Here is a 57,892-nt window from a genome sequence, read left to right on the forward strand (position 1 = left end):
GAAATCGGAGCTCGTCGCTGAATTACGCTGAATCCCCCCCCCCCCCCCCCCAGACAGAAGATGCTTGGGTTTGCCCACGGCGATCAGATGACCTGGTTTGATGCACGAGAGGTCAGTTGCACCGGTATTCTCTTACGCTGATATGCTGCATTTTTTACGGCAGCCTCCCGATACTGTTCTCGGCCTGGCCCAGCGAGGCTCTGCCGCACGCCCAGCAAGGCTCTGCCGCACGCCCAGCGAGTATTGAGGCGCGATTTCACATCTCGTCCAAATACGTCTTACTGACAATAACGTGTTTATTCCGGGGCTCGGCGTTGGTGACAAATGGCGATGGGATCACTTCCCTACGCTGAACAGATCAGAACTACGGCTGCTTCGAGCGCGACACAGCCGACATAGCGCCGAATATCAAAACATCAGAGTAAGTTAGCTGTCCGCGCGAAGTGAAGATAATGGATTAAATGCAACCCAACTCAGCTGAAGCCAACTGAGCCAAACGTTGCGCGTGACGTCGCAAGTTTCAAAATTAAGATACAAAAATCAAAGTCCAACGTGAAATCCATCCATTGAACAAAGCGCATTTATAACGGAGTCTATACGGACCGTCACCGCCCGCCGCGGCCACGCAATAAAGAAAATCAATCGCTTAGAGCCTCCTCAGTCAGCCTTGTATTCGAAACAGCCAGATAATCCCTATCAGATGTTACTACTTCAACTGCTGCCTTTACACTACAGACACAACAATACTCTGGTCTACAAAACTGATGCAAATGCAAGCATACAACACATGCAGGGAATCATGGCCAAAATGGCACAGGCACGCCTTTGTTGCCTACGGAATCCCTCCACACACCTACAGACACAGGTATCGCCACAGCCCATTCGCACGCGGAATGTCCAATCTCGAATCACACCACCAAGCGGAGCTCGCAGAGCTGGCTTCAATCTCCGCGAGCCGAGGCCTTCCCATCCCCTCCGCCGCCACAGTGACGCCGCCAGTCCCGCGGCTCCTACTCCAGTTCGGCTCTGATGGGCATGGTGGGCAGGCGGTGCAGAGTGACGGGCGTGCCGTCGCCGGCCGGGCCATGCTCGCCAGCCAGAGCGCGGTCGCGGTCGTACTGCTCCAGGTTGTCGCGTACCGTCACCAAGTAGTTGTACATGGCCTCGCTGTGGGCCTGCGGGCACAGAGGCGTCGGTCAGCGGCGCCAGTGTCCGTACGCCAACGGCCGGCCAACCTCACCTCGAAACCTCTGCAGCGGTGAATGAATACCGGTCAAGTGACGTAGTTAACCGTCAGCCGAGCACGTGCCACCCCGCAGCAGCACAGCCACCGACTGGAATCATGCAGCGCACGGTCTCTCCAATCCGCCGTCCCCTGTTCGCCCAGCGGCCGTTGCAGCGCTGCCGCAAGAGCCGCTGGCTGGGCGCCGCCGGGCCCGGCGACGCCGCCGCCCAGGCCGCCCGGCCGCGCTCACCTCGACCATCCAGCGGCCGCGCTGGCCGCCGGGCCCCGGCGACGGCTCGCGGCGCCTCTTCACCGGCACCTTGAACTGCTGGCCGCGGCGCTTCTCATCGGCGCGCCAGTCGCGATGCGGGCACCGGCACACCTTGACCTCTATGGCCTGGCGGCCCAGCGCGACGCCCGAGCTGCGAGGACAGCGGCATGGTGAGCGCCGGCACGCAATAAGACGGCCACGCGCGGGCGGTGGGCCAGCGCTTCAAGCCGAGCACGCTCAGGTACCAGTCGCCACTAACACAAAAAAGCGGGATAGGATGACTTTCAGGCGCGTCAGAAACGCGTGGCCGACAACGGGCGCAGTGAAGTGGGGCTGCGCTACCGCCACCATAGAAAGGACCACAGTGGATCGCCTAAACCATACGGACATCCATCTCTACAGAAGATAAGACTGCAACACGAGGACAACCACTCCGCCGCCCAGGAAACACTGCAAACATCACGAACCTTTTTGCCATCATCCTCCAGGTTCGACGCGAAACTTTATTGCATTATGCCATCAATTCTGCTCCCTTCCTACCTCGCAACATGGCCGCACAGAGCACATGAGCGCATAACTCCTAGAGTGCTTTGCTGAAGGTTGACTCACGAATCCAGGGCTGGGATGCACAACAAAACCAGAGACAGACAAGGCCGGCCCCGTGTTCCCTGCGGGCACGGGGCCGGCCATGTCGCCCATCCCTGTCCCACTCACTTGAGCTCCTCCAGCGTAAATACGACCATCAGTCTGCGGCGGTTGATCCCGCCGACGCATGTATTCATACAAGTGAACTTGAAGAGCACCTGGTAGTCAGCGGTGCCCGGCGCCGGGCGCTCGAGCGGCACAGTCACGCTGCGTCGCTCCTGGTTCTCCTCGTAGCTGGCAATCATACCGGGGACCGGATCAATGACCCAGCCTGGGACGCTGACCGCTGGCGCACTCTCACCCCGGCCACTGGTCAGCGCGCCGAACGCGTGGCGTCGGGCCGCCTACTGCGCGCTGACGCGCTGGCGACGTGACGCGGTGCGGTTGGCCGTTGGAAGTCAGTCACCGGCCACCACGATTCAAAACGATGCGATGCAGGTTGTCAACCGAGCACTGTGCCGCGTCACTTTGACAGAACGAGGCATGTGGCTTGCAACTGGCCCGCGCTATATGCAGGTCGCATAGCCGGCAAACCAACTCCCAAAAGAACCAGACAATGACACGAAGAGTCACACCGTAATACTAAACTACGCACCATGGCACAGCTCCAGGGCATCTAACACCGGTGGAAAGGACATCCAGTCAGGCCGGCAACTGACCATAATGGTGGGTGGCCATTGGCACCACACAGCTAGAAGGCTAACCCCTGGTGAGCGCTCTGCAGTGTCACCCACCTGGCTTGCGGGTGCTCGGACCAAAGCACGTGCAGCAGATTCTCCTCGCCGGCGTTGAAGGCGTGCTCTGTGTCACGGTGGATGGCGCACCGACGCACCGGCGTCTGCGCGTGGTGCGGCTCTCTGTAGACGGGCGTGGCGCGGATGACCAGCACGCGCGGATCGGCGCCGGCCGCCGTCCGGAACGCCACCGGCACGGCCACCATCACGTCCGTGTACAGCTTGGCCGCGGCTTCGCTGTACACGTACGGCAGCTGGCGCCCGGCGGCCGCCGACGGCGGCGTCTTCACCGCCACGCCGAAGTTGTACATGCCGGGCCAACTCTCTAGCGCGGGCACGGCGCCGGGGGCAGCGCGAGCCGGCGGCTGCTCCGTCGGGGCCGCAGTCGGCGCGAGCTCGGCGGCTTCGCAGGCGTCCGGAGCTGCCGGCGGCGGCGACTGCCGCGGCGCCCGTCAGTTCCACAGCAGTCACGCACGTCCGCCCATACCAACATTTGGCATGCTGGTGTGACTTGGATCAGATGCACAGTAAGGGTAACAAACTCTCATGAGAAAACTGGACATACAGCAGGCACCAAACTTCAATTAACATGGATGTGGAGTGTGAGAAGACCTTGCACTACGAGACAATCCCTTTAAACCCAGGTGTCAATTCAAACGATAAGGGGCATGTGAAATGCTTGCTTAATCTCCGATATGTTTTACCCTGCCCCCCCCCCCCCCCCCAACAAAAAACTATTGATCACCTGAATTACCAACCACTAGCTCATTTGGAATAAATAAGCTTTGATGAAGTAGAGCACCTTACAAATTATGCTTAATTTCAATTCATATGTATCTGAAGAATTGTATTGTCACCCTTTGTACACCTTTCCATTTTCAGCCAGTTCCTATGTGTTGAAATTTATCTGCAACTTGTTGGGTCCAACATGATATATAACGGAGGAGGCGGTTGCACACAGCTCTTTTAGTGTCACTTTGGTGACAGTGTACTGTGGCACTGCTGGAATGTGCCCATTCCTGTACATTAAGATGGAGGTCGAACTAGTATTAGCATATTGTGACAACTACAGATGAGCTGACAAAACAAACATGAAGAATTGGAAAATAATAAGCAAATTGCTCCATTCTACATGCCATACACATGCCAGTCCAATTATGTCTTACTTTAAAAGAAAAATGGCTGGCATAAGTATCATCTCACCTGATGATCTGTTTCAGGCAGCAGGTACTCTTCCATAGGATTCACCAGTGAAATGGCAAAATCTTCCAAGTCCTTGGAGTCATTTGGGTTCAGCATGGGAAGTGCAGTTCTTAGTGCTTCATGAAAATCATGGTCTTCAAGCTTAGGCAATAGCAAGAGGTCTGGGTCTGTCTCACTTGATGACATGGTGGCTGGAAAAACAGATGGAGTCATTTTAACATTTCTGCTCCCAGTGAGATATGTCCTATGCAGAGCAAACATTCCTGGGATGAAGGTAGGGACGGCCGGTTGAGGTCACGGGTTAAATCTGACCCGAGCGAGTGCTGGGTGTTGTTGCGCATTTAGTATCCGAATCGTAATTCGAATACAAGCCATTTCGGCATTCCGGCGACGGGTGTTCCGGACCCGTTTGTGCAAGTTCTCGTGATGACCAGCGGGGTGACGGCGACAATAAGTCTTCAAGCGACTACTGCTGCGACGCTAGCTGCCGCCGCTCACCAGCCGGCAGCCGCAGCACCGACATTCGATGCTCGCCTCATCTCCGAGTACGACGGGACCGGTGATGTCGTGAGCGGGATGATGCGTGCAGAGATGCTGTGCCAGCTGAAGAGGGTGGCCGTCGAGTCGGTCATACCTCTGCGCCTCGCCCGCGGCGCGTTCCACGTCTGGTCGCAGTTGCCGGTGACCGACCGCTGCTCCCTGGAGGCTGTGCGGGGCGCACTATACTCCGCGTTTGCCCTCGATCAGTACGCCGCCTACGAGATGTTCGCCACTCGACGACTGATGCCGGGTGAGGCGGCTGGCGTGTTTCTGGCCGACCTCCGGCGGCTGGCGGACCTGTTCGGTGCACTACCGGAGCGCGCGCTGGCCTGCGCGTTCGTCGCGGGGCTGCCGGACGCCGTCCGCCAGATCGTCCGCGCCGGCTCCAAGGCTGAAGGATTGGACCTGACCACCGTCCTGGCTCGTGCTCGTGCCGTTCTCAGTGATGAACGGGTCTCCGCGGCGGCGGTGCCGCGACGGGCCGCGGCGCCGTCCCCCCGGCCAGCGCCGTGTGTCGTCGCACAGTCAACCACCACGCGCCCCGCGTCACCCGTGCTGCTGGGCTTGCGGAGAGCCCGGTCACGTCGCGGCGAGGTGCCAGCAGTGACCAGGGAAACGGAGCCGGAGGGGACGGGTCAGCACCGCCGTCCTCTCCTGCGCGGCACTGAGCGGTGCGCTGCCCGCCATGCGGCTGAGGGTGGATGGCCGGGAGTGCAGTGCCTTGATTGACACCGGCAGCACAGAAAACATCATCTATGCTCCCTTCTGCGCGCGGTGGAGGCCGCGGCGGGTATGAGTGACTACCATCAGTGGAGGTGAGCTGCGGTGCTGCGGGGTCTGCGGTGTGGTTGTGGAGGTACCGACGGACCGTCGCGCCTCGCTCGAGACGGTGGTGGTGGGGAAGCGGCCGCTGGGGGTGGACATGGCCCTCGGGGTGGCAGGCGTCTCGGCGCTGGGGTGTGTGGCCGTACTGTCCCCGTCTGAGGTTCGTTCTTGTGGGTCCGCGTGTCGTGTGCCGCCGAGCGTGGACGCCCCGGATTTCAGTGTGTGCTTTGACGCGGCGGAGTAGAAGAGGAACGTTGCTTGGAAATGGTCGGACGACGTGGGACCGGAGTGTCTGACGAACACTGTCGCCCGATATGCTGTGCCGCCAGCCGCTCGTCGTATGACGCCGAGTTGGACGCGTGGGTCGCACAGGGTTGGCTGGTGCCGTATGATGAGGGTCGCCGTGGGACGGCGAGGGGGCTGGTACCGTTGATGGCCGTGCAGATATGCAACAAATCCAAGGTGCGCCTGGTGATGGACTGCCGCGAGCTGAACGGTTTAGTGACGGCCCACACAGCCGACACTGACGTGTGTGCTGATCAGCTCCGAAGATGGCGCCGCCACGGTGCCAACGTGGCGGTTTTGTGACGGCCCACACAGCCGACACTGAGGTGCGTGCTGATCAGCTCCGGAGATGGCGCCGCCACGGTGCTAACGTGGCGGTTTTGTGACGGCCCACACAGCCGACACTGACGTGCGTGCTGATCAGCTCCGGAGATGGCGCCGCCACGGTGCTAACGTGGCGGTGGTAGGTCTCAAGCGTCCGTACCTGCAGGTGCATGTAGAGGAGCGGCTCTGGCCGCTCCAGACTATGATGATTCGGGGCCAGCAGCTTTGTTTGACGCGCTTGGGTTTCGGCCTGCACATCGCCCCTCTGGTGATGAAGGCCAATGTGCGGTCCGTGCTGGGGCAGGACCCGGACGTACAGCGTGCTGTCCTCCCATACGTGGATGGTCTCCTCGTAAATGAAGATGTGCTCGGTGCAGAGCGTGTGGTGGCCCACTTCGCGGAGTTTGGGCTAGACTGTAAGCCTCCGGAGCGAGCGGCCAGCGGGGCGCGGCTGTTGGGCCTGCGCGTCTAGACAGTAGACGGAGGACTGCGATGGGTGCGGGACAACCCGGTGGGCGCGCCGCCGGCTCGCGTGACGCGTCGTGCCGTGTTTGCGCGGTGTGGGCGACTGGTCGCACGTCTGCCCGTGTGCGGATGGCTTTGGCCTGCAGCGGCCTGGCTCAAACGGCGTGTGAACCAACTGACGCGGACGTGGGATGACGTCACCGAGGATGTAGCGCTGCGCGCTCAGATGGACGCCGCAGGACGCTTGAACAGTGACGACCCGACCCGTGGCCCGTGGTGCGTGGAGGGTGAAGACATGGTCATCTGGACGGACGCGAGTTCTCTGGCCACGGGGGTCGTGGTAGAGTCGGCGGACGGTGGCGTCATCGAGGACGCGTGGTGGCTGAGACGGGATGAAGTCATGCACATCAACATGGCCGAGCTGGACGCGGCCATCCGAGGCGTCAACCTGGCCGTCGCCTGGGGAGCACGGACAATCGGCCTCCGCACCGACTCGGCTACCGTTCATCGCTGGCTTGATGACGCCATCAGTGGTCGCGCGCGCCTCCGCACCAAGGCACACGGCGAGCTGCTAATCCGGCGGCGCGTCGAAATCGTCTGTCAGCTGGTCAGTGAGTCGCGGCTGCGGTTGTCGGTGGCGCTCGTGCGATCAGCGGAGAGCTGAGCCCACGCGCTGACGCGCGTGCCCAAGGTGTGGCTCCGTGATGCGAGTGCGGCTCCTGTGGGCGAGCCGTCGCCGCCCGGTGAAAACGCGGCGCATGCCGCCGGTGGCGTGGGGAACGTGTTTCGCGCGTCGGTCCGAGAGTCGCATGAGCGGGCGGATCACCCAGGTCCGTCGAACGCTGTACTTGACGCCGTGACGTGTCGCGTGACATCACGTGAGCCGTAGCACGTGCGGTAGTGGAGAGCTGTGATGCGTGCCGCTCGATCGACCCAGCGCTGGTGCGATGGCGACATGGCTCGCTCGGCATGGCTGCCACGTGGCAGCGCATCGCCATTGGCGTCGTCCCACAACGGACAGAGCTCCTTCACCATCATCGACTGCGGACCATCCCGCTTCTGCGTGTGGCGCCCCCTGCGCCGCGCAGGTGCCGCCTGGGGAACCACGCCCACCCGTGTCTGACGGTGCGCAGCTCAGAGTTGGGGACCGAGTGTGGATGCGTCGCCGAGGCACGCGTTGCACGGAAGTGTCGCGTCGCGAGACAGTGACGGGTGTGGTGTCGCGGCAGGTGGTAGAGCTCAACGGAGTGCCGTGGCACGTGAGAGACGATCGGCCTCGGTGCACAGGGGGCGAAGACGGCGACGGGGACAGTGACAGCGCCGACGATGGGCCGCCGACGTACGTGTCATGTGTGGACTGCCAACCGGATGCAGAGGACGGTGCTGGCGCGGCTGTAGACGCGCCTGAGCCGGCAGACCGTGCGGTTGGGTCGGCCAGGGACGAGCTCGTGCCACTACGCCGGAGTACCCGCCTGCGGAGGGCGCCGCAGCGCTATCGTTGCAATGATCCGTAATGCGCTGTTGTGATCGTGCGGCCGCGTGGGCGCACGGCGCAGCCGGCTATGTTTATGCCTCCGGGCCATTGTCCACGTGACCTGGCCAAGGTCGCGTGTGCAGACCGGAGCGGCTGCAGACTGGAGGTAAGGACGGCCGGTTGAAGTCGAGGGCCAAATCTGCCCTGAGTAAGTGCAGCTTAACTTTTCATTCATGAGAGGGAGCAATTATGGGATGCTGAGCAAACCAGTATATATGGCAATACCCCTTTTAAGCACATAGCCAACACCACATCACCCTGCTGTATCAGACAATGTGAGCTCTATTACTTCTAGTGAGACATGGGCATTGCTTCATATTGTCTTAAACACCCAATTGTGTATTGTTCAAATATTACAAAGCACAGCCAATAATATCAATACATCCCATGAGTCCAACATTATGCCTAGGACATAACACTTGCACACCCATTGTTTGCACAGCTGACATCTTTTAATTTCCATGTTAATCAGTCCATTAATATTTGCAATGAAAAGGTGGTGTAAGCAATAGGGTTAGAAAATGCATTTTAAAACAAAACACATATATTTGATAACCATTAGCTCACTTAGAATGCATCATTTCACAGGACATTATTTCTATATTTTGTTTTGCATAACAATGACTACAAAGCTTCAAACTTTTTAAAAAGCACTGGGCACCAACACAAGCATTTGTGAGTGGTAGTAGCCGCAGGATCCTTCCTAGCACCATCTCAATGGCTTTTAGCAATGCAGTTGTGCCATTTTGGATAGGGCAGGCAGATTAATACTGCAGGCCATGTACCCTCAGAGGCATAAAGTTCCACTCTTACTATACTAGCCAACACCCTTCCATGCCCATCTGTCATATACATCAAGAAATTGACATGGTACTGAGACAACACACCAGTTGCATGTTTGGGTACTCTTGAAGAGTTAAACCTTCTTCTAACAAAGGGTTAAGGACTGACTTCAACTTTTGTACCTATCACTCAACCATATTGCCTGTCTCTGCTAGCAGTGATGGTGGGTTACTGGTAGCATTGTCATACAAGTGTCAGGAATGGGATAGATCTAAGCACTTATAGCTGTTTACTACAACCTGGATATAATACAAAAATAAACAGCCCTCCTTTACTACTTACCCTGAAGGCACCAAAGCTGATGACATGCATAACAAAACAAGGATGGATAGCTATTCAAGATAGCTTGCATCTTCATTACATACATTGACACAACTGACAGTTATGGCCAAACATAAGTAAAGCATCACACATAATCAGTAGATGTCAAAGAGCAAACACCATCAAACTGGCCATGAAATGCTGATTCTTTTGCCCTTGACAGTCATGGTCTGCAGCCAGCAACAGCATCTGTGCAGGTGATGCCAAGGAGATTACTGCCAACTTTTGCCAGAAAATGAGAATTTAATCACCAAATAGTGGGTACCATGCCTCACACAAGTGCTGTCTGCCATGAGCTGATACCAAAAAGATACCCATTCAAAACTGATTGGATAACAACTTTAAAAATTATTGTATTACATGAAAGGCCAGCAATACAAATCTATAAAGCTCTATCTGACATCTCCTTGAAAGTGTCTAAATTTAGGCACACATTAACCACAAAAGGAACTGTGCCGCCCAAAGCAAAGTATGCCGATAATTGTAATCGAGCTTGTTCCATTATATGATTGTTTCAAAATCTTCAAACGTGAAGCATTCTCTTTACCGGCAACCTAGAAGTCAGAACTGCGCTGCCAATATGCTATGAACCAGCAAGATAATAGCAAGTTTTCTCATTCAAAATGAAACCTTCAAATTTCGAAAACTTGCAAGCGCTGCACTTACCCAAATCTCCCTCACATAAGTCGGCGTCCCCGCAGTCTCAGCAAATGTCGTGCACGGGCGTTTCTGGCGCGCGAAATGGCACGCGTTTTAGCGCTTACGTATTTCCATGACGCTAGAGACTTCTCCTGACAAAATATCTCAAGGTAAACCGAGGAGTTCTAGCTGACGGATTCACAACACGTCCGCGAGAATATGTACTAAGCGTCCACAGCCGGAATGTTCAACTGTGCTCAATAACGACCCGAGATGGGCAGTCATATTGGGCTGGTCATGGCTGCCCACTTCGGTCCCATGTGGGCATATCATGGGCAATCAGCTGGGTCCCATGTGGGGCCTAAGTGTGACCCACATGGGGCCCACTTGGGCTACCCAGTTGGGACCCATGTGGGTATTTTCAGCTAGGTCCCACATGGATATGCCCAGCTGGGACCCAGATAACCAGCCCAGATGAGACCCGTATGACTAGCCCAGGTGGGACCTTTTTAAGCACCCCAAATGGGCCCCAATTGGGCTTCACCGATCTGCTCCTTCAAATTCCATCTGATTGACGGACCGCTGTAAGTCCAGGCAGACTGCTTTCATGGGATGCGCATTGAAACGTCCAGAGTTCATAAAGTCCAATGGTCAAAAAGTCCAGAATCGCAGCATCTGGCGTTCATAAGATCCAGAAAAGTCCAAAACCCTTGGACAGAGGATAGTCACGAAGTCCAGTGTTCATAAAGTCCAGTGTTTATTAAGTCCAGCGTGCGTGAGATCCACGGTTTGGGATACCGTCCCACTTCCTCGCAACCCTTCACCTGATCGTTCGGATATTGCCCGATAGAGGGCTACCGGAGCTGATTTCGTCCGCATCAGCTGACGAGTGACGTCATGCGGGACAGTGCTGCCCAGTCAAACCACTGTGCATGGATACGGACAACGTTTTGTTTGAGCGCACAAACTTTGCCGCGTCAACACGCCCCTGGCAGCAGGCGCATTAAATAATTCAAAACTTTGATCTCTGGCTCGTGGTATCGGGAATAGCTGGTTATTCGGCAGTAGCTGCACGGTAATCGTGGAAAGCACTTGTCGGGTCGCGTGATGTTTGATATTGTGGGCTATAGATAAGATTCTCCGAAGTATTTGGTTCCGTTATTTACTGTCTGTGTTGGTGATGTTTCTCATTTTTTAAAAGGAATTGATGGCTGATGTGTAAGGCTGGCTGATTTGATGTCTGCTCCAGGTAGGCGCGCATATAGAGCTCCAGCTCCTGGCACGCTAACCTATACTGTTAATGATTTCATTTGACTGATTCCCCGTGCTCCTCCAATGGCAAATCCTTTCACACGCTCCTGTAAACGGGTTTATTCTTAATTCCACATGCCTTTACTCTCAAACGGAGGGGGTGGGGCTGTCTCATCGGCTGAATTCGGATACTATTCCCTGGTGAGACACGTTTAATGGCCCAGCCTACTCTTTTCTCCGATTACATATGTTTGAAACAGGCGCGGTTTACCAAAATAAGCTGGTTGGCTGAGCGATGAAAATACAACGAAGAGCACCGTGATAAGATGCCGACAAACTGGTTTCTCTCCAACTTTGGCCCACTTTTTCACAAATATGCATGCTGCATCCCGAGTGACGGCGGTGGGTGAAACCCCTGCAACTGAGAAGGGAACCGCACTCCTGTTTGCAAGTAAATAGGAAATAAAAAAGCAAACGTTGACTGCGAATGCATTTAAGTGCCTGCCAAACGTCACTCAAAACACTACGCACGTGTCGCGCTTAAAGGCGCTGTTGATTCATCATCTGAACAGCGGAGCCGAGTGTATGTCATTAAGCTGGTTTGCGACAGATAAGCTGAACGAATTGGGAGAATCGCGAGCTTGTATTCGCCATCCACTTTGTCAGTCTTGACACGCTTCATTCCTTTCACGCTTCAAGACCGCCTAAGTATAGACTTTGGGGTCCAGCGACACCAGTCTGGAGTTTATCGAGACGGGTGCAGTTCGCGTAGCAGAGGGGCAATGATGGCATGGTGTTTAGTGGTTAGAGTGCTCATCCCTGGACTTTTCTATTCTAGGATGGAGTCTTGGCCACACCACTACCGCATCCCACGTACCTAATGCCTGAAAAATGCGTAATAGAGGCATTCCGCATCGAAATAGCCATAGCAGCCGGTGAGACGTAAAGCCCCAATCGGTATTGCAGCCCGTCCCGGCAAACAAACCGCCGCCCGCCAAATTTGCAGACAATGCTTCCGCCCAATCACTGTATATAAGTGGGAATAATCATCTGCAATCGGTTGGACGCGGAGCTCGGACACACAGGCCAGCACAGAGGCTGCCCAGCTCGACGGTCCAGCCGGCAGCCACGCCTGCGGCGGGTCGGCGGACGAGGCAGCCCGGCCGCCAAAAAAAGAATGCACTCACGCGCGCGCTGTCCCCCGCCCAAGAACCGCGCCCCGCCACACGCGCGCGAGGCCTGTCCGTGGGGCAGTCCGTCCGCGGCCGAAACGCTGCCAGTTCAGTCGGGCACACCGCTATCTTCATGTTAGAGCTCGAGGCCCCTGACTCGGTTTCACTTGGTTCGCCGCGGTACACATTCCGGCGGACCGGACATCCGGACGTGTTGGACATCTCGGGATCTCGCTCGTGCTGGACCGCCCCCCCCCCTCCTCGGCAGGCGCCTTAATGGAAGAGCCTCATGTCAGTCAGGAACCAGCACCGGACAGGGTCCCTATGCCCGTTTTCTCTACAGCCCAAATGCGTCGAACTGGGACCCATGTGCTATTTATTAAACCCGCTACTCTTGAGACCTTTTTGAAACCGTAAGCGTTGGTCCAGGGTCAACCATCCCGGTCAGGGGGCCTTCAGGGTCAGAGAGAGGACCAATGCATCATGTGTAGTGATAGTAACCGACTGGAAATCTGAAAGGGGTAGGGAAGGTCCTTCAGCCCCAATGGAGAAATGCATGGGGTCTCAAGTCTTGGCTGAAAACTCTATTGGGATCTGGCTGTTGAATGGGGGTTGGGGGTGGGAGAAGGTCGAGGGGTGCAGGAACCCCGTGGGAGGAGCTCTTTTCGGAACCGTGAAGTCCAAAAAATGGCTATTCTGTATAAAACCAAAAATATTGCCAAATAAAAACTCTGACAGTACCGTAGAAGTGCCTGGCAGTCCAACAAGCCATCTCTGGTAAACTCGTGGACTTCCCCTGGCCGCTCAGTCGGGACATGTGGTTAAGCCATACATCAGATTTCGCGACAGGTAGTGGCCCAAAATCGGCCAAGGCAAAGGGCCATCGTAGGTTAAGTCGATCGAATTTGTTGTCGAAAATTAGCTTCAGTGCGTGTCTCCTTCACTAACGACAGTCTCATGGCGGGGCGAATGCGCCTTCAAAAACACTCATGTCTCAAAAACACTGCCACGCCAAGTGCTCAGGTGCATTATATATGTTTTTGTGATTGACGATGACAAGTTATTTAGATGACTCTTTCGGTTAACATGACAGCATATCGTGCACTTTGCTGTTTCTTGTGAAGATTGTCTAGCCTCCGGAATATCTGGCTGAATTATGACCAGGGTGACATAACGGAAGAGCTTTGGCACCCACAGATCGGAGTGCAAAAGTGTGGATTCATGCAATGTTACGCTCAGGAAATATGTGGCTGATAGTAATATCCCCTTTGCGTGTGTGTTGTACGCATGTTTAAGTACCTATGCTCGCTGTATGTTTTAACCATCGTCCTGATTCGCCATTTTGCTTAACTCAGACTGACAGGGGAAGAGGGAGTTGATGCGACCCTCCCCCGGCGATTCCAAGCTTATGAAGATAGAGTTTGCCGAAAACAGCAGTATATTGTTCTGAACACGATCTCACCACTGATACTAGTTTTTATGTTGTTGACAGGTCAGAAGGCCGAATTTTACAGAAAACCGCACTTTGTAGTCTTATTTTATGTTTACAACAATCCTTGCGGTGACACGAACCTTAAATTGGAGTGTGTCTTGTTTAATTCTGAGTACATTGTGCAGTACAATTCTCTTGCCGCCCACCGCCTGAGCCAGCCATAGATCGCCGTCGAGTGCTCATCACAAGCTGCCTCTGCTCCGAGACCAGAAAATCAAGGAACACGTTTTGTTATCAAAACACGTGCCATGATCACCATCTTGGCGAGGGTAAAATGTCATGTTTTTGCTGTGTTGGGTATCGGCAACGATTTTTCGTGAAACGATATTCCTCATTTTGCTAATAACTGAAGCCATAGCGGGCAAAACAGGAAAAACCAATCCTTGCTTCTTTCCATAATTGCTTGCTCCTAGCTTGACCTCACACTGTCCCCGTCCCAAAAGACCAAGTCTCTCGCAACAAGTTGTGCTCTGTCCATGGGCTGGCGCCGAAAGGTTCCGATGCTCGAGAAACTTTCCCCGTCCGAATAACGAGAACATCTTCATTGACGCGCCAGACTGTTCGCACGCGCTTGGCGACAGGCAGGTTTGCGCGAACGAAAATGGCGCGAACGATAAGATGATCGACCAAGGCAACTGATCGTTGTCATCGCGTAAGACGAACTGCAGTGAACGCATAAGACCGAAGGAAATATGACAAAGATACGAGTACGCAATTTGAATATGATCACAATAGTTTTCAATATGTTCAGCTCTTTCCATCGTTTCGCTAAGTCTTTGATAATGGATGTAGAAGCACACAGTGCACTTGCGGCAAGCCCAGCGTGTGGAGCATGCTGCAAATGCTTTTGAAACGGCAGATGCAAAAGTGTAAGCGTTAGGCGACAAACAGCCGATCGCATATAGGAACAACGAGACAAATGTCAGAACATCATGTTATTGTCGGTATTTAGCGGATGCGTGGCCGGTAGGCCACGTAAGTTCCAGGTTCCAGGTTCCAGGTTCCAGGTAAGTTTCAGGCCAGGTAAGTTCGTGAGCAGCGTAGGCGTAGACAGGGGGGAGGGGAGGGGGAGGGGGAGGTACGCGGGTGCACCATCACTTTCTGAGAATGCTGAACATTCAGCCAATGGCGATGCATGGAAAAACCGTCTCTCATGAAATGTTCCAGGACAGACAAATCACTACGGCACAAAATTACAGACTATCAGCTTTAAACTTGGTCTGAAATTCGTCTGAGTGATGATCCGAGGTACTAAATCAAGTGAGTGATTTTCAACCCGGTCCGGTGTACAGTTTAGAAGTCATATACACAGTAATGTCGGATCGAGTGCGAACAAGGTCCCAAACAGAGCAGTGCATCAGATCGGGCCCAGCAAGAACGTCGTTCCCTTTCAGGGGTCCGATTTACTTTATGTGAGTATTGGTGCACTGGTACACATGGCGCCACCTGTACGCCTGCCCACCGTATTCCACAAGCGAGCTGACTTGCCGGCCCCGTCAGGTGGCGTTAGCGGCGCGCTCGCCGGGTATCAGGCGGAGTCATCTACACTCACGACGTCAGGGTGAGGGATACGGGTAGAACGCAACAAACTTGGAGACGGTTGGCGGACGGACGGTTTGCGGCGGAACATTTTTATCTCAACTCCTATTTCCCCCCATTCCAGGGGCATTCTGCACCAACTTTTTACCGTTACCGTTTTACCGCACTTAAATTGATTCTAGTTCATTTGCTGGCCGCCTCAGAGCGTTTGAGCTCCTGTCATGAAGAGTTAAGTTGGTAAGAAAACTTGATCTGGCCTATGTTGGCCTTGTCCTGGCCAGGTAAGCAGGGACAGGGCTAAATCTACTCCCAAAGCTGGTAAAAAAGGATTTTTCCACAAATTTGTCCCATACATTTGTCAAAATGTTTGGAGGGAGGAGCTGACACCACTTCGACTGAATAGAGAACTGCAACCTTCGGTGATGTATAAAATAGTGCCGTTTTTGGCCTGAAAGATTCTAAATAGATGCCAGGTAGATGTAAGGCCAAACACTCTCGTGCACATGTTGTCTTGTTGAGGAGCCCGAGCATCATACGCTGAAACACAAATAAGCCAGACCTTCTCACGCTATGCATGTTGGCCCGAAAAGCCGTGAGCTGAGGGAATGGTACCAACCGGCTGAGCCCGCCTGGCTCACATGCCTTCAAAGGGATTAACACCGTGGCAAATTAGTTGCTGTAATCTCTAAAATGGAGTTGATGCTAGAGCTCGGACCAGCTGTCGGCAGGGGCTCCTCTCGGACAGATCTGGGGCGCCTTCGACTCCCACCACCGCGCCGCTGTCCAAGAAGCGCCTTCCATTGTCACGGAGCAGCGGCAGCCCGTGATGTCGCGCGGGGGGGGAGGGAGGGGGCACTGCCCGTGCCTGGGCAGCCTGCACGCGGACCCTTCTCTTGGCGGGTTAGATCCTGGGCGTGTGCTGCGGCTCTTGACTGAGAACAAAGCACCACGTCAACTTTCTGCTTACGAGGCAGCCTGTAATCTGTGAAGTGTCATCACAAGTGCACTTTGTCGGGCAAGGGAGTGCGGAGGGACTTACCAATAACATGATACTAGTTTTTTGCCAATCACTGCAGCACGAACAACTATCAATAGAGCTCTTGTTTTGAATGGGTTACAAACTTCATATTGTCAAGTTGTGCCAAGTGGCCGTGCTATGCATTTGATGGTCATTTTAGCAAGAACACAGGAAGAACCATTCATATTCTGCCCGGTTTGCGATCATTAACACTGCACTTAAGCATCGAAAATTAGCATATGGCTGCTTGGCACCGTGGCTTAGCCCTTACTTTCTGGTATAGCGAAGGTCGGATATTTTCAACATCAAAACTCGATGATGCACATGAACGCGAACGAAGCACCCAAGTCAAATCGAGCGAAAACAGGCAACATGAGTTTGGCACCAAACAGTCTCGAAACCGGCACCATTTGACTTTGATGAGGCATGGTGGAGGCTTTAGTTCACATGCAACTTGTTGACACACCAGCTTGTATCTCCAAATAGTTCTGCGGTCAGTTCCATCTCCAGATATTCTGCGGTATCTCCAGATGGTTCTGCGACCAGTGCCAAAGGTCTTGCAGCGTCCACGTCTTTGCGCTGACCTAACAACCCTAAACATCCATGACGTTGCGAAGTATGAACGTAACTTGATCAAAAAGTAAAGTTGCGATTTCACCATCCAGCCCAGATTTGATCTGTTTTTGCATTTTCATACTACATATTTTGGTATAAATGCAACGAGTCAAAAGTGAAGGATACTGAACAAAAAACAGGGCGCATTAATAGACGAGAGCACGTTTTCTGCAGAACTCACCATACCTCCCACTAGATCGTGGCCTGCATGGCCTGGGTTTTAGATTACGTGGCCTTGACAATCGCCAACCACAACTGAACATCTCCACCGGCGATCGGTGCCGGGCACGAAGTCATGACGCACCATCTAGCATCGATGCAGCTGGTGCGCAGATTATCTCGTTTCAAGGAAAGAGCGGAGACCTTGTAACGAATATCACATGACAGGAACAAAACAGAAATGCAAACGAAAGGAAACAGGGATTGATGATAAACGGAATGAAGATGATTGGCACGAATAACTGAGTTGGAAGAGACAGGTGAGCGTGGACAGTTGACTGTGCCTAAAAGAGGCATCATTTTGCAGCTTATTAGTAACGTCTTCCATGATGTTGAGCCAAAAATAATGTTGATGCATGAGTGGGGTGCCCTGCGTGTATAAACTGACCATGAACAAATAAAAACCCCAGGGGCTTATCAGCATAGTGGCCCGGGTGCACGTAAACCATTGACAAATGTGGCACGCATATTAATATCCGCGCGAATTAATGTTGGCATTAAATAAACGGTGAAAAACAGAACCGAGAGCGTCTGCATTTTTTATGCCATGCAGCAAGTTTCGCATACTTATGCCATGCTAAACTGGGTTCGCAGCGAAAAATTTAAGCTGTGATCCCTCCCCACTGCGAAATCATGCATACGCCCCTGAGTTCGCTCCTGATTTCGTGAAAGTATTCCGAGATAACGCATCGTCTCGCCTTTCGCGGCGCCATTTTTCCAAAGCCGATCTCAAATGCAAGACGTTGGGTCTTAAACCGAGATTGATTGGCAATGCAAACCACACAGGCGTTTAACGCTGTTTATTGGCACGAACTCATCACAACACATTCGGGCGTTTTCCAGTGCCTTCGTCAAATTATCAAAGCAACAAAGTAGTGCAAATTCATCGACGTCATCGATTAAGGTTTGCAATTCTGACCAAACGCGTTGCCGGCCATAACTGAGGTGTTGTTATTTGCGGCTTGCGCACGAAATGTCATATCACCGGATCTCTCGAATGCTTCCTAAATTCGCATGGGAGCTAGACTTTCAATCATTAATGAAACCGACAGATGTTGGTTGTCAAGGGTTCTGGCTCCGTTGGGTTATTTTGGCGTCACCTACATAACAGCTCCCAGCTGTGAATTTGGCCTCGCCCCGCTCGTACCACGCCGCACAGGGCGGCTTATGGGTGTTAAATACTCGAACAAAGACTCCTGTTCATAAAACGTCAGTCTGACAGCACATTCAGAATATGTTCAGGCACACCATGCAAAAGTAGAAGAAAGTCGCACCAGAGCATTATGCTAATCATACAAAATAATCACCAGATCAACCTCATCTCGTAGAAGACCCATATCATTCATCATTCCGCGGCAAGGTGATTCAGGGTCAGGGACATTCAGGGTCAGCGTCACATGCCACCTTGAATCACGTTGGCTTACGCTTCAGGACATAATTGCGATGTGCGCCAGCGAGCCTGAAGCGGCTCTGTCCTTTACATGCCCCAAAAAACAGTGCATGTCGGATGTAACTGAACACGGCCGCGTTGGACTTGAATGAGCAGGTTACTTAGGCGATAAGCCTGAAGATGACCCTCTGTGGATGTTGTAGAGTACAGTTTGGATAACTCACAGGACTACGATTTTTCATTTGGCTCATAAAATGTAAAACTTAGAGGTGTGAATCTGTTCATTGTTGAAAGGAAAGATACATAACCACCTGAACTCACAATGCCAGACAAATGGAGCAATTGGCATTCCTAAAATTCACGAAATATAATTACGTTATAACTTTGGCATTGCCTAGAAAATATTTCTTAGAAATAGATACCAATCTTGTTATCGGCTGGAACATCATTTTTGAATATTTCTTGCGCGATGGTACATGATGTGTAGCAACGTAGAAAGGACATCAATCACGCATGTCTTTCAACCAGAAAACTGGCCACTTTTAAATGCTTCCGCATGGGGCACTCGTAATCTGAATGCGGAAATGTCACAGGTTTGACGCTGCATTTACGTCACCTATTTTTTCCTGTCCGACCCCCTCTACTTTCGCCGCACCTCCTCGTTGCGCGACGTGTGTTGGTGCACTTTTTTGCTAAACATGGCTATTGATTCACTTCGCCAGGTGATAAGCTGTAGGCCAACATGGCAGACGCGCATGCAAAAATCATATGCGATCTGTAAAGTCATTCGAGTACTTTCCATCACGAATTCTTGAATAGAATTAAGCAGGTTAAATTAACCGAAATTCACAGTAATCTCAATGCATTATCAGAGTACAGAAGTGTTTTCATATTTGCCGAACTGTTGCCACTGTCTGATAGCCTTCTATTTGCTATCTGAGCGCCACTAAGAACAAAGGCTTTCCGCACAACAGAAGGCGGCAGCGCGACGTCATTGCTCGATAGCATCGGGTTTGGGTGCACCACTGAACATGCGCGTCGGCATGAGACCTTACGTGTTACGGCGCGAGAAATAAGGCCAGTCGTGTTGTGACGTACGCGGAAGGGATCGAAACATTTCAGAAGGAGAAAGTGATGAATGTGGTCGTCCTTCTCCGGCAGCAGGCAACACAGAGGACCAGAAAACGGCGTGCAGGATGTACTGGAAGAACTCGTTAATAAAATGGTCTTTAAGCCAGCGGGAGATATGTGTGAGATATGCAGGCTATGAAACTAGCGACAGTGATAGTGATTCTCCTGCGCCATCAACTGCAAAGCGTGACAGCCGGGATGCGCAAAAATGGCAGAAAAGCGTCTCATTCTACCCAGTATTATCGCTGACAGTAATGTTGCTGCACAACAAAACACGGCTCAAACTATCTTCAAAAATATACTAAAAAAAGAGGACCTGCTGTTCTATCTGTGAGAATAAACGAACCTGTATGCCTCAAGCGACAACAAATGACGTCGAATTCGTCGTGCAGAAGGGGAAAATGGCCGCACTGATTGGCATTGTCGTCTCGTGTATCACTCTCCGCTTTTACGCAACAAATTATAAATGCCGCCGTATTGGCACGAAACTTCGACAAAGCAAGCATGCGCGCCGATAAGCATCAGGATCAGTATCAAGAATGCATCTTACGATGCGTTCATAGGACGCAAAGTTTTAATTACCCATGTCACTTCAAGATGCCATAGATGAATAGCACCTTTCTAAAAAAAGCTGAACCCACCAGCAACTCCCGGAACCGAGCAAACACACTGTGATCGCGCAGGCGTCCGTCCGCTCTACGGAAGTACTGAAAGGTTCAAGGCTCGGAAATATCGCGGCTGCGTGCGCTCCACGACTCGCCGTCTGCGGCGAGCAAACAGCGCTCAGGTGACAACGATGCCATCCAATCAGCGTCGAGTTGAAAGATATCGAGATTGTAGAAGCCATTGATATGGTACCGAGGCCGCTTTCCGGACTCGACCACGCTGTCATAGCAATAGTAGTGGCCTGACATGAGTTCTGTCCAAGGCATAAATGATGGCATGAGGCATGAGACATGAGACATAATGGGATATAAGGCATACCTATCCTTCATACTCACAGGCATAATGCGACCTGTTCGAAATGAATTCATACTTGTTTGACCGCACAGCAGGATATTGATAAATCATAGTCCCATAATGCCAAACTTATCTCCAAATAGCGGAGAAGAGTTATCGACTCTGGGCGTTCCCGAGGTCTGAACTTCGATAAAAGCACTGTCCAACCGTAACATCGTGCGCTAAAAAAAAAAAAAAAACATACACACCCATCGATATGAGTGGTAAGCGGCGAATTTTCATGATATCATTATACTATTGAAAATATGACACTGGCTTCTAGATTCTCGAGCATTATACATGCATCATACTTTTTGCACGCCTACATCTTTCCTAACGCTTTTTCACACTTGCATCTTACATCATACTTTCCCACATCATATAGCGTATTAAGTCCAGGTTCTGGCAATTGGGCTCACCGAAACATGTACATAGGTACATCCACTATAAGTAATGCAGTCGACCAACACAAGGGTGCAGGCAGGAGGGGCACAGAAGGCACGCACCATCCCCCTCGAGCACCGAGGGGTACCTGAGGACGCATCTCACCTATACGACGCGATGCGTTTGAAGATACATCCCGAGAGCAAGAAAAATAATATTGCCCCAGGCAATAAAAGGGTGACTCATGCTCTGCGACGGGGCGCCCGAAGGCTCAAAGTCCACCGCCGACACCCAAAACATGTCCCAGGACCAGGTCTAAGGCCGTTTTAAGAATAAAGTGTCGCCCAAAATATTCACAAGACGTACCTGATGGATGAAATGGGATGCCTGTACGCTGAAAATAGGTCCTGAAGCCCAGAAAAAACGTCTCTAAGAATAAAATGACACCTTAAACCTCTGTTTGAGGGATATTGAATCATGATGTTTGAAAGACACACGAAAACTAAATTCAAAACAGTCAAGTGTCCAGCAACACAAGACGCAAGAAACACGATTTTTAAGACAAGACTTTGAGGCTTCGAAGACTCACATGCAGAATAGGGAAACCTGCAGCGTTTAGTATAGGAGGGAAATCAAGGACATCAGAGTCTGAAAGTCCCGTCTCAGTGCTGCATTTCAGCATCGTCACGAACCACCGTCATACAATAATCTGCTCATGTGTGTTTGTACATCCATTCCTGCATTCCGATGGCTCCATGGAAGAGATTCTTCCCCGTTAGCGTCAACGCATCGCAGGCTCTGCACACTTCAGATGACTTCGTGGGGTGGTAGCTAACACGGTCAGATGTTTGTGCTGAAAGGGACTTAGTTATGTGGTGCGTTGTCTTATTTCTACTACTTCATTTGTAAAATTAGAAATTGGAACGAAGTCAGGATTCTGGTTTCGAAACCAAGCTCCAAGCCAAGATAGTAGGCGTGAAGCCGAAGGTTAAGCCGAAGCTGACAGTACCTAAGTTTGTATCTGTGAAACAGAAGCCTACGCCAGTGGCTCCTTATAATTTATAAAATAAACCCAAGCTTAAAGCAACGGATTTTTAACTTTTACCCACGAAGCCGGAGTCGAAGCCAGGGGCTTTTGAATTTAGGAAACGTGAAGCTAAAGCCGAACCCACAGCCGTAGCCAAATTCAGCGTGCAACGTTATTTTGCGAATACAAATAAACTCGCCGTTTGTAAAAACTGCACGGGATCGCAAAGCATCAATGATTTCATCACGAATCTGCGATGCAATTGAGACGGAGTGTAAACATTGCGGATGGAACCTTCTCAGGTTGTCGTTCTCGTCCTATGTTCTAATATGCAGGTACGTAAAGTTTCGGACAACTAAGTGTCCGGCCCTCGTAAAGCTTTGGTTGGTCCGGAGAATGGGCTGCTGCTTTTTGCTTCAAGACATGTTCTTCTTCTCGATGCATGGGAGCTTCAAGAAGTATGGTATAGTGGAGTAAAAGGATGGGTAATACTTTTTTGTGAAGTAGAACTGTAGCGGCAGAGAAAAAAAATGCCTCGGAAGGCCGTAATTCGGACGTCATATTCAACGCCGAAATCGAAGCCGACGTCAGCTATTAAAAAAAAAGACAAAGCCGGAGCCGAGGTCAACCGTTTCAAATGGCACGAAGCCGAAAGCGATGTTGAACCAGCCGTGAAGATTGACTCACAGCGAAGCCAAACACGAAGCCATTTCAGGAAAACTGGGGCTTCGTGGGGCCGAAACCGAAGCTGACAACGGCCCCGTCCCTTTGCCTTAACCGAGCATCCATTTCTTGAAAGTTACGGTGCGCAGCTGATCGAAAGCAGCAATAAAAACCATACGTTCTTTGTTTTTACTAGTGATCTTCTGTAACAGCTAAATAGCCTAAAAAATGTGGATGACTGTTTCTTACATTGTACCTGTAATTTCAATGTCGACCGTCGGCACCAAAGTAGAACTAATAAGGGTGCTGGGTAATTCGATGTCACGACAGTCTTGCAGGACCGACTGCGGGAGCCCACACTAAACGCTGCACACCTGAAGCAGAGCTGGCATTACGCAATATGGTAATCACTTTGATATAGACTGATAAGTAAAGTGTGTTTATGTTGTGGTGTCCTCACTGATTCGATAAAATGCGGCAACAAGAATATAAGCAAAATCTTAGTTGTCTGTGTAGAGTTGGTGACCCTTTGATTGAAATTCCGAAGAGGATCGCACCGGTCGAAATTACTGGATACGTCCCTGTAGTCATGACAAACAAGCAGTGTTAAAAAAACAGTCTTTGTGTGATGGCCAACGTTTGGGAGGTAGAGAACTCAGCATTGGAGGGGGAGCGGGCAGCACCTTCTCAAAATAATACTAATCGACACCAGTATCACGGTGGCCATCCAATGTCTACTTCAAGGTTAACCTTAATTTGCCAACAGCATACACATACGGAAAATCCTGGTCTCTTTACCGTTACTGCCCTGATTTATAACGGTCGACTTGTTACATGACTGCTATAGCTGCTACTTGCAGCATCGACGACGTCATCTTATGCGCTCCGTACACCGAGAAAGAGCACGTGTACTGGATAGCCCGGCCTTGTCGTTTGACAGGCCTGGTCGGGCCAGTTTTGTTAGAGTAAGACCCGAGGAAGATCCAGGTCCGAGGGATTAGTCTCCGCTATTTCTAGGCAAAGTTTTCCGCCATGAGTCTGTGGCTTATCATTATCCTGTTTTGGTCGTTTAATTATGAGCTTCAAACCAGCACTCAGCCATGCGCATTTGACCATAATGGACACAGTACGTCTACGGCATCATAACTGTGCTAAATTCTGATTGTTTTAGCACCATTTCGCCGTGGTAGGCTGCATATTTTCGAGTATTGCCCAATGTCTCCGGCGATCTGACCGCCGATTATTACTTCATGTAAACGGAGTTACTGCCTCCCAGCCCTGACCCATTGGTCGCCTCTGTTCCGGGCAAAACGGCTTGGGCGTTCCAGGTGTTAATGACGCATTGAGCAGATACGGGCTGCCATCCACCAAACTCTGCATCCGTCTGGGTAGCAAGGCTTGCCAAGATCCGTCCATTCTACGACTGACTTAACAAAACACATGCCAAATTCACATGACCTGGTCAAATTCACTCAGTTGTAGGCCATTACGATAGCAGGATTCTATACTACAGACAACAGGACGCGTAGGATGTTCATGAAATGGACAGCGATGCGTTTTTGTTTCAGGACCTGGGCACTACGCCGTAGCGATGGAAATCCATACCACCTGAAGATCTACACAGAGCGAGATGTTTACAAGCAACGAATACCTCTGGCAAGTCGGGTCGTGCAAGCACATTGTGAAAGTACTGCTGGAACACTCGGAGCGACAACACCATCAGTTCTATTTGAGGCATTTCTTTTTCATACTAGCTCTCTTCGAGAAGGTGGCAGAGAGGAACATCGAGCGGGGAGAACACAGGAGAATATCTGCACGGCGGGGGCGGGAGGGAAGCTGAGGCGCTGTAAGAAAGTGAGGAAAACGGATTGCGGCTCGTACGACTGCCGCTTGATTGGAGCAATGCACGTGTACCGGCGAAATAACAATACCGTTGTCTCTATGGGAAGTACCTGCATGTGACACGAACTGATGCACGAGGTGCGAAGGAAAGTATAAAACGTACCCAAAGAGGTCACAACGCGGCCACATCTTATGCATGTCTACAACCAGGGGATGGACGGCGGGGACCTGGTTGACAGGCTACTGGAGTCATGCCGCCCTATGATCAGGAGTAAAAAGGGCTACCGGCCATTCCTGGTGAACGCCCTGAAGCCACCGGTCGTTGGGCGCTGCGTGATGGCTCAACTGCATGCTTCATGCGACCAAACATGGAGTTTCTGCGAGATGTCTACATCAGGTTGGTTAAAAGTTGATTTTCAGCCCAGCAAAGCAGGTGGGAGGACGCTGAACAAGCCTACGGACATGCGGTAACATGGGGAGGACCATGACGAGGAGATGTACTCACATGGGCGGTGCAGTATGCCGCAAGAAATCCGCCGCGAACGCTTGAAATATGACGCGAAGGAAGTTCACACGTGCTGCCGAGTACCACAGAAACAATGGCAGGCAGGAACAGTGCTAAACCAGCCCTAGCGTTTGTCGCACAAACTGCGGCCGCTTACATGTAGCAGACACTTGGTGTACTGCGTTTACCACGTTGTGCATGTGCATGTGCATGCGTGATTTGAGAGAAATCGATGCCCACGCAGTGAATGGTGGTCAGGCTACCGTGAGACCTTCTGTCGTTCTTTCCGTGGGTGTGTTCGCCAAGCCACGAGTGTCATCCTGTCAATATTGTGCACATTCATCACATACGTCTCCTCGAACATGGCTGCAGCTTTTCAGTTTTGCATTGTCACTGAGGTACCGGAGGCGTTGGAATAACGACAACGGTATGTCCAGGTGCTCGTGCAGTATCACTTAACTTTGTTATATTTAGCACATCAACACTACGCTTTGCAACAACATGCTTTATAGGCCCGGCTGCTCGGCGAAAAAAGAAACAGCAGGTATCATGCACTGATAGTATCAATGCTTGTCTCATATGATAATAGATGTGCATCTCGATAACTACCGCATGTTTTCGAACACATTTGGTGAGCATTGAGTCTGACGATTATTCCAATAATTTGTAAAAACAAGGTTTTCGAAACGTTGCAATCTGGGGTTTACATTTCATGGGATAATGAGTGGGATGTGAATGAAGCTGAACGGGGAGAGAGAGAGAGGGAACTGTCAAAATGCATGCTAAATGTTTGATTTAGTGAAGTCAAGTTTCAGGCCACTGGCAAGCAACACAATCTCTGCTGCATTTAAAAGTGGTGAACTTGGCTGCATGAACTTTATGTTCTATAATGTTAAAATTGCCGCTGGATGGTTGTTCTGAAACAGCTGAACCCGTCGAACAAACGAAAATGTTATGAGCCTGTGTCTCTGATGTCTGCGGTCATCAAGGGGTACACGATGGTAGGCGAGTATCGTGCCTGTGTCTCTGACGTCTGCGGTCATCAAGGGGTACACGTTGGTAGGCGAGTATCGTGCCTGTGTCTCTGATGTCTGCGGTCATCAAGGGGTACACGATGGTAGGCGAGTATCGTGCCTGTGTCTCTGATGTCTGCGGTCATCAAGGGGTACACGATGGCAGGCGAGTATCGTGCCTGTGTCTCTGACGTCTGCGGTCATCAAGGGGTACACGTTGGTAGGTGAGTATCGTGCCTGTGTCTCTGATGTCTGCGGTCATCAAGGGGTACACGTTGGTAGGCGAGTATCGTGCCTGTGTCTCTGATGTCTGCGGTCATCAAGAGGTACACGTTGGTAGGTGAGTATCGTGCCTGTGTCTCTGATGTCTGCGGTCATCAAGGGGTACACGTTGGTAGGTGAGTATCGGTTATTGGTGGTCTACTTGCACCGTATCCATCCAAATCGGAAATGGTGAGGGACATACTCGATAGTTTCAACCACGAGTGCACGTCTGTGAGGGTCCGAGGGTGAAAATGGCCGAACCCTCTGATGCTCAGGTTATCACACAGCCCCCTGAAGTGATGTTCACAACGCGTGTATTTGCCAAGCCATGCATACTGCATCTTCTCATGGTGCCTGTCAGCCCTACGCGGCATCGAACCAGACAGTCGGCGACGCTGGGTACGAGACGTCTATTTGCCATTCGACAGCTCACGAGCGACCAACAACAAACATAGCCGCACGGTGTTCCTTGACAACCCGTTCCGCTCGTGCCAATGCCCACGCGCCTGAGTTCCTGAAACGTCCCGCCCTGGGCCCTGCGGCCGCCGGGTCCCGACCGCCTCGACGGTTCGCAGCCGCTGACGAGCACCGCGCCTAGACGGGCATGCATGTCGGGATTTTGGTCGAAACGCTGACGTACTCTTTCGCGATGATCCGGGGGTTGACCAGGCGGCAGATCTGGCCGGCCGGGCAGTTGAGCAGACACTCGACGCAGACGGCGCGGTCCACCACTACGCGGCAGAAGGTGTCGTCTGCACAGTCGATCGCCTCGCACGACGCCTGACACGTCGGCGTGCCAGAGACCACGGCACACGTCTGGCCGTCCAGGCAGCTGACGCCCTCGCACGAGGCCGTCTTCACGCATATACGCTCACCGGACACCCTCTTGCACTCGAGCCCCTTCGCGCAGTCACCGTTGCGGCACGGCGCGCCCGACAGCGATACGCACTTGGCCAGGTGGTCACGCACCTCACACTTCTGGTCGTAGCGGCACTTGGTGTCGGCGCACGTGGTGGCCGTGATGCACTTGGCCGAGCCGAAGAAGTCGCGACAGACGCGGCCCTGAGCACAGCGCAGTTCCTCACACGTCGGCTTGTCTACGCACAAGTGCTCTTTGTTCACGATGCGACACTCCTGATTACCCGGACAGCGCTTGTCGTAGCAGATGGGCACCACCAAGCAGGTGGGCACGTCTTCCACCTTGATACAGCGCTCGTTGGAGCCGCAGTTGAGGTCCTCACACTGCGGCGTGTCCACGCAGCGCGCCAGCCGGCCAATGACGAGGCACACCTTGCCTCTTTCGCAGGTGACGCCCTCGCACGAGCGTCGGATGATGCAGCGCGGCCGGCTGTTGATAACCTTGCACTCCTGGTCGTAGCGGCAGCGCAAGTCGGCGCATGACCAGCGGCGCACGCAGCGCGGCTTGCCCTTCACCACCGCGCACTGCTTGCCCTCCTCGCATTCGTAGTCGTCGCAGACGCTAGGCGGCGGCGGCGGCAGCTTCCGGCACATGGGCCCGCTGCTCCTCAGCTCGCACCGCTCGCCTTCGGCGCATTCCACGTCGGCGCAGCTCGGCCGCTTGCACATGGCCTCCTCGCCGGGCATCATGCTGCACGTGGTGCGGCGCGGGCAGGTGATGTCGGCGCATGTGCGGGGCTTGTCGCAGTAGGCGCCCTTGCCCATGACGCGACAGTCCTCGTCCGGCGCGCACCTAATGTCGTCGCACATGACGTCGATGGACGGCACACACAGGACCTTTCCCCGGCGTTTGACGCACGTGCTGCCCTCCTCGCACGTCACCCGCCGGCAGCTGGTCTTGGGCCGGCACGTCGGCTCGCCGAAAATGGGCCGGCAGTCCTCGTTGTAGGCACAGGTGGTGGGCGTGCATCTGGCGGCCTTCCCGGCGGGCTTAACGGCGGCCGGTTTCCTCACGCAGCGCGGGCCGTCCCTCGTGAGCTGGCACTGACGGTCTGGCGTGCAGACAGTCTTGGCGCACGTCTTCGGTTTCGTGCAGATCGGCCGATTCAGGATCAGCTCGCACACCTCGTTCCTCCTGCAGACGACGCCCTCGCAGGACGGCTTCTTGGAGCACACAGGCCTGCCGGCCACCGTGGTGCAGTCCTCGTCTGGCAGGCAGGCAAGGTTTTCGCACGTGGTCTTGACGCAGACGGGTTCACCAGCCGATAGTGTACACTGCCGTCCGGCTGGACAACTGATGTCCGCGCACGTTATGGTCACTTGGCGGCACATCGGTTTGTAATTCTTCATCTCGCATTTCTCGCCAGCGGCGCACGTAATGTCTGCACATGTAGGACCAGCTTTGCAAGCTCCATTCTCACACACCTGACCTGGCCGACAGGTGATGTCAGAACAGGTCACTGGGCGGCATATGGGCTTGTAATCCTTAAACTCGCATTTTTCGCCAGCGGTACATGTGATGTCTGCACATGTAGGACCAGCTTTGCAAGCTCCGTTCTCACACACCTGACCTGGCCGACAGGTGATGTCAGCACAGGTCACTGGGCGGCATATGGGCTTGTAATCCTTCACCTCACATTTCTCACCAGCGGCACATGTGATGTCTGCACATGTAGGACCAGCTTTGCAAGCTCCGTTCTCACACACCTGACCTGGTCGACAGGTGATGTCAGCACAGGTCACTGGGCGGCATATGGGCTTGTAATCCTTCACCTCACATTTCTCACCAGCGGCACATGTGATGTCTGCACATGTAGGACCAGCTTTGCAAGCTCCGTTCTCACACACCTGACCTGGTCGACAGGTGATGTCAGCACAGGTCACTGGGCGGCATATGGGCTTGTAATCCTTCATCTCGCATTTCTCGCCAGCGGCGCACGTAATGTCTGCACATGTAGGACCAGCTTTGCAGGCTCCGTTCTCACACACCTGACCTGGCCGACAGGTGATGTCAGCACAGGTCACTGGGCGGCATATGGGCTTGTAATCCCTCACCTCACATTTCTCACCAGCGGTACATGTGATGTCTGCACATGTAGGACCAGCTTTGCAAGCTCCGTTCTCACACACCTGACCTGGTCGACAGTTGATGTCAGCACAGGTCACTGGGCGGCATATGGGCTTGTAATCCTTCATCTCGCATTTCTCGCCAGCGGCGCACGTAATGTCTGCACATGTAGGACCAGCTTTGCAAGCTCCATTCTCACACACCTGGCCTGGCCGACAGGTGATGTCAGCACAGGTCACTGGGCGGCATATGGGCTTGTAATCCTTCACCTCACATTTCTCACCAGCGGCACACTGTGATGTCTGCGAATGTAGGACCAGCTTTGGCAAGCTCCGTTCTCACACCTGACCTGGCCGACAGGTGATGTCAGCAACAGGTCACTGGGCGGCAATATGGGCTTGTAATTCTCAATCTCGCATTTCTCGCCAGCGGTACATGTGATGTCTGAGCATGTAGGACCAGCTTTGCAAGCTCCGTTCTCACACACCTGACCTGGTCGACAGGTGATGTCAGCACAGGTCACTGGGCGGCATATGGGCTTGTAATCCTTCATCTCACATTTCTCGCCAGCGGCGCATGTGATGTCTGCACATGTAGGACCAGCCTTACAGGCTCCATTCTCACACACCTGACCTGGTCGACAGGTGATGTCAGCACAGGTTCACTGGGCGGCATATGGGCTTGTAATCCTTCATCTCACACCTTTCACCAGCAGCGCAGGTGATATCAGAGCAAGACTGCGCAGTCGGTCGTGACACCTCCTGAGTGCTGGACGTCTTCCCGACTGCGGAGCTCACCTCGTTGACTGAACCGACCGAGGCAGTGACAGAAGCGGCAGCCGAGCCCGTCTGGACGCCTCCAACAGCTGCGAGCGTGGCCTGAGACACGTCCACCTTCGGTGCAGCCTCGACAGCGGGCAGAGCAGTAGCTGGCGGGGCGGCGCCCTCGCCCGGGCCCGCCGCCGCCCCGCAGACGTACAGGCTGCGGCAGGGCGGCAGGTATCCGTCCAGCGAGTGCTCACACCCGGGCTGCGTGATGCACGCCTGGCCCGGCGGGCAGCTCAGCTGGTCGCAGGAGGTAGTCAGTTCGCAGCCGGGCCGCTGCAGCGGCGGCCGGAACTCGGCCGCTTCCGGCGACGGGTCCGGCTCCAGTCGACAGTGGTGGCCGCGCGGACAGGCGTGCCCGACGCACGTGGCGGCCGGGACGCACTGCGGCTCGTCATGGCACGGGGGCAGGTACGCCTGGATGTCGGTCTCGCTGCAGACGTGGCGCAGTCGACACTCCTCGCCGGCGCCGCACGCCACGTCAGCGCAGGCTGCAAGTGGAACACCGGTGTCAGGCGCGCTGCTCATAAGCTGTTCATTGACACGAGGGACCGCTAACGCCACCAGCGTCGCTGTCACCGAGTTGGAGGCTGCGGCCATTGGGAGTGGATTGGCCGGTGGGTAACTGGCGCTATATATGAACTCACACGTACACATATATATATATATATATATATATATATATATATGCTGGCAGGCATGCTGGCAGGCTGGCAGGCATGGTGGCAGGCATGCTGGCAGGCTGGCACATATATATATATATATATATATATATATATATATATATATATATATATATATATATATATATATAGATGGATGCACACATACATACACAAGTACATTGCACTCTGGTCTTTCGCTTTTTGGACCACAAGATTGGATAAAGTATCCATCGAAAGACGACCAAACACTTAAATACAGCCCTAGATGATCTCTGAAGTGAGCGATGAATGTTGTTCTACAGTTCCAGCTTTATCACTGATCCCATAAGTTGACGTTTCTGTAATGTTCCGTACAACTAACGGGGCATGACAATTTATCGCAATGTAAAACGCTTTTTAGGCCTCTGACCTTTTGACCAGACGACCTCAAAAATTGGTTTAACCAATTTTGCACCTGCTGGAGTTTTCTTTAATCAAATCTTTTATCTTAAATCTAATCAGTTTTTAATCTAACTGCGTAAGTGTTTTTCTAGTCTGATGGTAAACGCATTTTGGGGCAAGAAAGAACATTTTGCGAGATGGGGTATTGTATGTCTCTTTTCAATATGTTTTTTTTTGTGCCACATGCGCTGGCGTCGCGACAAGGAGCCACCATGGCAATTGGAAGGGAGGGAATGATGATTCGCTTGAAGGACTGATAAATCGATCAGCTAAGTTATCGTAACATACAAGTGGTTGCCGTCCTTAAAGGCACTCATTACGGTGCTCGTTTTAGAACCCATTACCAAAGTTGCCCAGGATGCCTCTGGACTAAATGGCGCTTGTTTTCACATCTGGATAGCATGAGCACGTTAAATCTTATTCTAGTAACTGCAACGTATGGGCTGGCCAGGTCGGGTCAGCAGCCACATCTGGCACCTATGCTGATTTGCAATGCGGTGCAAATAAGCATCATTATTTCAACTAACTAAAACCGGATGTGGGCGCCCCTGGTATTGTTACATGGCCATGGCATCAAGGGTACTTGATGCCATGACCAGGACATTTTGAATCAGAACTATCCTGGGCGTTGTTTTCCGGCGATGCTGATGACTATGAAATCGCGTAGTGCCCGGAAATCCCCATCCTCCACAAGCTTGCCGCGGAATTTACAGCCCCGTTAGGTACTGGCCGGGTATCAAGACTGAGCCTAGGATCGGTCGGCGACTTGCCATCTACCCATTACGGTGGGTAGATCACTACCCATTACGGTGGGTAGGCCGAGAGAAAGCAGATCTTTATAAATGCAGTCAAACTATGCACATCATGCGTGCACTCTTGCAGGCCTGCATGATGCTAAACCAAATATAAATATCCATCAGTTTGCTTTCTTTCACTACGCTGCTGGGTTGAAGGGTTTCTTTGGTAGTCCAGTAACGAAATCACATATTTGACCACATTAATCGAGATAATATCATTCACAAGCACGCGAAGAACAGTGAATGCTAATTGGAGTCAAAGCAAGATGTTGATGAAAAATGAATTTATCTGGATTGGAATGCAAAAGGTAGAATAACGTCATCCAACCATCCAGCCCATGATTTCATAAATCGATTGTTAATCAATGCACAATCATCAAAACATATTGCACTCTAATTCTTCAATGCTGTTCCTCATTTCCACCCTTCCCTAGCCGTAGAATACTAGCTGTTGCACGTCATGAGAGCAGGGCCGCCCAAGCGATCCCCATATCTGGCCATCGGACCGTGATGCGGGCCGCATGAACGGATTACACGATGGCGGCGGAGATGCCTCAGACATTCTCCACGGAGCGATCACGGGCTCTGCTGCTGAACTTCAGTTGAGCCGAAGTGTTGGTGGAATGAGATACATATGTAGGCAAGCCATGATCAAGGCTGTCTTGAGCCATCAAGGTCAGTTCCCAGGTTATAAACGTAGCGAAGCTGGTCGCCGCATCGCGCCATGATCGGTGGAATTTTCCGGTACTGGCCAAAGCTTAGTGCCCTATATTTCGGCCCACCATTTGCCCATTAAGATGAAGCATGGCCAGCATGGGCGCATGCCTATGCTGACCATCATGATCAGTAAAGAACTTCGTGATCTGCGACGTTCTCGAATTCGGGTGGTCTTTACATTATATTCTGCTCACGCATCATTGCATTCGTTTTTGTACAACATTAAAAGGCCTCAACAAAGTTGAAAGGGTGCGATGCTCTCAGTCCGACCAGACTGAATTTCTGACAGAATCGGACAGAACCCGTCAAAACGTAGGAGACTGCCGAGGATTCAGCAAACGTTCTGGACGCGGCCGGGTTCTGTCAGCAACTCCCCGAGTACACTCTGCCGGACGCGACACGCGTTACGCAAAAGGTTTTAATGTGGGCAACGTAACAAAGTAGTACTCGCCGAATGAATATATATATATATATATATATATATATATATATAGATGTGTGTGTGTATATGTATATATACATATGTTTGATTAAAAATCACTGCTGACTCAGTATTGACTAACGCTGACTTCAAACGAGTGCGACTACTTGACTACGCCAAAATACCTTGCCCTGCACTGTACATATATATATATATATATATATATATATATATATATATATATATATATCTATCTATCTATCTATCTATCTATCTATCTATCTATCTATCTATCTATCTATCTATCTATCTATCTATCTATCTATCTATCTATCTATCTATCTATCTATAATGTTAAAAGCATGTAGTTGGCTTTGATACTATTTTGATCCATATTTGAGTGTTCCTAGCAACTCTGCAAAACCGGTCCATGGAATGCTTCCCATGAGATAAACCGGTTTTGAACAATAACGTTGCAAAAGTGATAGACGAGCTCTGTAAAGATTACAGACTTGGATTACTGAACTGCACTGATATTCTGACCATGTCGGCCTCGGTGTGTTCTTAATCAGCGTCCATGTCAAAGATTATGGCCAGCGTAGGACTCAGCGCTTTATGAGCCCGAATATCCTGTTGGGTCGACACGTGGCGTTGTGAACTGTCACTGCGTGCGAGCACCTCTCCACGTCGCACTTAACCATGAGTCACGCCCTACATGAGGCAAGCGGAAACCGTCAAACCTGACAGATCTTTGCCAGAACTGAGGCAAGTTCTGTCAACGAAATCCTTTTGTTTGAATTCGTCATTTCGATGATGTGGACAGCCATGGACGAAGTACGGAATACCTTGATGACTTGCGAGGCGCTGCTTGCGATCAAAGTGGCCCAAACGACGCAAATAAGCGCAATATCCGCGAACATTGTTCAGACTTTACGGAACAATTTTTGATGATCGAATTCGTGTGTTTTGAGCAGTAAATGTATGCTCCCATTGATGTCATGACCTTCTGTCTATTCGTAAGGGGCACCTGCGATGCAAAGAGCACGGCGCGGGAGAACAGCAAGGCAGTTATCGCTTGGCCCGATCAAATCCAAGGGTATTCGCAAATCTGTGCAATGTTGCATCACATATTGGACTGGAGAGACAATGGACTTCTAGTACCGTTAAATAGTAGCACGTGGTGATTCCGAAGGAGGCGATCCATGCCATTATCAGCGTGCAAGACGAGGTATTTGACATACGTGTTAATCTAAAAACAGGGACCCTTCTGGCTCTAATTTGACATCCGCATGTATCTAGGGAACGTCACCATTTGTTTGGGCCTGGCAGGCAGAAATGCACTTTTTGCGCGGCCAAGCTCCTGCGCCTAAAGCAGCAGCATGTCGTGAAATGTTCACGGGTTAAATTTAGTGAAAGCTCATTAGCAGAGAAAACCATAGTTTGTCCACATCCAGTTGTTCCGTTACCTTGCCACTGCCACAGCAAAGTGTTACCTGCTACAAAGCGTTACAAAGCGCTAACTTTTCGAAACATTGTGCTGAACACACCGTAGCCAGGGAGAGAATGGATTTCAGCTAGCGCAACCAGTCCCATAACCAGGAGAGGATTAAAAATGTCCCAAACGTGCAATGTAATTGCTGGACGCCGCCTTGGGAGGTGGTGATCTCGGTGATCGGTAAGGTGCTAACTCTCTAGCTCTCTAACTCTCTCGTCGCCTTGAGAGGTGGTCATCGCAGTGATTGGGCCATCGTTGTCGCGGCCCCGAGCGACAGACGTCCCGATTCAGAAGGCCGGGCGATAACTGGTCTGCAGCCGCGAAACCACGTGGACGAGCGCTCGCTCGGTTTTCACGTGCCTCAACCACAGTCTGGTGCGGCTCTCCGGAGTCCGGAGTCCGTATCCTTCAGGGCCAGAATTAATTAAACTCAACGGATGGTGTGGCACCCATCAATCGATCTTGGTCGGCCTCTGCAGCCAAATGTTCAATTTGAAATCCTATCCTACATAGTCCACCTGCGAGCGTGTTTGCTGAGTTCATGTCAGCCGCAAAACCGACTACGTCCGTTTGTTGTTGTTAGCGTGTTATGAACGGCTTTCCTATCTTGATTCGATGTTCGTCATCATACCGCCCAATGATGCGATCTATATAAAATGCAAATAAGCAAGGTCATTCAAAGTTGACCATCGTACTTACAGGGCTCCAGCTCAACGTAAAATTGACGGGACGGGGGGGGGGGGCAGATACATGTTCTTACCTATCTCGGAATAGGTAGACTAATTAAACGGCGTTAGATTAGAAACCTTTTTCGGGTCGGGACAAAGTTTTTTATATGTTTTGTTGAAGTTTCGGTCAAGGTCAAGGTCACATTAGGGTACCTAAAAATAATCACACAAAAATGCACAGAAGCGACTGATAAATGGCTTAAATTATTTTAGTCTGACAGCGATTGTATGATTTGCTAATGCATTAAAAACAGAACATATACACCACTTGTGTAGGACCTGGGTCAACAAATCGCTCAGCCGACGGCATTTCAGGGTCAAACTAAGTCAGGGTTGTGATGACACTATTGGCAAAACATAATATCAGAGAGAGAGGAGAGAGAGAGCGAGAGAGAGCGAGAAGAGAGAGAGAGAGAGGAGAGAGGAGAGAGAGGAGGAGAGAGAGGAGAGAGAGAGAGAGAGAGAGAGAGAGAGAGAGAGAGAGAGAGAGAGAGAGAGAGAGAGAGAGAGATGAGAGAGAAGAGAGAGAGAGAGAGAGAGAGAGAGAGGAGAGAGAGAGAGAGAGAGAGAGAGGGAGAGAGAGAGAGGGAGAGAGAGAGGGAGAGAGATGTATGTATATATATATACGTGTATATGTACATATATATATATATATATATATATATATATATAATTAGATGATTGGGTCTTTTGTGAAGGCAGAGCGCGGCCAATTTTGTCGAAAGAACACCAGAATTATATAGATTTTGAGGTAACTATCACTCCAAACAGTTCTATGACAACCTTTTTGGTAAATATGCCCCCCACTGGTGAATAAATGATGCTATGAAGTATCAAAGCCGACAGAATAGCGCCTTACAACTCGAGGAAATGCTACCAACATTGAAGCAAACGTCGACTCAGGTCAGTAGCGTATTCGTTTGGCATTCACATGGAATTCCAACGACATCTAGAAATCAGGTGAGGAGAGCCTTGTGTAAGAAACATAAGCATACAAAGGCGCAGCCACACAAGCTCATTTCGAATGAGTGGCTTATTTCACCACGCCTTGATCTGCCACGCCTTGATTCACCACGCCTTGATTGTTTTAGGTGGGACCTGCTAAGGCCACTGATCTGACAAAACCATGCGCCAAAAATTTCAGGGTACTTTCGATAGTTGCATGAAATTGGGTACTAAAGGTAGCCGAAGGCTAACTGGAGTCGTCCTGCACCTATATTCTGAAAGATGTTGAGGGGGCTACCACCCCCTCCGATAGCGCGAGGGTAAACCAATCGTATCCGGAACCTTTTGTAGTTTGCTATTGGGGGACGCATTTTAGTTGCGTAATCACTACAAGAAGCTGATGACGTCGAGTGCCAACAGCTAGATGTTTCGGCAATTCAGCTCTGTTTTTGAAACCCCCATCCTCGTCATAAGCCTGAAGATAACCTGCGTTTTAGGCCAATTTATCTCATTGCAAGCAGTGGCGCATTTAATTCAGACCGTAGTGGCACCATCCCTTTTACAAGCGTTTCAACTCTTCCGCAAAACTTGACATTTGAGCGGGGATCCGGTCCGAGCTGTAGCCCGGACCCGCGATGTCGTCTTCCTCCTGAGTCTCGCGGGCCCATCTGGTGCGCCCAATGAACTCTCCCGGGGGCTTCTCTGCGGCACTCCGCCGGGACCGCTAGGTGACGCCCCCGCGCTGTTTTGGTGACGCTTCCCGACTCGGAGACGACCGCTCGGTCCTACCCTACGGACGGTGACGATACTCGCCGGGCTTAGCGGGGTCTGTGTGCACTCACCGGACCCTGCCGCGTGGCCCTGGCCGAGCCGGGCGACCAGAAGCAGACCCGTCAGCAGAAGACACCTCATGGCGGCGGGCGAGCGGCGATTGCACCTCTCTAGGCGGCCCGTCACATTTATAACGGCGCGCCGAGAGAAAAAACCGGCCGCCCCCGCCACCGGTCGGGGCCCCCTCCCCCGCCCGCTCGCCACGAACGGTCTGCAGGTCTCCGTAAGCACCTCCTCACGGCGTCTCGGCGAGTCACGTGACCACGTAAGCGCCCGCTCACGCCAGCGCCGCCGGTCACGTGGCGGCTAATCCCGGTGTCAACGGTGCCGGATCTGCGGAGGCGGAGGCGCCCGGGCCGCGCTGACGTTTCTGGATCAGGCGGCCGCGGCGCCTGGGCGTCCGTGGTCAGCGACGATGCCGACGCCTGAGGCCCCAGCACGAACGCCTGCGTGACCGCCGCTGCCGCCGGCGGAGGTCGGCGTTGCGTCCGGGGCTCGGGGCGCCGCTCTTGGTCCGGTGTCGCGGTCGCAGGTCACGGCAGAACCACGCCGGCACGGCGGCTGCGGTCGCTGGGCCGTGGGAAGAAGGGCTCCTGCCGGATGGTAGGGGCTCAGTACCCACGCCGGAGCTGACCTGACCGGACATAAAGGCAAGAGCCAAGCCGTCAAGTGGCAAGAAGTGAAATTTGAAGAAGTAAATGGCGAAACTGGAACCGGATTGAACGCGCATGGATCAAGAAAGGGCAAACAATAGAAAGCAAAAGAAGACTGACCGTTTGAAAAAGTGAAGCAAAAAGGGAAGAAGCATACCATTAGTATGCAAAAAAATATGGAAGGCCTCAAATGGATAAAAGTAAAAGAAGCCAATAAGTTAAAGGGACACCGAAGAGACAAATCTGGAATCAGGGACGAAGGATACCTTGGGACACTCCGCACGCTCAGCGCAACCACGTATTCTGTCTGTCCCATTTACTTCCGGGCTGGGCCTCTCCAAGCGCCTAGATGCTCAATACCGGCTAACAACCGAAATCACTCGCAAAAAGGACCCTGCTTCTTTACACTCCTGAAGCATGTGCGATAAAACCGACTTTCCAACAAGCTAATAATTGAAATGTTAGCAGCAGCGGGACCCAGACCACGAGACCGCTTTGCCAAACGCGAGCTATGCGTCTTTCATGTTCGGTAGATACGGTAATTATACTTTTGAGGAGGAATGAGCTGCTAAGCGGGGTACACTCGTGGCTTTGTGGAGTGGTTCTGGTGTTAAGACAATGCTGTTTTGGGGTCGAGAGTTCAGAGCAGGTAAGTTAAAAGACCTCTCCGAAACCGCGCCAAGGTACCTTCCGATCCATATTCGGTACCCCCTCCCCCGAGTCTGGCGCAGTCAGAGTCCGTTAATTAGCTAGCCCCTTTGACTAAAGGAGCGGGGCGGAGCTTAAAACCAAATTTTGTCTCCCCCTCCTGGAGGAGTATTTTGATCAGCGTTCCTCGGTGTGTTCTGAGACCCTATGAAAGCCAAGGTTTCAAGCCAGGCCACGTATGTTGTGTCTAGCAGCCCGTTTCGTGTCTATTCATTTGGATTTACCTCTCGTTTGCGCTTCAACTTCATCCTTTGAGCTTGGGCTTGGAGCTTTGTCCTGAAACCAACGATCCTGGTAGCGCGGTTCGCGGTCCTGGTAAAGCGTCTCCGCGGTCCTGGTAAAGCGTCTCCGCGGTCCTGGTGAAGCGTCTCCGCGGTCCTGGTGAAGCGTCTCCAAGAGATGCTTGCGGCATTTGGTGCCCTGGCGCTGTCAGTCCTTAAAACGTGCCCGGGTGGCAGGCTGAATACTCTTCGCTCGGGTAGGGGTCTGTTTGATCCACCGAGATCTCAAAAACTGAGATGGGTAGAGATGCTAAATTCACAGGGTGGGTTGATCTGTTTGTGAACTCACCTGTGTCAAATTTGAGAGTTCCTAGGTAATGATCTTAAAGTCAAATAAGGCCAAACAAGTTCAAACTCCATATTGGTGTCTCAAGTGCCCCAGATATTTTCATGCAACTGCCATGAAGCTAAATATCTGTTCTAAACGAGACTGATGAAGTCTTTGATATTATTTGATCTTTACAAGGTACAGGTAACCACATATCTACGAGATTGCTCTTGCATTGCCATTCAAGTAAGCGTCAGAGATTACGCTAGGCGGTATTTTCCAAAAACAAAAAACAAAACAAAACGTTTGCCTGGATCATTCAAGGTCAGTAACCTCCTCTGACCTTTAAAAAATGCATGAAGCATGTCTGTTGCGGTTCCTGTCCCAATAGGTTCGAAATAGGCGCCCGAAACTACCTTAAAAAACCGAGCTCTTGAATAAAAGGCGATTTAGTTTTGACTTTATTCTGACCTTCATACCTGAGCCTAGGTCTATGGAACTGATTGTGTTTCTTAATTAAGTATATCACATAAGAAACTGTCTCATATGAGTATGGCTTCGTCCAGCATTCCGTTGGGGCATCAGATTGAACGATTCTCTAGAAATGCCCTTCGCTGACAGACATAGCCTGACTTTGGCCTGCTATAGGTCAGCGACGTTTCAGGATATATCTAGTTTGTTTCGATCAAACGATCTGCTACTTAATTGTCTACAGCTAGACAAAGTTTAGCTTGGCTAAGCTGCACCGTTCGGAAATCATTGTGGGAAAACCTTCGGGGAGGGGGGGGGGGCAGTTTGACCCCCACCCGAGCTTGTGTGATACGCGCCGGGTGGCCGGTTGGATACCCTTTGCTCGGGTGGGGTTTTAATTGACCCTCGAGATCTCAGGAACTCAGAGAGCTAGAAACACTAAATCCATAGAGTATATTAATCTGTACATGAACTCACTTTGGTCAAACATTGAGGTTTGTAAGTCATGATCTTCGGGTCACATAAGGTCAAACAATATCAAATTCCAGGGTGGTCACCAAAGGGCCCCTGGAACCTAGATAACTATTCTAAGGAAAAGGCCACATGCTAATTTAAGGTCAGCAATCTTGTTTGACCTGTTGAAGGTCATGTTGACCAAAAGCATACTAGACTGCTCTGACTTTTACAATTGAATAACCGCCCAATATAAGCTAGGCAGTATGCTTCTAAAAACGAAATGTCGACCTCAGTCATTTTATTTCGGTGACCTATTCTGACCTTTAAAAAGTCCATGAAAGATGTATGATGCGGCTCCTGTTATCAACAAATTCGAAATGAGCACCAGAAACTATCTGATGCAGCAGGCCCTAAGGTAATAAAACAGATTGATTTTAACCTTGATCTGACCTTTATACCTTACCGTAAATCAATTGAATTTATTCATTAAATCGTTGTGTTGCCTAAGAAAATACCTCAGAGATGTATGGCTTCGTTGAACACTCCGTTGTTGGATCAAATTGAACGATTCCCTAGAAATTGCCTTTGCTGAAAACATGGCCAAACTTTGACCTGTCATAGGTCAGCGACCTTACAAGGTACATCTAAATTGTTGATACCAGACGATCTGCTATTCAATGATCTACAGCTATGCAATATTTGGCGCGGCTACGCCGCGCCGTTCGGAATCATTCTGGAAAAACCTTCCGGGGGGGGGGGGGGGGAGGGGCAATTTGAGTCCCACCCGAGCGCGTATTAACAAATGTACAAGCTGAAGGGGTGCGAGCTGGCTTTGATGGAAGCAAGCCATGGGTGAAAAAAATTTATGGTAGGCGACCGAGACAGGGTGCGAAGGATATAGAAAAAGCATCCAGATAAGACTTCTACAGAAAAGTAAACCGTTTCTCGCTGCCCAACCACAAGAGACTTACTGGAAGGGGCATTCGCACTTAATATTGCGTGACGAAGATATCCGGAGACAGAGCCGCAACGCACGGGAAGACATTTCTGGCGCACCTCTACCCTTAGAGCCGGTACCAGACGTGCATCATCGTTACTCAGACTTTGAGCTCATGAGATTGCATCGCTCCGCAGCAGGCAGCCCATTGATGAATTCTGGTTCGCGATGACCTTAATGCTGAAAGCCAAATTGCATGCAAGTCTGATTCCGGTAGCGAGCTTTGCCATTATCAGCTCGCACAGCACAGTATCGCTGAGCCCGCTAAAGCACAAGGCAAGGACATCGCTATTTCTACCAAGAAATGGAAGCTTTTCGGCAATTAATCGCGGCCTGGTAATTGCCGTCCTTGTTGGCAGGTAGTTACAAGCACTCAGGCACAGCTATAGATCAAAACTCAATGAAAAGGCCATGGAATCTTGTTTCGCAAATCTGTTATGGAATATGACAATGTAAGATGCTCGCACCTAGCATGCCCGATAGGGTCCCATTTTGCCGATTAGCAACGGCTGGGCAGGCGCACAGGAGCTCCTGCTCGCATCGAAAAGTGTGTTTTTCGAAGTGTGTTTTTTAACGTTTGAAAGCGAACTACCATCGTGTCAAAAATGTACGGATAGCGCAATTTAGCCTGCACCTTTTGCCGCTGGATGAATGTGGTTAAGTCTCTTTGCTTGAGACAGTGTGCCGGCATTTTATGATAATTATGCTCTCGCAGCGATCAAAATGCACGGAATGCACCGATTTCAAGCTCCGTGATCGTGAAGCATGCTATCCAGCGTTGTGTTCTGAAGGGCGCCGAACTTCTTTCAAAAATGTTATGTGTAGAATTGGAGCCTTGTATGGCGTCCATGGAGTATGGCATCCAAGCTCATATGAGTATGGCTATGGCGCGACCACTTTTGGAACAGGCAGCACTGGCTGCTTCACGGTCGGTCTGGGGCACATATGTGTTAAAATGCGTTGAAATCGCCTGGTGCTTTGTATCTTACACAAACGCCTATGTCGTGCAGTTGGTTTAAAATTTTCATTTGCTTCCGTTGCCGAGATCTGACATCAGTTCTTTGAAAACACCTCAGGCCAGGAGGATCCATAGCTTGCGCTCGGCCGTGCGTAGCATCCATCCACATTTTTCGTCATTACGGTCGCCTGTTCTCACCACCGTCAAAATGTGTTGATCTCATGTCGCTGCAATGCCGGTTCAGTGAAATCTCAGTCGAGTATCTGCCCGCTTCGTGCAAATATTTCAACCAGATAAGCCACCTTGTGTGGGGGTGGTGCAAGCGAAGTCATTACAGACACGCGTATATAAATGGCATGCAAATGATGACAAAAACTAAGATAGTGAATTAAGACATGTTTTACAGCCCATGCAGATAGGTTTAATCAATGCGTTGACAAATAAGTCTGTCATGAGAATTTAACAGGTGGAGGCCCATGGATAAAACACGTGATACAGCGTAGAATGTGTGAGCTGAGAAATATTATTGCTTTTATATTGATTGCCAATAAATCGGGCCAGGCCTGGTAATTCCAGTGGTCGAAATCATGAATTTGTGGTGATTGACAGTTTTGGTAGTTGTCAGCAAATTGCGAAAATCTGTAATATTTTGGGTGGACACCGATCACAATGAGCAGAACTACGATCCTGTACCTTTTCCACTGAATGGTCCAATCTCTCTCACTTAAGGCCATAGCATCTTGCATTCACGATAGGGATTCATGATTAAGATCCATTGAGCATCTTCCAAACTGCCTGTGAGTAGAGGTGGCATCGCTTGCCTTCCGGTCGTTTGCTCGCGTTCTGTGCGTCAAACAGCTCTGAGACTTGCTGGCGAGTCGAAGCTGGCATGAACGCCTGCATGGTGCAGCTGTTTTCGCATCCGGATGTGGTCTTAATGTTGAGGTTTGACACCAATCTTTTAAAATTCCCGAAAACCGGTGGGCTCATAGCTTATGGAAGAGAGCGCGTGGCTGTCTGCACTCATCAATCCAAACATTTGTCAAACAATTGTTTGTGTTCTCCTCCGTCGCAGTTTGTTAGCCCCGTGTGGCCGCGACGCAGGGACGTTGACGTCTGGAGCCGGTTTCGTCCCGTTTTCTTCAGCTTTGTACAAATTTGACCGGTTGTCGTTTTCCATGTCGCTGTCGCTTTGCAGGGGTAAAAGGTATCGCTTCGAAGTCTTGTAAATACAGCTTTTGAGCCGCGCAAGGCAGGCCCGCCCAAATTTTCATTCCCCACTGGTGATCAGTTCCACATTTTCTCAAAGAAAGCCGTCTTCATTGTTAAGTCAGGTCACTAGTTATGATGTTAGAGAAGACTTGGGTGGCAATTTTCGTCTCCACAGGCAATAAATTGTTGTTCTCTTTCCTGTTTTGGGCTGTTGTCATGTAATTAACGTACCGATGTGACTGTCTGGCGGTCGGAGCTAGTAGCGTTGTACGAGGTCAAACCAGGTGGCCATCAGCCGTCATACGACGTCTACTTATATGCGTCGAACCAAAGCGATTTGCTACATCCAGTTCTGATGTCTAAATTGATATAACCGACAAATTTCCGGAGGAATCATCTACCTATGGCGAACAAATCTATAGTCGATATGCGCATGAGAAAATATACCGTCGATATGAGCTGAGCTTTTCTCTTCTGGATGCTAAAAGACGTCTCACGATTTGCGCGTTTTTGTAATCGACGGCGGATAAACTTTTTGAGATTTTGCAGCACAAAGTCATCCACCCTCAGATTATTGTCAACTGTGTGGACAGTTCTCAGTTTGCCAGAACGCCGGAGATCTCGAACCGTATCTCTTCCTCTGGAATGTTTTAACCCACTACTCTCTGCTCGGTTTTGAAGGAGGCTGGTGAATTCTGTGGTGGCTGATGTAATGTTGCAAGTAAAGATATCGTGCTTTGTCGTGTATGACGCCATGTACGAGTTGGCGGAGGGGCAAGCCTTAACACAAAATGACTGCATCATTGTCTACATGGTCCATCGCCAACCATACGGTGCTCTGTCACGCCTAAGCCGCATGTCGGCAAGGGAAGACGTGCAAAATGGCGTGCAGACAAATGCTGCAATTCGTGATTAAGATATTTAACCGACCTGTTGCCTTAGGCGCCTTGTATGAACTAGAAGAGCAGGCAAGTAACGTTAAATGAGGTGACCTACTCTGGTCCTGACTATTCACTTCTGCTACCATGATGATATTACGACACGCGAGGTCATGCTCTTTCCTTTGTTGCCGGTTTTAAGGGTATGCAAAAATTATCACGTGAATTGGTAAGCTCGGAAGTTGTTTGAAATTTTTAGCAATTTTACAGGTTTTCGCATAACCTGCAGTGGCGCAGGTGACGAGGGTGCACAGGGTACGTCCCCCGCCCCCATAGGTCGTCCAGAGGGGCCGAATGACCCGGAGGGCCCTTCAGGACTGACGATCAAGGGCCCGAAGGGCTGGCCGGAGGTTGCATCAAAGGCCCTGGCCGACAGGGTCGAGCTCTAAAATTCGGTTAGGGGACGCTTAGCTCCAATCAGGACCCCTTGAGTCGATAAGGCTCTTCATGTCTGCCACGCACTACCAGTGCCGAACAGTCGGCTCTGTGTCAGTCTGGACCCCAGGGTCAATTTTTCAGGCAGTGACGAGGCCGGGCTCGTGATTTACATTCGACAGAACCCCTGGATCAAGAAGCGGCCCCCTGTGTCGGTCAGAGGCCCAGAGTGCCCAACAGGGGATTCTTTGTTGACAAGTTGTCCCGAGTCGGCCAGGAGCAGTGTTCGATGGGGCACGAAGAGAAGCGCGAAGGGCTCCTCGGGGCCGACGAGCAGGAGCCGATTTCAGGGCCCGAAAGGCTGGCTGGAGGTCGTATCAAGGTGCTTTGTGCCATTGGGCCGGGTCATCAAATGCCCACCAGAGAGCGCTTCGCGCCAATCCGGAGCCCCCTGAGTCGATGAGGGCCTGCTGACGATAACTATGCTTCCTCCCTGCAGTTGCGTGACCACCGGCGTCATGACAACCGACGTGGCACATTCTCTTCTGGTGCACACAAAACAAATAAGAAACGTTTGTGGTTGGCCCAGCGGGTGGAAATGACCTGTTACCGGGAAGCGCATTGCTTGAAGTTAGGGCAATGGTACCTTGTTTCGTTGAATCCGAGGGATAATAGCCTCGTGTTCTTTCATCTTTTTGTCTTAACAGCATTTCAAGTTTTTGTAGTATTCATTACGAAAACCTTTAAGAAATCAGCGAGCTGTAAGCATTACAGAACATACACGTTGCAAAGACTCAATGCAAATTAAATATATCACTTTCATAGCAGTGAACAGGGGGTCCAGTGAGAACCCTCCCGCTGGAGCGGCTATTTCAAATATATTGGTCTTGCTTTTCAGAAAAATTTCAAGAACACTAGTATTTCTTATCAAATAGTACGCGTCTGATCAACAATGAGTGAGAAGTTCAAAGGGCAACATGCTCCCTTTAAGCCCGCGCGCTCGAAATCTCAGGAACAAGACCACTGATGGCCAGGGTTGCAGTTTCTGTCAAACCTAACGGCGTTGCTGCTGCAGGTAATCGAAGGTGATGGGCGCGGGGTACGCGAGAACTGCCGTCGTGAAATCATGCTTGCAAAGGTCTTTCAAAAGTTATTCGCACCGTTTAAAGATAAGTCTTTGTTGCATATTTCACACGTACATGTTAAAAATTGCTCTCTGAAGAGATAAACAGTTACATCAACACGAAAAACAATTATTCTACCATTGCCTTTCTAGTTCCGCCGCCAGATTCCATCACCAGTTCGCGGTGCTGTAAATGCTAATCCGTTTCTAGCATGAATCTCAAAATCGCTCATGTGAAATTTTACGTTCGGTTTAAGCTCTTAACGTGCTGACTGATGCCCTACTGCGCTCAATGGTATTTCTTAACGATATACAATCGTTTCTCCCGCCCGTTGGTCGTTCCTAATGTTAGGCGTGGGGCCGACCCCACGTGCCCTAAAGGGACTGCAACGTAGGGCGTCGGGATTTTTGTTTCAAGGACCAGCTGGCGCGCATGCTCATGACTATGATATGTTGTTTTCTCAGTACTGAGTTCTGAATGAACGTTGGACATGAACAGGCAAACATGGGTTAACCATGTAGGTACAAAATTTCGTCCCCGTTTTATCTACTATGTACGTTCACGGTGTTCTCAATATCTCTGTAGAAACCAGACAAATTCCAGCAAAGCCCTGAGCTAACACGCATCACACATCAGGGCGCTTATCACGTTCGCATGATCGGCCATGATGGGCCCTGTACGTCAGGGTCTTGTCGCCGACTTTTTATAAAAATAGATTCACTTATGTGTCTGTCTGAATGGCCCTATGCTCTGTAGATGACTTTGAGCTTTAGAAAAGGCATAGGGTCCATATCTCCCTGTATTTCAGCCTGAGCGTGATTTGCCAAAGAAATGGTCACCGATAAGGGGTTTTCTGTTCTATTTTTAGCGTCTTAACACACAGGGCTCACCGTGGCCAACTATGCGAACGTAATAAGTGTCTTGATATGTGATGTGCGCTAGCCTAAATCGTTTAACATATGAGTGGTGCCTGGCGCGTGACGCGCGATGCTTATATTATTGAAATAGTTTGCATGTATAATTGATGTGTGATGTGCGATGCCTCTTGCTTGAAATGGCTTGCATGTTTGGATAAGGCGTGATGTGTGATGCCTGTTTACCTAAATGTGTTTGCATGTGCATGTATTTCTCGTTTATTCTAATTCTTAGCTAGATATGCACTGTATCAAAGTAATGACTGGCAATTGCTCCTTGTTTGATCCCCGAATGTTGGTGACCGGTAAAAACTGTGACTTGCTGTTTAAGATAAAACCCTGAGGAATCAAGTACAATCATCGGCAGGAATTTTGAATTTATTTCTGTTATTTTGTCTCGATAAAGGCATGTGGCCGAAATATAAACGCGTGTACATCTTCATTCCTTGAGCTTTTCTACGAGGAGCAATATTTTCACCGCCGCCTTGTTTATAGACTGATCATGAGAGACTGACCTACGCACTGGCGTTTTTAGCTATGCTGAGCAGACGATTAGATCCTGATATAACTTTATCCGTCACCCCCGGGTGGTCGCGGATGGCGGTATGCCAGACGGGTACCGGATTATTCGAATGGGGATGGACAATTCGCCATGGTAGCGCGATGATACGAAAAAAGGCCTACTGAATCAAACATCTCGGAGACCAAGGCTCAGTAAATTTTCCCACACCACCTGGAATTGCGCTTCTTGTTGCTGAAAGCTGCGTGACCATTCAGCAGTGTTTGCAATGGTATTAGCTTCCAGAAAGCGTGAGCTGCGTGACAACCGGGTCCGTCTGGGCCACTTTGGTCAAAACTGTGAAGCAGTTCAAGTAAAACGTACTCAAGCTGCGGTCTCTGTCGTTCTAAGCAAATTTATATTTTTCATTCAAATTGAATGGGCAGTGCTACATTTTGTTCAGCTTGTAATATCTGAGAAAAGACCACGCTTCATCAAACATCGGATTTATTTGGGAAAGCTTATACACTTACGACAAATTGTGTTGACAGTTATGTTTACTGTTGTTAAAGACCACATGGGCCTGCAACTAGTGGTTGCAAAGATGCGATGCTACCTTCTAGACAGCGTGAAGGCCGGACTGAGCGGGTCAGCCGAGGCATGTGAATGTTCTAGCTCTTTGAATTAGAATCGCTCCGCCTGTGACCTCGCCAGTACTGAAGCAACTGACTGAGGCGACGCGTAAGTCCTGTTCCAATTCCGTGCACGACACTCATCCAAGCGGAACAGTCTAAACTTGACTTACTCGAGCGTGGCACACGGCTTTGCACTCTGTCGGTGACTGTCGGTGGGGGGGGGGGGGGGGGGGCATTACTTTCGCTCACCATTCTGAGCTGTTGCACAAGCAGTCATGCAGCCTTCGTATGTTGTTGATCTGACTTACCCGGAGTTAGCAGTCCATGAATACCATGATCGCCCGCGGTAGAAAGATAATAAATTTTTACCATTGTCACAGCTGAATAGGAGCAAAAGCAGTTGTCGTGAACTCTCAGAAGCAGATGCATGACCTTTTTCATGCAACCTTTTGTATTGCACGACAACCTGTCACACACACAAACGCACACACACACACACACACACACACACACACACACACACACACACACACACACACACACACACACACACACACACACACACACACACACACACACACACACACACACACACACACACACACACACACACACACACACACACACACACACACACACACACAACACACACACACACACACACACACACACACACACACACACACACACTCCTGTAGCGGTCAGCCATGCCGTTGCCAAGAGCAGCCGGCGCTGCAGCTGTTCGTATACATGATGGATGCATGATCTTATATAATCTGTTGAGACAACAGCGGTCCAAGATAAGGAGCCTCAGGTTAATCGAAACGTAACAATTCTTTAATCACGATTCCGTTCGCCAAAATCCACATTGCCAAGTTCGCATACTGACCTTGAATCGGAGCCGTAATCCCACTACCAAGTATCGCCTCCGACAGCCTATTTTTCGTGGTACTTGCTGGAATGAGCCCTCTGCATTTCATGTCGAAAATTGCAGAGCATTTCCCTTTACTACTTAGAGGTTATCTGGATCGCTGTTTCTAACAGCGGGCAAGCGTGCTTAAAATTCCAGATGACTCATGCCGTGACATGTCCAGCGGGCAGCTCGTGCCCGCCGCGTCAGGCCCGCTGAAGATGCGCCCTGTCCCCTCTCGCTGCGGACAGCCCGTGTCTGTCGCGTCAGCCCCTCTGAAGATGCGCCTTGTCCCCTCTCGCTGCAGACAGCCCGTGTCTGTCGCGTCAGCCCCTCTGAAGATGCGCCTTGGCCCCCTCGCTGCGGACAGCCCGTGTCTGTCGCGTCAGCCCCCCTGAAGATGCGCCTTGTCCCCTCTCGCTGCGGACAGCCCGTGTCTGTCGCGTCAGCCCCCCTGAAGATGCGCCTTGTCCCCTCTCGCTGCGGACAGCCCGTGTCTGTCGCGTCAGCCCCTCTGAAGATGCGCCTTGGCCCCCTCGCTGCGGACAGCCCGTGTCTGTCGCGTCAGCCCCTCTGAAGATACGCCTTGTCCCCTCTCGCTGCGGACAGCCCGTGTCCGTCGCGTCAGCCCCCCTGAAGATGAGCCTTGTCCCCCTCGCTGCGGACAGCCCGTGTCTGTCGCGTCAGCCCCCCTGAAGATGCGCCTTGTCCCCTCTCGCTGCGGACAGCCCGTGTCTGTCGCGTCAGCCCCCCTGAAGATGCGCCTTGTCCTCTCTCGCTGCGGACAGCCCGTGTCTGTCGCGTCAGCCCCCCTGAAGATGCGCCTTGTCCCCTCTCGCTGCGGACAGCCCGTGTTTGTCGCGTCAGCCCCTCTGAAGATACGCCTTGTCCCCCTCGCTGCGGACAGCCCGTGTCTGTCGCGTCAGCCCCTCTGAAGATACGCCTTGTTCCCCTCGCTGCACTCAGCACAGTCACTCAGCGGCATTCACAGCATGTAATACCGGCCTGGAGACCATTCAACGCACCCCTGCGTCACCGAAGACCAGCAGTCACTAACTGTTTTTAGCCGGGGATCATCTGGTATTGCCCGGGTGACCGGCGGCAAGCTGACATTGTGTCACCTGAAACCAACTGACGCCGTCCCAGTGTTACCGGGCACCAGATGACACCACCCCCGTTGCAGGTGGATTGGTCGCTGCTGTCCCCTGCCATCGCGACCCCGAGCCCAAGAGTGAGTCCAGCATGTCATGTCAGCAGGGGCTGCGGGTGACCAGCAGGGCGAGCTTCTTATGTCATCGCCATGAAATAGCTTCCCTTATTTGGTCGTGCACTTTGTCGGAAGCGACGAGCGGCCAGCAGGTAAGTTTGTATTTTTACCATACGGGTAGTTTAGAGCTATTTTTCCTGTTGTTATTTGAGAGCCATGTCACGATGTTTTAAACGACCATAGATCTGAGACCACAGTGAAGGCGTGGGAAAGCTTTGAGGAGAAAGACACGGAGAAAATCGAAGCGTTTGCTGTTTTGTTGTGGCTAAAACAATAACAACTTTCAATCTGCATTTTTGTCGTCAGAAAATTAATCCTGGTAAATGGTTTGCATGCGCAGAAGTTTTTTATGGCGCGTGCTCTGACAACGGTTTATGCAAAGACTGGTGTCAGCGTTACTGCAAACGCTTGTGTTATTATATTGTGCTATTGTGTTATTGGTGACGGTGCACGTAAGCGATAAACTGAACATATTGGTGGTAGTGTTTGTAAGTACCAGAGCCAGCATGTATCATGATCTTGATATTGGTCATCAGGGCTTGTGGTTGAGCTCAGATGACCTCGGCAGATGCCATCAGTGACAAGTCCTGCCGAAAAATGCCTGCCGTCTGCGATACCCACATGCAACATTTGATTCCCAGGGCACGAAGCTACCGTGCACATATCCGATGTAAAGCTCATTTGCAGAACAGGCACAATCCCTATCGCACGTGCCCTCCGTTTTATGAAGCCGCACTCACCATGCATACCATAATCGGATGCTACGCTGGAAGGCCAAACCGAGAAGTCATTAAGTTTGCTACCATGGCGGGCTTGATGACTGTGTTATTAATATCTGTACACTGTGTGCGGAAAAATTCCCGTTCATGCAGCTAAAAGTGCAGAATTTGCCACGTCTTTTGCTAGTTGCTTAAAATTTCCCTAAAATTGTTCTGGTCGGGATCGCCTAGGCGGACTGACTGACGGCATTGCTTGATGAAGATAACTAAATCTAACAGGCTAGAGAACTGTGAAGGTAGTGATGTCAAGTCATGGGTTGAGAGGCTGTGAGCTAACAACATATTCTTTTATCTGCCATTGGCGAATGCAGACGAGTGCAATAGGCGCCTTTGGCCGAGGAAGGTTGATCATTAACACGCACACGGATGGCCGGCTGAATACTCTTCGCTCGAGTAGAAGGTGATTTGACGCAACTGGGATTTCAGGAACTAAAAGAGTTAGAGACACTAAATTCACAGGGGGTACTGACCTGTACGTGGACCTACTTATGTCAAAATTTGAGCCTCCCAGGTTACGAGCTTCGGGTCAACTGCGGTCATACAAGGCCAAACTCCAGATTGGTGCATTGCTGCGACCACGGCGCAGCGACCATGGCGCAGGTGTAGCATGCTTGAAATGCATCGTTTTGCTGAAAAGGCGTTAAATTAGTGTCAGTGCTGCTCTTACGTCACGGTCTGACTTCTCCGCCGAAACTGAAACCGCCCAGGCGCAGTTGCGCAGTTGCGCAGTTTGTTGTTGACCTCATCAACATACATATAATGCCCAACATTATCTGCAGTGAAGTTGTGAGATGAAACAGGGAAACGACTTCGACGCACTAAGCAAAAGCTGTATCCATTTTCGGCCAAACAGAAATGGTGCTCACAAACGTACCTGAAAGTGATACTGATATTGTTTTGGGCCATTCTTTTCGTTGCGTTCCCAGTCAATCCGTAGCGTCATTCTGCGTCCCCGGCCGCGTACACAGATGTTAGTGGCGCATGGGAGTCACAACGGGACCCTCATGTGGCCTGGTTCCACTGTTTCTCTTGCTGGCTCTGTTAACTGACATCCGATGGGTATAATGATAGGATATAGGTGAAACCAATAGGAAATGCCTGTCAATATAGGCATGCATTGGCATGCGTAGTTCACCACGGCAGGTTAGTACCCATCAACAACAAACTAATCGGTTAGGCCCACAGGCAAACCCAGCCAGACGTGAAGCGACGCCCAGACAGCCACAGGTTCGGACTAACACGCTGCTGTGACAAGTGTGCCGGCCAGCTACGGGGTGGTCGCGATCAGCAGATTTAATCAATTCAAGCACAAGACGGTCGATTATTGAACTCCCATTATAATCGCAATGTGAGCTCCCAACTCATAACACGGAAACCCCAGACCTCAAAGACTCTTTTGCTTATATCAAACACAAGAAATGAAGAAAACGTTACACAATTGCGGGATGCGACATAAAGTGCCGTTCTCGATAGTTGTAACACGCGCAAAGAGTACGCGTGAGTAAGTGGATTATTTTTTTCTTTTAACTGGTACAGGCAGTTAAGCATGTGGCAGGGGACAGGTTTGTCTAGACGTAAGAGGAAAGCGCGGCGAAAAATGTGAGACTGCAGCGAAAGCAGACCTTCTATAGAGCAGGCCTTAAAATCCTTCAGCGAGTGATTCTAACTGAGGTGAGATTAATTTGATTGGAGGTGGAGGTGGTGGAAAACAATAAAGAGTATAATGAAGACGTTCTATCCGCTCCGGCCCAAGTGCGCTGCCATCTTCGATGGCGGAATGACATGGACGTGAAAGGCTTTCAGAACTGCCTCGTGATCAAGCATGGGGCAGTTGGGAAAGGACGGTATCTGCATGCCGCGGATAAGTAGTTCAGGCGTGAGATTGGCTTTAGGAACCGCAGCACCCAGGCGGAAAGCGTAATTGAGTCCAGAAAGATGCCTAAATCCCGTCCGTCTATGCGACGCTGCGGTTGGACTTCGCTTAGTTTGCAAACAGCCAATACCGGACAATTTTCGAGGAAAAGGAAATTACGTAAACTTAGCAGGATTTAGTTTCAGCTGCCAAGTGCGAGGCTCATCGACAGGGGGCCAACATCGGTTTTAAACGCACTGGCATTGTTTTGGCAAATGACCGGGTTGTACAATTCTATGGTGTCGATGTGCATTGCACACTTGGTGTTAGTGTGGAGCGTAAGTCAGTGGTAAAGCAAACCAAGAGTAATGACCCACAGACGCGGCCTTCTTGAACACCCATTCGCACAAGAATCTAAGATAACCGTTTGCGTTAAAATAATACGCTGGCTACATTGCATTCAGGTACAATTTATTCCATGGATAAGGGCGTTCAGACGTGTTGAACAACCATGACATTTTGTGTAACTGCGCGTTATGATCAACATCTGTAACAGCGGACGAAAAGTTATTGAAGGCATCCATTCCTCGTCGTCATCGTCATCATCATCGTCATCGCTTGGACATCAATCCCCAAGCATACCTCAAAAAGGACCTCAACTCGGCGGTACAAGCTGCTCGGGTAACAACCCTTGCTGGTTCAGAAGTAAAACATGCATTTGATGCTCGAACAGTCACAGACCGTAGGTCCACGGACAGGCGGGCAGACCCGCGGACTTCTCGTCTTTTTTCTTATGCGTGGACATGACATTTGCCTACTTCCACCGAGTAAGGACATATTCTCCGCCCAACCGATAAATAAGACATCTCGATGACTGCAGCCAGTTCTCGAGTGCATTTCTCCAGCACGTGAGCGCTTGATGCGTCCATATGCCACGCTTTGCGCTCGTTAAAATAAAGCAATGAGGACCTTTAAAGCCATATTGCTTGATGATAATAATATTGCTGAAGGATCCTAAATATTAACAATAAGGAGTTGTTAATTTTTAGTATCATGATCATAGAGCCGCGGGAAATCGGATTGGTGCAGCCAGGTACGTTGCATGCTGTAACGTTTGACAACTTTCTAACCCGTGCGCTTCATGATATCTGACCCAAGCAATAATGAACTAAATCCGCCCGTTCGGAGCTACTGCTGCAAGCGATATTTTCGTTAAAAAATGCCGGTGGTCACCGAGACAGGGATTTCAGGGATTTAACGAGAGGCGGCAGTATTGTTTGGATTACATTTATAGTCATCAACTGCGCCAATGAAACATTCACGATGGGTTGTGTTGGCAGGTGACCTACACTCGGAACTTGCGTGAGAAAATGTTCGGATGCAGTCAGTACGGGCATCTGATTCTTTCTTTCGGGGGCTGCCTCTTCCAGATGCAAGACGGCTTTCACATGCAATCAAACCACAGGGAAAAAGCGGCTAATTGGGCTGTTGACACATAGTGCGCAAAATCTCCATTGACGAGACCACAGAGCACACCAGTTACGAAATTGGCAGCGAAGGTTAGAAGCAGGTTCCGCGGCGGTCAGCTCAGCGGAACCGCGCGGGTCATCGAGGTCAGTGGACCGGTAACTAAGAGCTATAGTTCTAGACATATGACCACTTCGACGAACATCCGACGTGAAGCACGTAAATGTCTTGCAGTGACCAGGCGGAGAAGTACGAACTTGGAAGTTAGGCGCCGCCACACCACCGCATGACAACACCAGATCCAGAACAGCGGCGTCGTGAGAAGGCGGTAACGCCGTCTGATCCAAACCGTGAGCAGCGGCACCGTCCAGAAGTTGAATAGCTCTGAACGATCTTCTGAAGAGGCAGGACCACCCCTCACAGGCTTTTGCATCTCGTAAGATTAAGGTCTCCGATTCGTAGTGGTGAGTGGTGAGTTGCTCGCACCTCTGCGACAAGCTCGAATAATATCTCGATGTAGTTGTTGGGCTCCGACGGGCAGTTCCAGAACGCCACCTTCACAGATGATCGGCCTCCTATGCAGAGCGACGAGTAGCAGGCAATCTTACCCAAGGTCCACGCGCGGCGGTTCGGGCACAGCGCGGACCGAGTCACACGCGCGACTCGGCCGCCATACCCACCACGGTTCTTCCCAGCCTAGAACGGACGGATGTCGTACATATGCAGATGCCGTGCATCAAAGACAGATGTCTCACTGCACATATGTCGGGTAGATGTGATTGGGCCAGCCGTTCTGCAGCTCGGTATATTGGCCGCCAGCCATGCATCGGCAACGACAATATACCATTTGTTTGCAGTCTTCCAGCTTGTGCTCGCAGTATGCGCAACCTGTTCTGTATGGCAAGCACGCTCCGAGGCAGTCCTGACACGGCTTAGGGGCCAGAAGTCATCTATGCGTCTTAGGGCAGATACAGCTGCGGCATACATGAGTCAAACGCTGAGTCAGTTCGCCCTGGTAAGCGCAACGGGCTCCAAAGAATCTTCCAAAGTTCCCCGACTGTTACCGGTCGACTACATTAGAGGCAACCTTCGGGGCTGGCGGTTTGTTGACTCCTGGCCAATGGTGGCTGCTGGTGGCTGGCACCAGCAGCACTGCCAATAACGCCCCCGTGGAGACCAATGAACTGGCATTGTGGCTGATATCAAGAGATCGCCCAGGCGTCCGGCGAGCTCAGCGTAATCCAAGGTCATCTGCGACCCGACACAACAATGGACGTGCGGTTAATGTGGAGCAGGAGCAACTTTTTAGGCAGTCGCTTAAAGCTGCGAGCTGCCTGGGCTGTAACACTAACAGATTATTTCAGAAAATCCTAGCATATTCCGAGGAACCCTATTCATTCCGTAAATTGGGCAGACTGCATTCCTGTTTGAGATGGGGTAGCTTTAAAACAGGTCAGCTGACGGCGGACACAGATAGACTGTCTGCGTTAGACATGACTTGGTTAATGTGAGCCGAGAAGGTTGGCTTTATCATCACTTAGGCACCTACATCACGTGCCCCGGAGCCGCGATCAACTGGCCACAAACAGAGCACAGTACGGCGATGTGGCGATACTGATCACGCCTCAGCTAGTCGCAGTCGGACGTGGTAGTCCTCACTCGGCGATGTGGCGGTACAGATCACACCTCAGCTAGTCACAGTCGGACGCAGCAGTCCTCACTCGGCGATGTGGCGATACAGATCACACCTCAGCTAGTCGCAGTCGGACGCAGCAGTCCTCACTCGGCGATGTGGCGATACAGATCACACCTCAGCTAGTCGCAGTCGGACGCAGCAGTCCTCACTCGGCGATGTGGCGATACAGATCACGCCTCAGCTAGTCGCAGTCGGACGTGGTAGTCCTCACTCGGCGATGTGGCGATACAGATCACACCTCAGCTAGTCGCAGTCGGACGCAGCAGTCCTCACTCGGCGATGTGGCGATACAGATCACACCTCAGCTAGTCACAGTCGGACGCAGCAGTCCTCACTCGGCGATGTGGCTTGTCATTCACAGACGTGATGCACGTAAACAGGGGTGTCGAATTTTGTAGGTTTATGGGGTGAGCCGAGCCGAAGGTCAAACAGCCTAATCCTTCTTCTAACCTAACCCTAATCTTCGTATGATTTATAAGTCTTTAATTGAAGCAGTATGGAAGCCATGCGGGATTGGATCAAGGGAGCAGGCACTGGACGCACGCGTCTCCTCTGGTCGTCACGCAAAGGCGCCCCTTTACGAACCACCTTAGTGCGCCGATGGCACTCTTCTTTGGGGGTCATGAGAGGTGGTACCCATTTCGGTTGTGGGGACGGGGATGGGGTGAGCCATGAAGGACTTAGTAATCCCCATATTCCAGAGCTTTTCACTTTAACCTCACAAACCACTGCGCGTCGTGTGGCGCTAGGCATGTGAAGTTTATTGCATTGTTTATCGGCTCAGCTGTTACGATTTGTATCTGGTGGTGAGAGCATCCATGACTTTTTGTTATGAGAGTGGTACGAGACGCCACTACGCAGAAAGATAAACTTTTCTTGGCCGCTTGAAGCCAGCGGCCAAGAAGAGGCTGCTGAGGAGGCATGGACATAACCATGACAGAACGGTTTTCACACACCACTCACATCGACCTGCAGCGCACCACCACGGCTCTTACACGGCCTTGGCCAAGATCTTGTATGGGGCGCCAGTTCAAGCTAGCGGAAAGCCACGCCCCGCTGCCGTGAATCACGTACACCAGTCATGCCGCAGACGCCTATGGCATACCTCGCTTGCAAGTCATAAGAAACACTGACAGAAACACTGCATCCCTGGTTACCGCTTAAATCAAGCTTTGAAACACTTCAGTGCTGCGCCGAATGCGATATTTCAGCTGCGACGTCGCGACGGAGCGCGCGGCGCGGCGGCGGCGGAGCCCCAGGCGCCCAGTGACGTCATCGCCCTGCACTGAGCCGCTCGGCATCTCACCAATGGGATATCCCGTGTTGACCCCAACCCCGTCCTGGCCTTGGCCACGGCCACGGTTCTTTTAATGGCGGCGACACCACACACCATGCAGCGCGTGACTTTCAGTAGGACGCCTCCGCTGAGGAGAAATCCAAATAGCAAATGAACGCTAATCTAACGAGGCCAACCTTGCCAAGTTGCACGCTCTCTTGATATCAAACATAGAAAGGAAAAGGCATGGTTGTGAATGACACCATATTTGTAGCTTGAACAGGGAACCACGTACGTCGTATTGAATGGTAAGGGTTCGCAGCAATGGGAGTGGTGTGTTCCGAAGCCTGAGCTGGCTGCAAGTACAAATTTTGGAATTTGTGAGCTTTGATGCCTTTTAACCTGACATAGTGTCACCAACTTTCCAACTGCAACAGGAATCGGGTATGAGGCATCCAGTAGCGAAGGTATGGCAGCGATTGGTGCCGTAGGCTATGAGAAATGGATTGTCTGCAGGCAAGAGTATTTATTTTTTAAATGATGAGTTTCGACCTGACCCAAGGTCACCAAAGTATAAACTGCAGGAGGGAATCAGGTATGTTCAGGTGCGGCCTATTCAATGGTGAATGTCTTGCAGCGATTGGTGCGGTAGGTTCTGAGATCTGAGATATCTGCCTTTGCATGTGAAATTTTCCTTTTGCGTTTTTGAGGTGTCTGCTGTCAGATCGGGTCTCGATATTGCCGCCCTCATATCTACCTTATCGTGCTGAATCGATTGGAAGAGGTTTTGCAATCGGACGAGCGGTTTCAGACGACGATCGTATCTGCGCCAAATGTCGGCTTTTGACACGCGTCCGGGTGGCTAGTTGGATACCCTTCACTCGGAGGGGGGAGCAATTTCACTCACACTGAGATCTCAGGAATTAAG

The 57,892-nt window shown here is 51.1% G+C and overlaps 3 protein-coding genes across 3 annotated transcripts; all 3 read right to left on the reverse strand.

Moving 5' to 3' along the window:
- Positions 1 to 281: 281 nt before the first annotated feature.
- Positions 282 to 9,966, reverse strand: LOC119112438 (cellular tumor antigen p53). The gene is made up of 6 exons (XM_037236625.1): positions 9,882 to 9,966; positions 4,079 to 4,269; positions 2,876 to 3,312; positions 2,211 to 2,375; positions 1,476 to 1,647; positions 282 to 1,175 (listed from the first exon to the last, which is right to left on the reverse strand). The coding sequence occupies exons 2-6, from the start codon at positions 4,262 to 4,264 to the stop codon at positions 1,011 to 1,013; spliced, it is 1,125 nt and encodes a 374-aa protein (XP_037092520.1). The 5' UTR covers positions 4,265 to 4,269; positions 9,882 to 9,966; the 3' UTR covers positions 282 to 1,010.
- Positions 9,967 to 26,972: 17,006 nt separating this feature from the next.
- Positions 26,973 to 28,968, reverse strand: LOC119111610 (prespore protein Dp87). The gene is made up of 2 exons (XM_037235418.1): positions 28,943 to 28,968; positions 26,973 to 28,476 (listed from the first exon to the last, which is right to left on the reverse strand). The coding sequence occupies exons 1-2, from the start codon at positions 28,966 to 28,968 to the stop codon at positions 26,973 to 26,975; spliced, it is 1,530 nt and encodes a 509-aa protein (XP_037091313.1).
- Positions 28,969 to 29,761: 793 nt separating this feature from the next.
- On the reverse strand, positions 29,762 to 37,353 carry LOC119112439 (uncharacterized). The gene is made up of 2 exons (XM_037236626.1): positions 37,240 to 37,353; positions 29,762 to 30,679 (listed from the first exon to the last, which is right to left on the reverse strand). The coding sequence occupies exons 1-2, from the start codon at positions 37,307 to 37,309 to the stop codon at positions 30,015 to 30,017; spliced, it is 735 nt and encodes a 244-aa protein (XP_037092521.1). The 5' UTR covers positions 37,310 to 37,353; the 3' UTR covers positions 29,762 to 30,014.
- Between the last annotated feature and the right edge of the window lie 20,539 nt (positions 37,354 to 57,892).

The sequence above is a fragment of the Pollicipes pollicipes genome, unplaced genomic scaffold, assembly GCF_011947565.3.
Source record: "Pollicipes pollicipes isolate AB1234 unplaced genomic scaffold, Ppol_2.1 Scaffold_7261;HRSCAF=8764_pilon_pilon_pilon, whole genome shotgun sequence".
Lineage (NCBI taxonomy): Eukaryota > Metazoa > Arthropoda > Thecostraca > Pollicipedomorpha > Pollicipedidae > Pollicipes > Pollicipes pollicipes.

Coding starts and splice junctions, on each gene's coding strand:
- LOC119112438 (XM_037236625.1), bottom strand. CDS start 4,264: ATGTCATCAAGTGAGACAGACCCAGACCTCTTGCTATTGCCTAAGCTT. Junction 2,376..2,875: donor TCCGAGCACCCGCAAGCCAG/GTGGGTGACACT, acceptor TATGATTGCCAG/CTACGAGGAGAACCAGGAGC. Junction 1,648..2,210: donor TTTACGCTGGAGGAGCTCAA/GTGAGTGGGACA, acceptor CTGTCCTCGCAG/CTCGGGCGTCGCGCTGGGCC.
- LOC119112439 (XM_037236626.1), bottom strand. CDS start 37,309: ATGAGGTGTCTTCTGCTGACGGGTCTGCTTCTGGTCGCCCGGCTCGGC. Junction 30,680..37,239: donor GGGCCACGCGGCAGGGTCCG/GTGAGTGCACAC, acceptor TTCCACTTGCAG/CCTGCGCTGACGTGGCGTGC.
- LOC119111610 (XM_037235418.1), bottom strand. CDS start 28,968: ATGTGCAGACATCACATGTGCCGCTG. Junction 28,477..28,942: donor AGACATCACATGTGCCGCTG/GTGAGAAATGTG, acceptor GGTGGCCGGCAG/GCCTGTGTGCTCCAAGAAGC.